The sequence below is a fragment of the Triticum dicoccoides genome, chromosome 6B (genome assembly GCF_002162155.2).
Source record: "Triticum dicoccoides isolate Atlit2015 ecotype Zavitan chromosome 6B, WEW_v2.0, whole genome shotgun sequence".
Classification (NCBI taxonomy): Eukaryota; Viridiplantae; Streptophyta; class Magnoliopsida; order Poales; family Poaceae; genus Triticum; species Triticum dicoccoides.
The window spans coordinates 235725594-235797682 of NC_041391.1; the positions used below are offsets into that span (position 1 = coordinate 235725594).

The following is a 72089-nucleotide window of genomic DNA, read 5'->3' on the forward strand; positions in this document are numbered from 1 at the left end:
GGGACAATGTCAAAGATTAGCTCTTCGTTGCGGTAATTATCTGGGGGTCCGAAGACTACCTCCAGAGTGATGGAGCCTGTACAACGGGCCTCCACACCTGGTATAACACATTTAAAGGTGGTTTTAGTGGGTTTGATCATTGAAGGATCGATACCCATCATGTGCACTGTATCCTGATACAGCAGGTTCAGACCGCTGCCTCCGTCCATAAGGACTCGTGTGAGGTGGAATCCGTCAATTATTGGGTCAAGGACCAGTGCAGCTGAGCCGCCCTGACTGATATTGGCCGGACGATCCTTGCAGCCAAAGGAGATCGGTCCAGACGACCATGGGTTGAACTTTGGGGCGACTGGCTCCATCGCGTAGACGTCTGAGGGAGTCCTGGACTAGGGGGTGTCCGGACAGCCGGACTATCATCGTCCGCTGGACTCCAAGACTATGAAGATACAAGATTGAAGACTTCGCCCCGTGTCCGGATGGGACTTTCCTTGGCGTGGAAGGCAAGCTTGGCAATACGGATATGTAGATCTCCTACCATTGTAACCGACTCTGTGTAACCCTAGCCCTCTCCGGTGTCTATATAAACCGGAGGGCTTTAGTCCGTAGGACATAACCTCCATTACAACAATCATACCATAGGCTAGCTTCTAGGGTTTAGCCTCCTTGATCTCGTGGTAGATCCACTCTTGTAATACACATCATCAATATTAATCAAGCAGGACGTAGGGTTTTACCTCCATCAAGAGGGCCTGAACCAGGGTAAAACATCGTGTCCCTTGTCTCCTGTTACCATCCGCCTAGACGCACAGTTCGGGACCCCCTACCCGAGATCCGCCGGTTTTGACACCGACATTGGTGCTTTCATTGAGAGTTCCTCTGTGCCGTTGCCGATAGGAAGGATGCCTTCTCCCGTCTTCAGAGACGGTATTTTTGCCAAAGGAGCTTTGGCCGCCGGCCAAACTATACGGCTAGGTGGTTTTCTTATGACCGCCTGTCCAGCCACCGCTTCGACAATGACTTCTCAAGTCGTCAAAAGCAATCTTCGCGTCATCTTGGAATTTACCGAGCGGCTGGATCCAATAGAGCTCTCGTCTGTCAACGAACTCTTGGATCGCATCGCCGCCCTGGGAGTCGCTACAGACTACAATCAGATTGGGTTTAAAACCGATCTGAGAGAGATTAACTCTCCCCAGGTCACCCACTACGTTGCAGTGGTAGAGGAACAATGCGGCGACTCTTCTCCTGCATTGAAAACTATCCATGTCCGGGCTCCAGAACCAACCCTCCATGCCGGATTCCCGCGGAGGGACGAACTTCGATCGAGCACTGAACTTAAAGTCAGGCATCGTTCCGGACTCGTTGGACAACGTCCAGCAATCCAAGCTTCCAGATTTGGAAACTTCCCGGCCTTCGAGCCTCGAGACGGGTAGGGCTCGGGACTTAATTCCACCCACCCGCCCAGACATATGCGATCTATCTCTAATCCGGCAAGAGCCCGCTGAAACAGTACATCACTACTGGGCCAGATTCCTCCTGGTTATGGACAGGATAAAAGACTGCCGAGAAGAAAACGCAATCTCAATTTTTTGCAATAATTGCACGGACGAGGGAATCCGGAACACCGTCAGCCGTCGTGAAATTACACGCTTCGCCGACCTGGCATCCATAGTACGAAAGTACTGTGCGATGGAGAGTTTCCGGAAAACCGAAAAAAAAAATTGGGACAATCCGGCCCCGAATATAACCCTAGTCCGCAACAAGAGGGTGCATTACACTCAGGCACCTGTCACAAAAATCAAAAAGCAAAAACCCCATAGAGGGCACGGAACCGTACTGGAGGGATGGCTTAGCGGACCCTGTAAAATTCACAGTACGGAAGGCGCCGTCCCAACACATAGCCTTCGAGCATGTTGGATATTACGGCAGGTGGCCAAAAGGGGCGAGGAGCTTCTAGCCCCGGAAAACCACTCCAACAATACCGGTACGGTATCAACAGTCTTCGAGACTTTCGCATCAAAAAATATGCGGAAACGAACAATCCGCAGCCTCGCCGAAGTCTACCAAGTAGCAACAACAAATCCATGGAGCGACACCGCCATCACCTTCAACGCCAGTGACGAACCTAAATTCCGAACGGCCCGAGCACCAGCAGCACTGGTACTTAGTCCAATAGTGGATGGCTTTCGACTTACAAAGGTCCTCATGGATGGCGGCAGCGGATTAAACCTCATCTACGAGGAAACCCTTCAAAAAATGGAAATAGACTGGAGCCGCATTGAGCGAAGCAACACAACCTTCAGAGGAATAATCCCTAGCCGGGAAGCGCGCTGCACAGGAAAAATCACACTCGATGTGGTGTTCGGCTCACCGGACAATTACAGATCCGAAGAAGTCACGTTCCAAGTGGCCCCGTTCAACAGCGGATACCACGCTATACTAGGACGAGAGGCATTCACAATTTTTCAAGCCGTACCCCATTACGGGTACATGAAGCTCAAAATGCCTGGGCCCGGCGGAATAATCACTCTCGTTAGTGATCTAGACATAGCACTCCGCACCGAAAACAAGACAGCCGCATTAGCCCTGGAGGCACTATCCGAAGCCCTAGCGGCAGAAGAACTCACCGCGCTGCACTCTATGGTGAATAGGGACGACGTGATACTCGATAAGAGATCCAAGCCCACCTCCTTCAAACCAGCGGATGAAATAGTAAAATTCCAGGTCCACCCAATGGACCCAACAAAGACGGCCTCCATCGGGGCACAATTGAACCCTGATGTAGACGCCGCACTGCGAGAATTCCTTCGGGAAAATTGGGACATTTTCGCCTGGCACCCCTCGGATATGCCCGGAATCCCATGCAGATTGGCAGAACACAGCCTAAACATCCTAAAAGGATTCAAGCCAGTCAAACAGGCTCTTCGACGATTTTCCGAACCCAAAAGATAGGCAATGGGAGAAGAGCTAGTCAAGTTACTGGAAGCCGGATTCATCAAAGATATCAAACATCCGGACTGGCTAGCAAATCTGGTAATGGTACCAAAGAAGGACAAATCCTGGCGCCTATGCGTCGATTTTAAAGACCTCAACAAGGCCTGCCCAAAGGATCCCTTCCCCCTCCCCCGCATCGACCAGATAATCGATGCTACTGCAGGACATGATTCATTGTGCTTCCTTGACGCATACTCAGGATACCATCAGATTAAGATGGCGGAAGCAGACCAAGCCGCAACGGCATTCATCACTCCATATGGACCATTCTGCTTCAACACGATGCCCTTCGGACTTCAAAATGCCGGCGCAACATATCAGCGCATGATTCAAACATGTCTGGCCACCCAGATCGGCAAAACAGTAGAGGCATACGTAGATGACGTAGTCGTCAAAACCAAACACGTCGAAACTCTAGTAGACGACTTGAGGCTCACATTCGACAACCTCATAGCATATGACATCAAGCTGAATCCGGAAAAATGCGTTTTCGGCGTCCCGGTCGGAAAGCTGCTGGGCTTTATTGTATCCGGTAGAGGAATTGAAGCAAACCCAGCCAAGATCCGAGCTCTGTCACAGCTAGATATCCCAAAAGACCTCAAGCAAATACAAAATTTGACTGGATGCGTGGCGGCTCTAAGCCGCTTTATCTCCCGTCTAGGAGAAAAGGCATTGCCCCTCTATCGCCTCCTTAGGCGCACCGAACACTTTGAGTGGACGGATGCTGCCACAGCCGGACTCGAAGAAATAAAGGCCATATTGGCAACAAATCCGGTCCTGGCTGCGCCCAACCTGGGCGAACCAATGTTGTTATACATCGCAGCAACACATCAAGTTGTAAGCGCGGTACTCGTCGTTGAACGAGAGACAGAAGGACATAAATTCCCTCTTCAAAAACCAGTGTACTACGTATCCACTGTGTTAACCCCCTGCAAGTCCCGTTACCCGCACTATCAAAAGATAGCGTATGCGGTGTTCATGGCATCCCGGAAGCTCTGATACTACTTTCAAGAGTGTTCGATAACAGTGGCCTCTGAAGTACCACTCAATGACATTATAAACAACCGCGATGCAACGGGCAGGATTGCAAAATGGTCCATTGAGCTCTTACCATTCGATATAACTTACAAACCTCGGCGAGCTATCAAGTCACAAGTTTTGGCTGACTTTGTCGCTGAATGGACCGAAGCCGAACTCCCTAAAGAGTACGGCGCATACTCCAATTGGATTATGCACTTTGACGGCTCTAAAATGTTGGACGGACTGGGGGCTGGCGTCGTATTGACGTCCCCGACCGGAGATACAGTCCAATACATACTCCAAATAATGTACACGGACTCCAACAACGCAGCCGAATACGAGGCCCTTTTACATGGTCTCCGGATGGCAATCTCCATGGGCATTCAACGCCTAGAGGTGCGCGGGGATTCAAACCTCGCAATATCCCAAATAAATAGAGACTTTGATGCCAAGGATCCGAAAATGGCAGCATATCGCAATGTTGTCCTAAAAATGTCAGCTCGGTTCGAAGGAGTTGAATTCCATCACGTAGCCCGAGATAATAATCAAGCGGCCGACGTACTGGCACGCATCAGCGCAAAACGTGATGCTGTCCCTCCAAACATCTTCCTACAACGGCTTTTCAAGCCATCTGTACTATGGGAAGAGGAGTCCGGAAACAACAAACCGGAAAAAACCGCGCCAATCGGCGATTCAGCCGATGACATAACACCCTCAGCCCACGACATAATGGCAGTAATCGCCCCGTGGACAGAGCCATTCCTAGCCTACTTGCTTAGGCAGGAACTTCCCGAAGACCAAAATGAGGCCCGCTGCATAGTCCGGCGATCTAAAGCCTACAAGGTCCACGAGGGAGAACTTTATAAGAAAAGCACAACCGGAGTCCTTCAAAGGTGTATCTCCGAAGAGGAAGGGCGAAACCTCCTGGCTGAAATTCATGCCGGACTAGGCGGACACCACGCAGCAGCCCGGGCCCTTGTAGGAAAGGCATTCCGTACAGGATTTTATTGGCCGACGGCCCGGGCAGATGCTCAGGACTTAGTCCAAAGATGCGTCGGTTGTCAGCTCTTTGCTAATCAGAGCCATATGCCACCAACCGCCCTCAAAACCATACCCATTACCTGGCCGTTCGCGATCTGGGGGCTTGACATGGTCGGACCCCTTAAAGGGGGAACCCACAAGCAAAGGTACCTATTGGTCATGGTGGACAAGTTCACCAAATGGATAGAGGCCAAACCAGTTAAAACGGCAGAGTCCGGACCAGTGATAGACTTTACATCCGGGGTAGTTCATCGTTATGGTGTCCCCCACAGCATCATCACCGACAACGGCACGAACTTCACGGCCGATGAGGTTAAGTCATGGTGCAAAAACATGGGCATTAAGCTCGATTACGCTTCAGTCTATCATCCTCAAACCAACGGTCAAGTTGAACGAGCAAATGGTCTCATAATGAGCGGCATTAAACCCAGACTAGTGCGGTCACTTACGAAATCTGACACGCACTGGGTAGAGGAGCTCGACTCCGTGCTCTGGGGGCTGCGGACAACGCCCAACCGTACTACCGGATTCACACCATTTTTTATGGTATACAGCGCAGAGGCAGTTCTGCCCTGCGACATTATTCATGACTCACCTCGAGTGCGCATGTATGAAGAAAGACAGGCCGAGCTAGATCGGCAGGACAGCTTGGACGCATTGGAGGAAGAACGCGACGTCGCCAAGGCTCGTTCCGCATTCTATCAGCAGCAAGCTCGAAGATATCAAAGCAGAGAAGTATGGGCCAAGACTTATAACGTTGGCGAACTAGTTCTACGCTTGCCGGACAAGAAAAAGGACAAGCTCAAGCCCAAATGGGAGGGCCCCTTCATTATCGATCAAGTCCTGACCGGCGGAGCGTACCGTATATGAAATGCGTCGGACAACCGACTCGAGCCGAACCCATGGAACGCAGCCCGCCTCCGAAGATTCTACGCCTAGCGCCGGACTAAGAGTTCCTCCCCTTCCCCCGTTCAAATTTTTACACTTCGGCTGTCTTTTGTTTCTCTTTCTTCTCTTAACCCTTCTACTAAAAAGCCCTTAAGGGCCTACCTGCGCATTGTCCGCATACACTTGATGTGCCATCCGCACTCATTATACCTGGGGGCTTCCTTTTTAGAAGCTCAACTATAAGGGCTTCATGCCCAGCACATGTGTCAAGCTTCCAAATGTACCTTTTACTCACCATTATATGCATCGATATGACTTAAGTTTTGGCCAAGCTGGGTTGCCTGGCTCCTGTTCTTACCCCTACGTTCTCGATTGTTCGGCTAGGAGGTAAAGGGAGCACCTCTGCGATTGTTACTGCCGGGTCAGCCGGATGTGTACCTCAGACTGGGTGAAGCCGAAAGCTAGCATTCTTAAGGGAATATTCAGTCGGTGACTTGAAAGATGATTTTTTACCTACTTATTTATCTGCCCCCAGATGTTTTTCTGCTTTTTTCGCAGTCCGGACATGCACTTTAGGGCATGCCTCCCAGGGAAAGGAACCCTTAACGGAACTATTCTCCCTGGAAGATGTTTCTTACTAACCATGTAATATAACATAACTAGTTGGGCACTTGTCTGATAAAGAACTAATGACCCCTACGCCTGGTCTCCATGCATACCCCGGTTGTTTCTTAACCAAGAAGGTATTCGGACACACTCCGGACTCTAGGGTCCCGAGGTTGAAGCGAAAAGGTCGGCAAAGACAAACGATCTACAATCCGGCTAGAAGGCATTTCACATGTCATTTTAAAAATACATTGTCAAATCTACTGACTGTATTCCTCCTCAATCCCGTCTAACAGGCTGTCTAATTTACAGTCCTGTTGGGAAAATTTAGCGTCCAACTCTACTTGGTCGTATACTAAACTCACAGGGATCTCCTTCCCATCGGGCCCCACAGGTCCGACCTCGGCCATGTGGTTGGGATCCGCCTTCTTGTAATGCGTCTTCACCATGGCCCAAGCCTCCCTGGCACCTTGGCGGCAGGCAGAAATCTTCCATAAACGGAAGCGCTGCCGCACTCCCTGCAGCTTCTCCACAAGCTCCCCAAGGCCTTCGGGTAGGGAGAGGGCTGGCCATAAAGCCTGGACGACGCCGCTCATTGCCTGCCAAACTCGCTCGAGCAGCTGCAATAGCTCGGGAAGTTGATCACCCGTTGATACGGGCATCTCCTCCGCAGGGCGACCTGTGAGTATACCTACAAGACATATTTTGTCAATTGACTTCCTCGCCGAACTCTTCTTTTCAAAGGAGTTCGCTTAAGCACTTACTATAGATGCCGCGACGAAGCCGCTGATTCTCCTTAACGGAGCCAGACAGCTTGGCCCGAACACCTTTCAGCTCTTCCCCGAGCTCGGCGTGGGCATCCTGGAGCTTGTTCCTCTCTTGCTGCACCCTATTCAGCATCCTCTCGCCGGCCTTCAGCTGGCGCAGTAATTCTTGCATGTCCGGATCTTGTCCGGCGGCACCTGTAATGTCATTATTAGACTTGCGCGCACGCCGCACGGCGCCTATATTTATCAATAAAAATGTGTTACCAGGAGGGGTCTCTGTGTTTCCTCCTGCGGCAGCAAGTGCGGCCTCAAGTTGGGTCTTGCACTCTTGCAGCTCCTGAGATAGTTGGGTATTCTTCTCGGTAAGATCCTACGTTTCAAATGATCCTTAAATCAGTTAACATAACTACTTTAAGTCTCGGGGGCTACTGGCATATATAACTATTAAATTCTCTTACCCGTATGTCTTTTACATATTGCTCCGTGGCTCTGGTAAAACCATCTTGAGCAGCACGGAGGTGCGCGTCCCTCGCGTTAAAGGCATTTAACGCCTCAGGGAAGAAGCACACGTCACGAAATACTGTCCGGCGGCGCCTGTGGTTCATGGCGCTCTCCACCTCAGACTTGGTGGCGGACAGTCTATCGGTATCCTCTGTTGGAGGAGTGTCCGGCTCGCGCCTTGCGCTCGCCTCGCCCTCCAGACCAGGTGTTGGAGCCTGGCTGGTAGAGGTCGGATTGGCAACTTCCGCGCCCGCAGTCCGGCGGGCGCTTTTTCTCCTACAAAAGTCATGAGCACTCAAACACTTCCTAGGAACGTTGCTCCAAGTAGTAAATTGTGAGCTATACCTTTGCGGCGACGTTTCAGTCCGCACTGCGCTCCTCTTCCGCCTACTGGTCCGGACTGGCCTTTGTTGGTCAGCCGCCGCAGGCTCGGCTTCCCGCCCTGAAGGCGCCTCCTGCACGGTGCCATCGTATACGGTGGTCAGAAATAGACAAAGAAGGAATAACGGTGTCAGGACTTCGGTCACAATCACCTGGGAAGCCGGATATAGTCCGGGGTAGTCAGCCGTAATGGCGACTAAAGCATTATCCATGCTAAGCTGGTGGAACACCCCGTCGATTAGCTCCACCTTTATGTCCGGATCCTCTTCAGAGGCCGGATCCCGAGATCTCTCCGGATCCTCGGGTTGCGGGGCTGGACTTATCATGTCCTCCACAGTCCGGCGCAGTTCCTGCGCCAAAGACACAACATGAGAAGCTTAAACTTTGAAAGCACGGGTCGGACCCTTAAAGTGTTCGCTTACCCAGCGCCGGGGGTTATTCATGGAGAACCCATTCAAAGGGTTCGTTTGAAGGAAGTCCTCCTTCTCCCCCTTTTATAGGCCGGACAGGATCTGCACTAGATCCTCGGCCGAATCCGGTCCTTTGCGGCCATGACGGGTGGCATCGTCTTCCCCGTTGAAATCCCACATGGGGTGGCCCCGTACTGCAGTGGCTGCACCCCCCGGGTAATGCATGTTGCCATGACTCCAATCATGGTCAACCCGGAGTGGGCCAATAATCTTATTCGGCCCATCAGATAATGGACGCTCTTGTCTTCCTCCAGTTGGGGGCTCCGCGGGCGCCAACTAAGGCGTTTCTTCAAGGGAGCAGTGCTGAACTCCGGGAGGCCGATCCGAATAGGGTCCGGCAGCGGAGCGTCTTCTATATAGAACCATTCCGAAGGCCAGTCTTCGGACACCTTCTTGGGGGTCCCGGATGGATATCCGGTCCCGGCAATGCGCCATATTTCGGTGCCGCCCACTTGATATATAGACCCCTCGTGAGAGCGGGGCACTAGGCAGAACAACCTCTTCCACAGTGCAAAATGGGGCTCGATGCCCAGGAATAGCTCGCAAAGAGCTACGTAACCTGCGATATGCAGAATAGAGGCGGGTGTAAGGTGATGGAGCTGGAGTCCGTAGAAATCCAGGAGCCCACGGAGGAACGGATGTATAGGAAATCCGAGTCCCCTTATCAGATAGGGGACGAAGCATACCCGCTCCCCTTTATTGGGACTCGGGGTAGCCTCCGCTTGCTTCCCACCTTGGTAGGTGGCCAGCCCGGCTCGAACCGGGACCATGAAGGCCGGAGGGAGATATCCCCCCGCTTGGAGCTTCACCAGCTCGTTGTGCGAAACAGAGCATCTCCTCCAATCTCCTGGCAGAGGGCTGGGAGCGCGAGAAGAGGAGCCGCGACGACGGTCCATGGTGGAATGGATTCTTGGTCAGAAGTGCTCCGATGAGTATTCGCGGAGGGAAGATGGTTTGATTTGGATCTGGATTCTTGCCTCTCTTATAGGCAGATTATTTGCACAGCTAGGGGGTAAAACGTAAAAGATACCCTGGCTTTTCGCATTCGTGCAACGCGTGGAAGAAGGTCATTATTGGGCGTGGAAGCCAAGAAGCGCAACATTGATGAGGAAGCCGGACACTGTTCGGCAGGTACATGGAACTTAAAAGGAGAACCCGCCTTGCAACACCGAAGACTACATACGCGCTGGACTAATCGTCATTGAAGCCTGGTTCGGGGGCTACTGAGGGAGTCCTGGACTAGGGGGTGTCCGGACAGCCAGACTATCATCGTCCGCCGGACTCCAAGACTATGAAGATACAAGATTGAAGACTTCGCCCCGTGTCCGGATGGGACTTTCCTTGGCGTGGAAGGCAAGCTTGGCAATACGGATATGTAGATCTCCTACCATTGTAACCGACTCTGTGTAACCCTAGCCCTCTCCGGTGTCTATATAAACCGGAGGGCTTTAGTCCGTAGGACATAACCTCCATTACAACAATCATACCATAGGCTAGCTTCTAGGGTTTAGCCTCCTTGATCTCGTGGTAGATCCACTCTTGTAATACACATCATCAATATTAATCAAGCAGGACGTAGGGTTTTACCTCCATCAAGAGGGCCCGAACCTGGGTAAAACATCGTGTCCCTTGTCTCCTGTTACCATCCGCCTAGACGCACAGTTCGAGACCCCCTACCCGAGATCCGCCGGTTTTGACACCGACAACGTCCCTTAGTGTGCGCCTCCGCTCCTGCTTGGGAATATGGGTAGCGTTTATCATATTCACTGTTTTAATTTGCGGGGGAACTTCTTTTGCCCTCCTGTGTTCGATGGTCGGGGCTCCTCGTCGTTGTCATCGCTTTGCGACCCCTTCTCCTTGTTTTCGGCACCTGACTTGTCGGCTTGTTTGAAGACCCATCATTCTCTGTTGGTATGATTGGCTGGTGTTCCTGGGGTGCCATGAATTTGGCATGGACGGTCGAGTATACGGTCCAAACTGGACGTGCCCGGACTATTTCTTTTGAATTGTTTCTTCCTTTGACCGGTATTAGAGCCGCTGAATCCGATGTTGATGGTCGTTTCTTTGGCGTTGTCGTCATTATTTTGACGCTTATGTTTGTTGCGTCAGGACTTGCCATTGTTATCTCTTGGTTCAGAAGTGCCAGGATTTCTTGATGTGCTGTTGCTACGAGCCAACCAGTTGTCCTCGCCCGTGCAAAAGTGGGTCATGAGTGTCGTAAGGGCTGTCATGGATTCCGGCTTCTCTTGGCCAAGGTGTCGGGCAAGCCACTCGTCATGGATGTTATGCTTAAAGGCCGCTAGGGCTTCGGAATTGGGACAATCGACAATTTGGTTCTTTTGTTAGGAACCGAGTCCAGAATTTCCTGGCAGACTCTCCGGGCTGTTGGGTTATGTGACTTAAGTCATCAGCGTCCGGTGGTCGCACATAAGTGCCCTGGAAGTTGTCGAGGAATGCGTCTTCCAGGTTCTCCCAACTGCCAATGGAGTTTGCCCGGCCAATGCCGAGCTAGTCCCTTGAGCTTTAGTGGGAGGTACTTGATGGCATGTAGATCATCGCCGCAGGCCATGTGAATGTGGAGAAGGAAATCTTCAATCCATACCGCGGGGTCTGTTGTCCCATCAGATGGTTCGATGTTTACGGGTTTAAACCCTTCTGGGAATTCATGCTCCATTACTTCGTCAGTGAAGCATAGGGGGTGCACGGCACCTCTATGTCGGGCTACATCGCGACGTAGTTCAGATGAGTCTGATTTGCTGTATTCAGCCCGGATGGATTTGTATTTAGTATATCTGTCGTGGCGGTCATCGTCACGCATTGGGGCACGCCCCCGATCCGTAGATCGATCTTGACTATCCTGCTTTGTTTTTCAATTCGTCTCGCAGGTCGTGCGTGTAGCCCCGGGCCTTCGTGTTTTTGTTTGATTGGCGACGGGGTGCGGGCTGGTGTTCGGGTTGATACGCCGCTTTATCTCGGCCACGAGGTGGTCGGTCAGCCGCATCCTGTGCCGGTAGTATAGGCTCTAGTGCCTTGTCCTCAAATTGAGGTAACAACATGCGCCCCGGGTAATTTTTGGTTGGGCGCTCGAGTCCGTATTCCTCGGTCGCCAGGACTTCAGTCCATCTATCAGTGAGCAGATCTTGATCAGCTTGAAGCTGCTGCTGTTTTTTCTTCAGGCTCTTTGAAGTGGCTATAACACTACAAAAAAATACACTTCCGTGATGATACGTGTTTGTCACAATAGGTCGCGTTTTCTGTCATGCATGTACATCCATGACAATTTTATGACAGAATCAAGATACTCATACTTGTGTTGTCGTAGAAGTGTTCCATGACATTACCAAAATTATCATCACGGAAGTGTCCACTTCCATGACGATAAATCGCGCGTCATAGAAGTGCTTTCGTCAAGGGTGACCGACACGTGGCATCCACCGTAACGGGACGCTGTTAACCACCGTTAACCTACTTGGTCCGTTTTTTGGATCTGATAACCCGCTAACAGCCAAGACCAATGCCGAATTTTCACGTGTAAAATTCTCATTGGCTGACGGATCCACGCGTCAGCTCCGTGTTGGCACAGGTGTCACTCATCCAACGGTCGAGATGGGCCTATGATATATTGACACGTGGACCTGCCCAAAAGTGGCCCATAAAGTTTAAATGGGTCGGCCCAACCGAAGGCCCATAAGATTTAGCGGACCATAATGGGCCGGCCCAGCTAAAGGCCCACAAGATTTTGCAGACCATAATGGGCCGGCCCAGATAAAGGCCCACAAAATTTAGTGAACCATAATGGGTCGGCCTAGCTAAAGGCCCACACGATTTTGCAGACCATAATGGGTCGGCCCGGCTAAAGGCCCACAAGATTTTTCGGACCACAATGGGCCGGCCCAGCTAAAGGCCCACAAGATCCTGCAAACCATAATGGGCCGGCCTAGCTAAAGGCCCAACATTCTCTGTCAAATCGGCCTGTCAACGGCCTGTCCTAAACTTGTCATCAACGCGGCCCATGGTCACTTCTGGCCCGTTAACAGTCCACTAAGTAATTGGGCTGAATTACGGCCCGGTGTATTTCCGGCCTGTTAAAGGTCCTGCTTCATTTGGGCCCATTTATAGGCCATCAAAACTTTCAGCCCATAAACGACCGTGAAGGATTTGGGTCATATTCGGTCATGTCTGACATTCGACCTGTTAGAGGCCCACTATAGATTTAGGCCACTTTCTGCCTGTTGTCATTTTCGGCCTGTTAACGATGGACGAAAACCATGGGCCATATGTGGCCCAACGTCATATCGGGCCCATTAAATACCCATATAAAAATGACGATAATCTAGCCCGACCAAAGTTCCGACATGTTAAAGGCCCGTGTATTAGGTCGGCGCATTTACGGCCCGTCCGAATTTCGGCCTGTCAAAGATCCGCATCATAAATGGGCCACCATTTTGGCCTGCTAAGACCAGTGGGTTATTTGGCACAATCAGGGCCCAATCTCACTTTCGGTCTATTAAAGGCCCATGTTTTTATGGGCTCAAGATATTTACACGTGTAAACGGCCTATTTTTACTAAGCGCCCAAATTATGTTTAGGCCTGTTAAAGGCCCACTATGGGCACAGGCCTACCAGAAAAATATGAAAGCTTATGCTGATTCAGGCCCAGATATTTTTAGTGGGCTACATGCCAATTTCGGCCCGTAATCATTTTTAGCCCAATTGGAATGGGCCCGACGAATGTTGGCATGTTGGGCTCCTGCTACGTCTTGAGCTTGCATTGGTTTTCCTTGAAGAGGAAAGGGTGATGCAGCAATAGTAGCGTAAGTATTTCCCTTGGTTTTTTAGAACCAAGGTATCAATCCAGTAGGAGGCTCCTCAAAAGTCCCACGCACCTACACAAACAAACAAAGAACTCGCAACCAACGCAATAAAGGGGTTGTCAATTCCTTCACGGTCACTTGCGAAAGTGAGATCTAATAGAGATAGTATGATAAGATAAATATATTTTTGGTATTTTATAATATAGATGCAAAAAGTAAATATGCAAATAAAAGTAGATTGGAAGCAAATATGATAAGAGATAGACCCGGGGGCCATAGGTTTCACTAGTGGCTTCTCTCAAGATAGCAGAAGTATTATGGTGGGTGAACAAATTACTGTCGAGCAATTGATAGAAAAGCGAATAATTATGAGACTATCTAGGCATGATCATGTATATAGGCATCACGTCCGTGACAAGTAGACCGACTCCTGCCTGCATCTACTACTATTACTCCACACATCGACCGACTCCTGCCTTCATCTAGAGTATTAAGTTCATAAGAACAGAGTAATGCCTTAAGCAAGATGACATGATGTAGAGGGATAGATTCATGCAATATGATATAAACCCCATCTTTTTATCCTCGATGGCAACAATATAATACGTGCCTTGCAACCCTTTCTGTCACTGGGTAAGGACACCGCAAGATTGAACCCAAAGCTAAGCACTTCTCCCATGGCAAGAAAGATCAATCTAGTAGGCCAAACCAAACTGATAATTTGAAGAGACTTGCAAAGATAACTCAATCATACATAAAAGAATTCAGAGGAGATTCAAATATTTCTCATAGATAAACTTGATCATAAGCTCACAATTCATCGGATCTCGACAAACACACCGCAAAAAGAGTTTACATCGAATAGATCTCCACAAGAGAGGGGGAGAACATTGTATTGAGATCCAAAAAGAGAGAAGAAGACATCTAGCTACTAACTATGGACCCGAAGGTCTGTGGTAAACTACTCACAACTCATCAGAGGGGCTATGGTGTTGATGTAGAAGCCCTCTGTGGTTGAATTCCCCCCCCCCCCCGGTGGAGCACCGGCGAAGGCTCCAAGATGGGATCTCACGGATACAGAAGGTTACGGCGGTGGAAATTGTGTTTCGTTGGCTCCCTGGATGTTTTCGGGGTACGTAGGCTTATATAGGAGGAAGAAGTACGTCGGTGGCCGCCCGAGGGGCCCACGAGACAGGGGGCACGCCCTGTAGGGGGGCGCCCTACCCTCTCGTGGCCGCCTCGGCTGCTTCTTGACTTGCACTCCAAGTCCTCTGGATCACGTTCGTTCCAAAAATCATGCTCCCGAAGGTTTCATTCCGTTTGGACTCCGTTTGATATTCCTTTTCTTCGAAATACTGAAATAGGCAAAAAAACAGCAATATGGGCTGGGCCTCCGGTTAGTAGGTTAGTCCCAAAAATGATATAAATGTGTAAAATAAAGCCCATAAACATCCAAAAGAGGTAATATAATAGCATGGAACAATCAAAAATTATAGATACGTTGGAGACGTATCAAGCATCCCCAAGCTTAATTCCTGCTCGTCCTCGAGTAGGTAAATGACAAAAACAGAATTTTTGATGTGGAATGCTACCTAGCATAATTCTTAATGTAATTTTCTTTATTGTGGCATGAATGTTAAGATCCAAATGATTCAAAATAAAAGTTCATATTGACATGAAAATGGTGATACTTCAAGCATACTAATCAAAGTAATCATGTCTTCTCAAAATAACATGGCCAAAGAAAGTTATCCCTACAAAATCATATAGTCTGGTTGTTGCTCTATCTTCATCACACAAAGTATTTAATCATGCACAACCCCGATGACAAGCCAAGCAATTGTTTCATACTTTAATAATCTCAAACTTTTTCAACTTTCACGCAATACAGGAGCGTGAGCCATGGACATAGCACTATATGTGGAATAGAATGGTGGTTGTGGAGAAGACAAAAAGGGAGAAGATAGTCTCACATCAACTAGGCGTATCAATGGGCTATGGAGATTCCCATTAATAGATATCAATGTGAGTGAGTAGGGATTGCCATGCAACGGATGCACTAGAGCTATAAATATATGAAAGCTCAACAAAAGAAACTAAGTGGGTGTGCATCCAACTCGCTTGCTCACGAAGACCTAGGGCATTTTGAGGAAGCCCATCATTGGAATATACAAGCCAAGTTCTATAATGAAAAATTCCCACTAGTATATGAAGGTGACAACATACGAGACTCTCCATCATGAAGATCATGGTGCTACTTTGAAGCACAAGTGTGGAAAAAGAGATAGTAGCATTGTCCCTTCTCTCTTTTTCTCTCATTTTTATTTTATATTTTTCTTTTTTTTCTTTTTTTCTTTCTTTGGCCTTTCTTTTTTTCTTTTTGGCCTTTCCTTTTTTCTTTTCTTTTCTTTTCCCCCCTTTTTTTTGTAAAGTCCGAAGTCTCATCCCGACTTGTGGGGGAATCATAGTCTTCATCATTCTTTCCTCACTAGGACAATGCTCTAATAATGAAGATCATCACACTTTTATGGATTTACAACTCAAGAATTACAACTCAAAGCTAGAACAAGATATGACTCTATATGAATGCCTCCGGCGGTGTACCGGGATATGCAATGAATCAAGAGTGACATGTATGAAAATTATGAAGGTGGCCTTGCCACAAATACAATGTCAACTACATGATCATGCAAAGAGCAATATGACAAAAGTAATGCATGTCATATGAATGGAACGGTGGAAATTTGCATGGCAATATATCTCGGAATGGCTATGGAAATGCCATAATAGGTAGGTATGTGTTGGAAATATGCCCTAGAGGCAATAATAAAATGGTTATTATTATATTTCCTTGTTCATGATAATTGTCTATTGTTCATGCTATAATTGTGTTATCCGGAAATGGTAATACATGTGTGAATACATAGACCACAACATGTCCCTAGTAAGCCTCTAGTTGACTAGCTCATTTATCAATGGATGGTTACAGTTTCCTGACCATGGACATTGGATGTCATTGATAACGGGATCTCATCATTGGGAGAATGATGTGATGGACAAGACCCAATCCTAAGCATAGCACAAGATCGTGTAGTTCGTTTGCTAGAGCTTTTCTAATGTCAAGTATCATTTCCTTAGACCATGAGATCGTGTAACTCCCGGATACCGTAAGAGTGCTTTGGGTGTACCAAACATCACAACGTAACTGGGTGGCTATAAAGGTATACTACAGGTATCTCCAAAAGTGTCTATTGGGTTGACTCGAATCGAGACTGGGATTTGTCACTCCTTATGACGGAGAGGTATCTCTGGGACCACTCGGTAATGCATCATCATAATGAGCTCAATGTGACCAAGTGGTTGGTCACGGGATCATGCATTACGGTACAAGTAAAGTGACTTGCCGGTAACGAGATAGAATGAGGTATTGGGATACCGACGATCGAATCTCGGGCAAGTAACATACCGATTGACAAAGGGAATTGTATACGGGATTACTTGAATCCTCGACATCGTGGTTCATTCGATGAGATCATCGTGGAACATGTGGGAGCCAACATGGGCATCCAGATCCCGTTGTTGGTTATTGTCCGGAGAGCTGTCTCGGTCATGACTGTGTGATTCCCGAACCCGTAGGGTCTACACACTTAAGGTTCGGTAACATTAGGGTTGTAGAGATATTAGTATGTGGTAACCCGAAAGTTGTTAGGAGTCCCGGATGAGATCTCGGACATCACGAGGAGTTCCGAAATGGTTCGGAGGTGAAGATTTGTATATAGGAAGTCCAGTTTCGGCCACGGGAAAAGTTTCAGGGGTCACAGGTATTGTACCGGGACCACCGAAAGGGTCCCGGGGTCCACCGGGTGGGGACACCTATCCCGGAGTGCCCCATGGGCTGAAGTAGGAAGGGAACCAGCCCCTGGTGGGCTGGTGCGCCCCCCTTGGGCCTCCCCCTGCGCCTAGGGTTGGAAACCCTAGGGGTGGGGGCGCCCCACCTGACTTGGGGGGCAAGTTCCCCCCTTGCCGCCCCCCTTGAGATTGGATCTCTAGGGGGCCGGCGCCCCCCCCAGGGCCCCTATATAAAGAGGGGGGAGAGAGGGCTGCGCACCCTAGCCCCTGGCGCCTCCCTCTCCCCTCGTAACACCTCTCCCTCTTGCTGAGCTTGGCGAAGCCGTGCCGAGATCACCGCTGCTTCCACCACCATGCCGTCGTGCTGCTGGATCTCCATCAACCTCTCCTTCCCCCTTGCTGGATCAAGAAGGAGGAGACGTTTTCCCCAACTGTACATGTGTTGAACGCGGAGGTGCCGTCCATTCGGCGCTAGGATCATCGGTGATTTGGATCACGACGAGTACGACTCCGTCAACCCCGTTCTCTTGAATGCTTCTGCTCACGATCTAAAAGGGTATGTAGATGCACTCCTCTCTCTCGTTGCTAGATGACTCCATAGATTGATCTTGGTGATGCATAGAAATTTTTTATTTTCTGCTACGTTCCCCAACAGTGGCATCATGAGCTAGGTCTATGCGTAGTTTCTATGCACGAGTAGAACACAAGATTGTTGTGGGCGTTGGTTTTGTCAATTTTCTTGCCACTACTAGTCTTATCTTGTTTCGGCGGCATCGTGGGATGAAGCGGCCCGGACCGACCTTACACATACGCTTACGTGAGACAGGTTCCACCGACTGACATGCACTAGTTGCATAAGGTGGCTAGCGGGTGTCTGTCTCTCCCACTTTAGTCGGATCGGATTCGATGAAAAGGGTCCTTATGAAGGGTAAATAGAAATTGGCATATCACGTTGTGGTTTTGGCGTAGGAAAGAAATGTTCTTGCTAGAAACCTATAGCAGCCACGTAAAAACATGCAATAACAATTAGAGGACGTCTAACTTGTTTTTGCAGCATATGCCTTGTGATGTGATATGGCCAAAAGGATGTGATGAATGAAATATATGTGATGTATGAGATTGATCATGTTCTTGTAATAGGAATCACGACTTGCATGTCGATGAGTATGACAACCGGCAGGAGCCATAGGAGTTGTCTTTATTTTTTGTATGACCTGCGTGTCATTGAATAACGACATGAATTACTTTACTTTATTGCTAAACACGTTACCTTAGAAGTAGAAGTAATCATTGGCGTGACAACTTCATGAAGACACGATGATGGAGATCATGATGATGGAGATCATGGTGTCATGCCGGTGACGATGATGATCATGGCGCCCCAAAGATGGAGATCAAAAAGAGCAAAATGATATTGGCCATATCATGTCACTATTTGATTGCATGTGATGTTTATCATGTTTTGCTTCTTATTTGCTTAGTACGACGGTAGTAAATAAGATGATCCCTCATAATAATTTCAAGAAACTGTTCCCCCTAACTGTGTGCCGTTGCAAAAATTTGTTGTCTCGAAGCACCACGTGATGATCGGGTGTGATAGATTCTAACATTCACATACAACGGGTGTAAGCCAGATTTACACATGCAAAACACTTAGGTTGACTTGACGAGCCTAGCATGTACAAACATGGCCTCGGAACACAAGAGACCGAAAGGTCAAACATGAGTCGTATAGAAGATATGATCAACATGAAGATGTTCACCGATGATGACTAGTCTGTCTCACGTGATGATCGGACACGGCCTAGTTGACTCGGATCATGGATCACTTAGATGACTAGAGGGATGTCTATCTGAGTGGGAGTTCATTATATAATTTGATTAGATGAACTTAATTATCATGAACTTAGTCTAAAATCTTTGCAATATGTCTTGTAGATCAAATGGCCCACGCTAATGTTGCCCTCAACTTCAACGCGTTCCTAGAGAAAACCAAGCTGAAAGACGATGGCAGCAACTATACGGACTGGGTCCGGAACTTGAGGATCATCCTCATAGCTGCCAAGAAAGCATATGTCCTAGATGCACCGCTAGGTGAAGCACCCGTTTTCCCAGCAACTCAAGACGTTATGAACGCCTGGCAGTCGCGTAGTGATGATTACTCCCTGGTTCAATGCGGCATGCTTTACAGCTTAGAACCGGGGCTCCAAAAGTGTTTTGAGCAGCACGGACCATATGAGATGTTCCAAGAGCTGAAGATGGTTTTCCAAGCTCACGCCCGGGTCGAGAGATATGAAGTCTCCGACAAGTTCTATAGTTGTAAGATGGAGGAGAATGGTTCTGTCAGCGAGCACATACTCAAAATGTCTGGGTTGCACAACCGCTTATCTCAATTGAGAGTTAATCTCCTGGATGACGCGGTGGTCGACAGAATCCTCCAGTCGCTCCCACCTAGCTACAAGAGCTTTGTGATGAACTTCAATATGCAGGGGATGGTGAAAATCATTCATGAGGTATATTCAATGCTGAAATCAGCGGAGGTAGAGATCAAAAAGGAACATCAAGTGTTGATGGTCAATAAAACCACTAGTTTCAAGAAAGGCAAGGGTAAGAAGAACTTCAAGAAGGACGGCAAGGGAGTTGCCGCACTCGGTAAGCCAGTTGCCGGGAAGAAGCCAAAGCATGGACCCAAACCTGAGACTGAGTGCTTTTATTGCAAGGGAAGCGGACACTGGAAGCGGAACTGCCCCAAGTACTTAGCGGACAAGAAGGCCGGCAACACCAAAGGTATATGTGATATACATGTAATTGATGTGTACCTTACCAGTACTCATAGTAGCTCCTGGGTATTTGATATCGGTGCGGTTGCTCATATTTGTAACTCAAAATAGGAGCTGCGGAATAAGCGGAGGCTGGCGAAGGACGAGGTGACGATGTGCGTCGGGAATGGTTCCAAGGTCGATGTGATCGCCGTCGGCACGCTACCTCTACATTTACCTACGGGATTAGTTTTAAACCTCAATAATTGTTATTTAGTGCCACCTTTGAGCATGAACATTGTATCTGGATCTCGTTTAATACGAGATGGCTACTCATTTAAATCCGAGAATAATGGTTGTTCTATTTATATGAGGGACATGTTTTATGGTCATGCACTACTGGTCAATGGTTTATTCTTAATGAATCTCGAACGTGATGTTACACACATTCATAGTGTGAATACCAAAAGATGTAAGGTTGATAACGATAGTCCCACATACTTGTGGCACTGCCGCCTTGGTCACATTGGTGTCAAACGCATGAAGAAGCTCCATGCTGATGGACTTTTGGAGTCTCTTGATTACGAATCATTTGACACATGCGAACCATGCCTCATGGGTAAAATGACCAAGACTCCGTTCTCCGGAACAATGGAGCGGGCAACCAACTTATTGGAAATCATACATATTGATGTGTGCAGTCCAATGAGCGTTGAGGCTCGCGGAGGCTATCGTTATGTTCTCACTCTCACTGACGACTTGAGTAGATATGGGTATGTATACTTGATGAAACACAAGTCTGAGACCTTTGAAAAGTTCAAGGAATTTCAGAGTGAGGTAGAGAATCAATGTGACCGAAAAATAAAGTTCTTACGATCAGATCGTGGGGGAGAATATTTAAGTCACGAATTTGGTACGCACTTAAGGAAACGTGGAATCGTTTCACAACTCACGCCGCCTGGAACACCTCAGCGTAACGGTGTGTCCGAACGTCGTAATCGCACTCTATTGGATATGGTGCGATCTATGATGTCACTCACCGATTTACCGCTATCATTTTGGGGATACACTCTAGAGACAGCTACATTCACTTTAAATAGGGCACTATCTAAATCCGTTGAGACGACACCGTATGAATTATGGTTTGGGAAGAAACCTAAGTTGTCGTTTCTAAAGTTTGGGGATGCGATGCTTATGTCAAGAAACTTCAACCTGAAAAGCTCGAACCCAAGTCGGAAAAATGCGTCTTCATAGGATACCCTAAGGAAACCATTGGGTATACCTTCTACCTCAGATCCGAAGGCAAGATCTTCGTTGCCAAGAACGGGTCCTTTCTGGAGAAAGCGTTTCTCTCGAGAGAAGTAAGTGGGAGGAAAGTAGAACTCGATGAATTACTACCTCTTGAACCGGAAAGTAGCGCAGCTCAAGAAGATCTTCCTATGGTGCCTGCACCGACTAGAGAGGAAGTTAATGATGATGATCAAGGTACTTCGGATCAAGTTGCTACTGAACATCGAAGGTCCACAACGACATATTCCACACGAGAATGGTATGTCAACCCTGTCCTGGAAATCATGTTGTTAGACAACGGTGAACCTTCGAACTATGAAGAAGCGATGGCGGGCCCAGATTCCAACAAATGGCTTGAAGCCATGCAATCCGAGATAGGATCCATGTATGAAAACAAAGTATGGACTTTGACAGACTTGCCCGATGATCGACGAGCGATAGAAAATAAATGGATCTTTAAGAAGAAGATGGACGCAGATGGTAATGTTACCATCTATAAGGCTCGACTTGTCACTAAGGGTTATCGACAAGTTCAAGGGGTTGACTACGATGAGACCTTCTCACCCGTAGCGAAGCTGAAGTCCATCCGAATCATGTTAGCAATTGCCGCACACTATGATTATGAGATATGGCAAATGGATGTCAAAACGGCATTCCTTAACGGCTTTCTTAAGGAAGAATTGTATATGATGCAGCCGGAAGGTTTTGACGATCCTAAGAATGCTAACAAGGTATGCAAGCTCCAGCGCTCCATCTATGGGTTGGTGCAAGCATCTCGGAGTTGGAACATTCGCTTTAATGAAATGATCAAAGCGTTTGGGTTTATGCAGACTTATGGAGAAGCCTGCGTTTACAAGAAAGTGAGTGGGATCTCTGTAGCATTTCTCATACTATATGTGGATGACATACTTTTGATGGGAAATGATATAGAACTTTTGGACAGCATTAAGGCCTACTTGAATAAGTGTTTTTCAATGAAGGACGTTAGAGAAGCTGCTTACATATTAGGCATCAAGATCTATAGAGATAGATCGAGACGCCTCATAGGTCTTTCACAAATCACATACCTTGATAAGATATTGAAGAAGTTCAATATGGATCAGTCCAAGAAGGGATTCTTGCCTGTGTTGCAAGGTGTGAAATTGAGCTCGGCTCAATGTTCGACCACGACAGAAGATAGAGAAAAGATGAGTGTCGTCCCCTATGCCTCGTCCATAGGGTCTATCATGTATGCCATGTTGTGTACCAGACCTGATGTAAACCTTGCCGTAAGTTTGGTAGGAAGGTACCATAGTAATCTCGGCATGGAACACTGGGCAGCGGTCAAGAATATCCTGAAGTACCTGAAAAGGACTAAGGATATGTTTCTCGTATATGGAGGTGACAAAGAGCTCGTCGTAAAGGGTTACGTCGACGCTAGCTTCAACACAGATCTGGATGACTCTAAGTCACAAACCGGATATGTGTATATTTTGAATGGTGGGGCAGTAAGCTGGTGCAGTTGCAAGCAAAGCGTCGTGGCGGGATCTACATGTGAAGCGGAGTACATGGCAGCCTCGGAGGCAGCACATGAAGCAATCTGGATGAAGGAGTTCATCACTGACCTAGGAGTTATTCCCAATGCGTCGGGGCCGATGACTCTCTTCTGTGACAATACTGGAGCCATTGCCCTTGCCAAGGAGCCCAGGTTTCACAAGAAGACCAGACACATCAAGCGTCGCTTCAACTCCATTCATGAAAATGTTCAAGATGGAGACATAGATATTTGTAAAGTGCACACAGATCTGAATGTCGCAGATCCGTTGACTAAACCTCTTCCGCGAGCAAAACATGATCAACACAAGAACTCTCTGGGTGTTCGATTCATCACAATGTAACTAGATTATTGACTCTAGTGCAAGTGGGAGACTGTTGAAATATGCCCTAGAGGCAATAATAAAATGGTTATTTTTATATTTCCTTGTTCATGATAATTGTCTATTGTTCATGCTATAATTGTGTTATCCGGAAATCATAATACATGTGTGAATACATAGACCACAACATGTCCCTAGTAAGCCTCTAGTTGACTAGCTCGTTTATCAATGGATGGTTACGATTTCCTGACCATGGACATTGGATGTCATTGATAACGGGACCTCATCATTGGGAGAATGATGTGATGGACAAGACCCAATCCTAAGCATAGCACAAGATTGTGTAGTTCGTTTGCTAGAGCTTTTCTAATGTCAAGTATCATTTCCTTAGACCATGAGATCGTGTAACTCCCGGATACCGTAAGAGTGCTTTGGGTGTACCAAACGTCACAACGTAACTGGGTGGCTATAAAGGTATACTACAGGTATCTCCGAAAGTGTCTTTTGGGTTGACTCGAATTGAGACTGGGATTTGTCACTCCGTATGACAGAGAGGTATCTCTGGGCCCACTCGGTAATGCATCGTCATAATGAGCTCAATGTGACCAAGTGGTTGGTCACGGGATCATGCATTACGGTACAAGTAAAGTGACTTGCCGGTAATGAGATTGAACGAGGTATTGGGATACCGACGATCGAATCTTGGGCAAGTAATGTACCGATTGACAAAGGGAATTGTATACGGGATTACTTGAATCCTCGACATCGTGGTTCATTCGATGAGATCATCGTGGAACATGTGGGAGCCAACATGGGTATCCAGATCCCGTTGTTGGTTATTGGCCGGAGAGCTGTCTCGGTCATGACTGCGTGATTCCCGAACCCGTAGGGTCTACACACTCAAGGTTCGGTAACGCTAGGGTTGTAGAGATATTAGTATGCGGTAACTTGTTCGGAGTCTCGGATGAGATCCCGGACGTCAGAGGAGTTCCGGAATGGTCCAGAGGTGAAGATTTGTATATAGGAAGTCCAGTTTCGTCCACCGGGAAAGTTTCGGGGGTCACCGGTATTGTACCGGGACCACCGGAAGGGTCCGGGGGGTCCACCGGGTGGGGCCACCTATCCCGGAGGACCCCATGGGCTGAAGTGGGAAGGGAACCAGCCCCTGGTGGGCTGGTGCACCCCCCCTTGGGCCTCCCCCTACGCCTAGGGTTGGAAACCCTAGGGGTGGGGGGCGCCCCACCTGACTTGGGGGGCAAGTTCCCCCCTTGGCCGCCCCCCCTTGAGATTGGATCTCTAGGGGGCCGGCGCCCCCCAGGGCCCCTATATAAAGAGGGGGGAGGGAGGGCTGCACATCCTAGCCCCTGGCGCCTCCCTCTCCCCTCGTAACACCTCTCCCTCTCGCTGAGCTTGGCGAAGCCCTGCCGAGATCACCGCTGCGTCCACCACCACGCCGTCGTGCTGCTGGATCTCCATCAACCTCTCCTCCCCCCTTGCTGGATCAAGAAGGAGGAGACATCTTCCCCAACCATACATGTGTTGAATGCGGAGGTGTCGTCCATTCGGCGCTAGGATCATCAGTGATTTGGATCACGACGAGTACGACTCCGTCAACCCGTTCTCTTGAACGCTTCCGCTCGCGATCTACAAGGGTATGTAGATGCACCCCTCTCTCTCGTTGCTAGATGACTCCATAGATTGATCTTGGTGATGCGTAGAAATTTTTTATTTTCTGCTACGTTCCCCAACAGTATGGTGACTGTTTTGAGGAAGGTATATGGTGGGTGTATGGTACCGGCGAAAGTTGCACGGCATAAGAGAGGCTAGCAATGATGGAAGGGTGAGGGTGCGTATAATCCATGGACTCAACATTAGTCAAAAGAACTCATATACTTATTGCAAAAATTTAGAAGTCATCAAAAACAAAGTACTACGTGCATGCTCATCGGGGGATAGATTGGTAGGAAAAGACCATCACTCGTCCCTGACCGCCACTCATAAGGAAGACAATCAATAAATAAAATTGTGCTCCAACTTCATCACAAAGCGGTTCACCATACGTGCATGCTACGGGAATCACAACCCTCAACACAAGTATTTTTCATAATCACCCCAACTAGCATGACTTTAATATCACTACCTCCATATCTCAAAACAATTATCAAGCATCAAATTGATCATAGCATCCAATTCACTTTCTATGATAGTTTTTATTATACCCAACTTGGATGTTCATCATTCTAGGACCAACTTTGTAACCATAGCAAATACCATGCTGTTCTAAAAGACTCTCAAAATGATATAAGTGAAGCATGAGAGACTAGCAATTTCTTCAAAATTAAGACACCATCGTGCTCTAAAAGATATAAGTGAAGCACTAGAGCAAAAACTATCAAACTCAAAAGATATAAGTGAAGCACGTAGAGTATTCTAATAAATTCTAATCAAGTAGGCTTCTCCCAAAAGGTGTGTACAGCAAGGATGATTGTGGTAAACTAAAAAGCAAAGACTAATATAATACACGACGCTCCAAGCAAAACACATATCATGTGGCGAATAAAAATATAGCTCCAAGTAAAGTTACCAATGAACGAAGACGAAAGAGGGGATGCCTTCCCGGGGCATCCCCAAGCTTAGGCTTTTGGCTATCCTTGAATATCTTGGGGTGCCATGGGCATCCCCGAGCTTAGGCTCTTGCGACTCCTTATTCCATAGTCCATAAAAGCTTTACCCAAAACTTGAAAACTTCACAACACAAAACTCAACAGGAAATCTTATAAGCTCCGTTAGTGAAAGAAAACAAAACCACCACATAAGGTACTGTAATGAACTCATTCTTTATAAATTTGGTGTTAAACCTACTGTATTCCAACTTCTCCGTGGTTTATAAACTATTTTACTAGCCATAGATGCATCAAAATAAGCAAACAACACACGAGAAATAGAATCTGTCAAAAACAGAGCAGTCTGTAGCAATCTATAACTAACGCAAACTTCTGGAACTCTAAAAATCCTACCAAAACAGGAAGTCCTGGACAATTTGTCTATTGATCAGCAGCAGAAAGAATCAACGCAAAAGCATGTTTCTGTGATTTAACAAAACTAAATTCGTACGCGTAAAGTTTCTGTTTTTTAGCAGAATCAAATCAACTATCATCATAGGTTATCCTATAGGTTCTACTTGGCACAAACACTAATTAAAACATAAAAACACATCTAAACAGAAGGTAGGTGCAAGATTTATTACAAACAGGAACAAAAACAAAAAAACACAAATAAAATTGGGTTGCCTCCCAACTAGCGCTATCGTTTAACGCCCCTAGCTAGGCATAAAAGCGAAGATAGATCTAAGTAGTGCCATAATAATAAGATAGATCTTGAAAGCTCATCTCATATTCTCTATGTTCGGCAGCAAGTTTCCTTTAAGGCAAGCAAAAGTAATCAAAAGGGCTTAATTTAGTGGGACAAAAGTCCCCAAGATCAATCTCAGGAGGAACGGGTTCCTCCTTTGGCCCTTCATAGTGCACAACTAATTCATCACTAAAAGCATTCTTTTGGCAAAATCTCGTGAGCCTATACTCAAGAGAGTATCCTAGCTCATTGTTTCGAAGGGCAAAATCATTATTAAGTTCGTTAATTCTATCAACCAAGACATTGGTAGGAACCTTTTTTCTAAGGTTTTCATTGAAAGAAACATAGTCCGAAGATTGAAAACACCTAAATTCCTCTTGATCATAGAGGATAACCTCTATGGGAGGACGATCGGCGTCCACCCTATATTGCACAAAGATTTCTTTGGCCTCTCTTATGATAAATCTAAATTCATGAGCCAAAAAGATAGTAACAGCGCGTTTAACAGAAGAATACTCAATATTGGAAAATTCCAGAAGAATTCTTTGTATGCAAGGATGTATATGCATAAATTGTCTTTCAAGTTCAACTACAAGCATAGCAATGGAATCCGCAAGACTACTAGTTCTATGAAGAATAGAACCACCCATGGAAGGTAAAGCCCCGGCACAAGTAAAGAAATCTTGAATAACCCCTTTTCCAATGATGTTACCACTACCGATTTGAAACTTTTTAGTATGCAAGATAGGGGGTTCTTCGACCGGAGCCTCGAAATTTTCCATGTTATCATTATTGTCCATATCAACGATAATCTTCCCAATTTCATACATAATGGCAAACAAAAGCAAGGCAAAGAAAGCGAGCGAAAGAGAGGAGGAGATTGGGAAAGAGAGGGCGAATAAAACGGCAAGGGTGAAGTGGGGGAGAGGAAAACGAGAGGCAAATGGCAAATAATGTAAATGCGAGGGAGATGAGTTTGTGATGGGTACTTGGTATGTCTTGACTTGAGCGAAGACCTCCCCGGCAACGGCGCCAGAAATCCTTCTTGCTACGTCTTGAGCTTGTGTTGGTTTTCCTTGAAGAGGAAAGGGTGATGCAGCAATAGTAGCGTAAGTATTTTCCTCAGTTTTTGAGAACCAAGGCATCAATCCAGTTGGAGGCTCCTAAAAAGTCCCACGCACCTACACAAACAAACAAAGAACTCACAACCAACGCAATAAAGGGGTTGTCAATCCCTTCACGGGCACTTGCGAAAGTGAGATTAATAGAGATAGTATGATAAGATAAATATATTTTTGGTATTTTATAATATAGATGCAAAAAGTAAAGATGCAAATAAAAGTAGATTGGAAGCAAATATGATAAGAGATAGACCCGGGGGCCATAGGTTTCACTAGTGGCTTCTCTCAAGATAGCATAACCATTACAGTGGGTGAACAAATTACTGTCGAGCAATTGATAGAAAAGCGAATAATTATGAGATTATCTAGGCATGATCATGTATATAGGCATCACGTCCATGACAAGTAGACCGACTCATGCCTGCATCTACTACTATTACTCCACACATCGACCGACCCCTGCCTGCATCTAGAGTATTAAGTTCATAAGAACAAAGTAACGCCTTAAGCCAGATGACATGATGTAGAGGGATAAATTCATGCAATATGATATAAACCCCATCTTTTTATCCTCGATGGCAACAATACAATACGTGCCTTGCAACCCTTTCTGTCACTGGGTAAGGACACCGCAAGATTGAACCCAAAGCTAAGCACTTCTCCCATGGCAAGAAAGATCAATCTAGTAGGCCAAACCAAACTGATAATTCGAAGAGACTTGCAAAGATAACTCAATCATACATAAAAGAATTCAGAGGAGATTCAAATATTTCTCATAGATAAACTTGATCATAAACTCACAATTCATCGGATCTCGACAAACACACCGGAAAAAGAGTCTACATCGAATAGGTCTCCACAAGAGAGGGGGAGAACATTGTATTGAGATCCAAAAAGAGAGAAGAAGCCATCTAGCTAATAACTATGGACCCGAAGGTCGGTGGTAAACTACTCACAACTCATCGGAGGGGCTATGGTGTTGATGTAGAAGCCCTCCATGGTCGATTCCCCCTCCGGCGGAGAGCCGACGAAGGCTCCAAGATGGGATCTCGCGGATACAGAAGGTTACAGCGGTGGAAATTGTGTTTCGTTGGCTCCCTGGATGTTTTCGGGGTACGTAGGCTTATATAGGAGGAAGAAGTACGTCGGTGGCCGCCCGAGGGGCCCACGAGACAGGGGGCGCGCCCTGTAGGGGGGCGCACCCTACCCTCTCGTGGCCGCCTTGGCTGCTTCTTGACTTGCACTCCAATCCTCTGGATCACGTTCGTTTCAAAAATCACGCTCCCGAAGGTTTCATTCCGTTTGGACTCTGTTTGATATTCCTTTTCTTTGAAATACTGGAATAGGCAAAAAAAGGCAATACGGGCTGGGCCTCCGGTTAGTAGGTTAGTCCCAAAAATGATATAAATGTATAAAATAAAGCCCATAAACATCCAAAATGGGTAATATAATAGCATGGAACAATAAAAAATTATAGATACGTTGGAGACGTATCAGCTCCTATGAAGCTTTCGGCTGAATACATTACTAAGATAAACCTACACTATACAAAAATAGCGTCGTAATTGTTAGAATAAATCCGAGGCATACCGTCGATCATCCGAGGACCAAGCAATCACACGATCCGACACCGAGATTTGTTAACGAGGTTCACCGATATGGCTACATCCCTGGGGCCTGACTATGGGCGCTCCTCCCCGTGACACCGCTACAATACCGCACCCGGTCGCCCTGGACACCGGCGCATGCCACCGGCTTCCCCTGAGTTCTGGTGCTATTATGTTGGCATAGATTACATCGTGTCTACCCCCGCTATATATGAGAGGCCTAGGATACAAGTGTCCTACTAGGACACGACTACATATCCTAAGTAAACACAATACAACTACAAGTCCAATTGTAACCTACCTTGTACACTATATTCGACACAAGTCCAACAAACTCCACCTTGGCGAATATTCTCCACCTCAAACTTGATACACGTTGGCGCCATAGTTCTTTGTACGGCTAACTCTGTGAAAAAAAGAATTAACAAGCTTTCCACGCGATGCCCAAGTACTAGCCTTCGCTTCATGTGAACTTCTCTCCTTGGCTTCAACTTCTGATGCTAAGCTAATTGCTTTTGCCTTGCCAACCATCCTTGCTAGTCCCCGATGGATGTATCAATGGATTTTTCCTTCGCAAGATTTGATCTTCCTGTGTCGTATACCAGGACTCGGTCCTATTCTTTTGCTCCAAAACAAATCTCATGTCTACTCCCAATTCATGCAGCGCGTACGGCCACACACAGCCAACCCAGCGTTCCACTTTTGCCTTGCTGCAGTTTCCACGGCTGACTAGCTTCCACGTGGGCTGCCACATGACGCTGGCCTTGGGCTTCGGTCCTCATGGACCAGCTCGCACCCGTGTCTGGCCTGGCTGGTCAGCACCTAGGCGATTTGATCTCACCATGATTCGATCCGAAACCCTCCGCTGTATAAGTCGCCTGCTGCAAGTGCACGCGTCGCTGCCGCTGCGATTAGACATCGACCTATCAACCCGCTGCTTCCGATTTCTACTATCAAGTACAACTTGACCACATCTGTTTCTCGATCATAACTCGCCGACGAACTTCGCCCCGTATCACGACCGCTTCTCACAGATTTTTGTCGACGTTCTTACTCTCTTCTAGATCAATGATTCATAGCCTCCGAACAACTTAGCTCATGATACTACTTGTTAGAATAAATCCAAGGCATACTGTCAATCATCCGAGGACCAAGCAATCACATGATCCGACACCGAGATTTGTTAACGAGGTTCACAGATATGTCTACATCCTCGGGGCCTGACTATGGGCGCTCCTCCCCATGACACCGCTACAATACCGCACCCGGTCGCCCTGGACACCGGCACATGCCGTCGGCTTTCCCTGCTTTCCGGTGCTATTATGTTGGCATAGATTACATCGTGTGTCTACCCCCGCTATATATGAGAGGCCTAGGATACAAGTGTCCTACTAGGACATGACTACATATCCTATGTAAACACAATACAACTACAAGTCCAATTGTAACCTACCTTGTACACTATATTCGACACAAGTCCAACAGTAATTACTGCAGCCTGTGGCAGCATCATAGATGTTGTATCACAACAAAATAAATTCCAACCATACAACAAAAGGCCTGTTGGCATAAAATTATAGTCCTTCCAGATAAAAGCACCATCAGATGTATAGAAGCACAGATCATTTGACCTGAGTGCTAATATTTCAGGTTGTAGAATCTGATGGAGCAGCACGGTCTCCACCTTTTTTTTCCGCCATTGCTCTTGAACAACGAAGCGAATGTCTGATAGTCTGGTTTCAAAACCATTCATATCTTGACGACATATGTCAACCACTATTCTTGTTTCCGAAACGACGTCCATTAGGGATTGGACTTGTGTCTGGAGCACAAATATATCACTCTGTCTAGCAGGAAGATTTTGTTCAGTAGGCGATTTGGACGAGGTTACCTTGACAACCAACCCAAAATTACGCAGGAAGGTGCTTTTTGCACTGTTAGCGGAGAGATACCGATGCGCTGCAACAAGAGGTGACATTGTGCCCGTGGTAGCCTTGTCACCTTCAGGTGGTTGTGGCTGTTCAATCATTTGTTCCATAGCTTTCTGAAAGTTTGAACTTGTAGATTAGTGTACCAGATAAGTTACTAATGAGACAAACAAACAAAGTAGGTTAAACGTTTATACATAACTTATTTTGGTGAACTACTGTAATAAATTAGCATGCATTGTAGTGCCAACTACATAATAAAATCACTTTCAGAACATATGTCCATGTAGCATGCAACTGTATTGTCTATTTTCTCACATTCATTGACATCTAAGGATAAAGATACATGGTTTAAAGTAGGATGAACATAGTATGGCATCATTCATATCATGGGCAAACATATATAAAACAAACAGGCTATTTTATCATTGTGTGCGCACGTGAATAACAACTAGATTATAGATCAAGACCAAAAGAATATCCTTCATCTCTTTTAAACCATGTAAGGTGAAATGATACTTTAAGACAACTGTGTATAAAAGTGAACAGAGTAACTGACATTGGCTGCAAACCAAGTAGTTAAATGAACACATCACAGTACCAATCGATTCAAGGCAGGAGGAGTAAGGACTTACAACAACGGCTTGAACTGGTGTGCTCATGCCCTTCATCTTTCTGGTGTGGCAATCCTTGAAGATTTGCACTACCTTCGGTTCAGGTTCTTTTTGGTCCGCACGGGCTTTCCTTTGTATTTGGAACAAGTCAATATAGATACGATAATATGGCGGGACCTGCATGGGCCACCAATACCAGGGTTGAATCTGGCAGATCTAGGGTAGGGGGTCCCGAGCTGTAAATCTTAGCTTGATGGTAACATGATAGAAGAGGGACAAAATGTTTACCCAGGTTCGGGCCATCTCGAAGAGGTAAAACCCTATGTCCTGCTTGGATTGTATTAATGTGATGGGTACAACGTACAAGATGATCTACCTCGATATCATATGTGTAGGTCTCTATCTCTACCCTACGAACTAAACCCATTGGCTTATATAGACACCGAGGGTGCCTAGGGTTACATTTAGGTCAGTTACATCTAGGGATAAACATGTCGATGATTCAAACATGCATTGAAGTATGCACCAAGTCTTCAGAGTATTCCATCTTAAGTACGCAGTGGGTCATGGCAAACATGACCCATTCTTGGGTTGCCTATGGGTCCTCGGCCTGGCCCATGATCGACAGGCCGACGTGTTTAGCACCCCCTAGTCCAGGACAACGTCACGCCCCAGTTGCGGCCGCTGTTGCTTTGCTACTAATGGGCAGTCGTTGTGCGAGATAGCAAGCTCCCGGTCATCTAGGTCACGGCCGAGGCGACCAGGCACCGACGAAGGTGGCCCGTCCAAATGTGGCAGGGAGCTCAGGACGCGCCGTTTCACCGTTCTCGCGTGTGCCACCACCTTTGCTTCATGGAGAGGAGATAGGGGGCTGGCGCCAGGAAGGGATGTGAAGGCTGGCGTTGGGGTCATCGATGAGATGAGCCAGTGTCTAGCAGAAAGATCAGGAAGGATGGGTGTGGGCGTCAGTGGGATTCAGTGGCCGCACGCGGGATGCAGGGACGAGGCGGGAGCCCTTTTATAGGTCTATACGACGGCGAAATGGTGGCTGCAGTGGGTGACTCGTGCAAGGGATTGGAGAAAATTTTCTCGAAAAGGGGGAGAAAGACAAAGCCGTGAGATGGGTTATCTCCCAGGTCATTGGCAAGATGCACACAGATCTGTACCACACCATATCGCAAACAAATACACGTGTCTCTTCTGATTGATCGATTTACGCTGCGAAAAAACTCAAAGAAGAACCTCAATAAAGAAACTTAGTGGGAAATAGGGTTTGGGGGGATAGATTGATTTTGTTCGAAAAAGTTTGTTTTGACATCCAAATCATTCGGGTAGTGCCTAGTGCATTCTGTAGCTTCATACTACTCAGGCCTCCTTTGGTTTAGAGGAATCTTGTAGGAATTTGATAGGATATGATTTCTATAGAAAAAATTCTATTCCTATGGACGAATTCTTCCTATCCTTCCCATTTCATAGAAAAATAAACATTAGCCTGGACTAAATGAAAAAAAAATTCTATGATGTGAATCAAAGGACATTTCTTTTTCTATTCTTATTTATAGGATTTTAAGATACATGTCATCTCATTTTTATGATTTTCCTGTTCCTACGATTTTCCTAACCTAAAGAGGCCTCACTCTGTTCTTTCTCCCAAAACCCCCGTATAGAACCCAAGCCAGCAGCCATGCTCCGTCGCCTCCTACTCCGCCAAGCTCGTCGGCGCCATTGCTCCTCCTCATTCTCCTCCGCCTTGCCCCTCTCCTCGCCGACCTTCGCCGTCTTCGGCGCCAACACCGGCGTCGGCAAGACCCTCGTCTCCGCGGGCCTCGCTGCCTCCCTCCTCCGTTCCCACGCCGCCTCCCCCTCCGCCGTCCTCTACCTCAAACCGCTCCAGACCGGCTTCCCCGCCGATTCGGACGCGGGGTTCCTCTACCGCAGGGTCCCCGCGCTTGTCCGCCCCTCCCACGCCGCGCACCTCGTCGCCTCCATCGACACCCTCTCCCCTGCCCCGTCAGTGGAAACCCCATCCCCTTCCCGCGAGGAGGCGGCCTTCTCCTACGATGGGGAGGGTAAGGCGGTGAGGAAGCTTCTGGCTTGCAGGACGCTGTACGCATGGCGGGAGGCGGTGTCGCCGCACCTGGCGGCGGAGAGGGAGGGGATGACGGTAGAAGACGCGCATGTGAGGTCGCTCCTGGCGGCGTGCCTCGCCGAGGGGGAAACTTTGGGGAAGGGGGAGGGGGATGTGTGGAAGCTGGTCGAGACCGCCGGCGGCGTGGCCAGCCCGGGCCCGTCTGGCACGCTGCAGTGCGATCTCTACCGGTGCGTTCTGATGCCTCTTCAGCCGTAAATATGCTGTTTTATTTGTTAAATGTTACCAAACGCGTACTAGTACACATGTTCTCCGGGGTGTTCAGTTTGAATTAATTGATTTCTCAAAAAGAAGAAGTTTGAATCAATTGAGGAAATGAAATGTTGCGCAATTTAGTACTACTCCGTCCCATAATGTAAGACGATTTTGCAAGAACTTCTTACATTATGGGACGGAGGGAGTATGATGCAATTGACGTTTCTGCTATATATACCCGTTTCCAGTGTTTAGTCCAGTGATATAGTCTGATTTTTGTTCTGTCTATTCACAAGGGATCTCAATACCTAAAAAAAATCGTTAGCCTATTCCATCGAAATCAACTATCACATTGGTGTAGTTTGTAAGAAGATACTCCCTCCGTCTCATAATGTAAGACGTTTTTTTACACTAGTGTAGTGTCAAAAAACGTCTTACATTATGGGACGGAGGGAGTATCATGCAAGCTGGAGATAACAATGGTGGTTAGTGAGCATGATAATCGCGGTGAACGATCTGCTGCTTTGAAGTTTTCTTGAGGCTGTTTGTTGGATATCCTGTTGATTTGTTGTGTTCTCAACTTTTCATTAACTGGAGCAGTTTATGTTTTTGATTCTACAAGTGATGAAAGTAATCACATATTTGGTGACCATTTGTGAAATATTTCTGATGTATGTCTACACACTCATCTCTTTTTCTAACATGTTTTATTTCTTGGGAAGTTATGGTGATCTTACCAGACATAAAGCATACTTCAAATCCTTTAAACCACGTTCGAATTGGTTACATGATTGCATCTATTTTTAAAGAACCTTGTGGCCTATTTAATTGTTCCCACAAACTTCATTACTGCTCAGCGTATTAGATTGATTTACATTAACACACTTCTTGATTCTGTGACTCTTGGCAGGCACTTTAGGTTGCCTATTATTCTTGTTGGAGATGGCCGTCTTGGTGGTATTTCAGGCACTTTATCGGCATATGAAACTCTGTTGCTCAGGGGGTATGATGTTAGCGCAGTGATTTTGGAAGATTGTGGTTTGTCAAACGACAAGTTCTTGCTTTCTTACTTGAGAAATAGGTAACATGCTTCAGTCTTATTGTTATTTTTATAAATGTTTTAGCAGCTCCGATTTCATTGATACGACAGCTTCACAATGTTTGTATTATTTAGGGTACCAGTGCTTGTTTTGCCACCTATTCCAGAAGATCCATCAGATGACCTAACTGATTGGTTTTCCGAATCATCTTCAGTTTTTGGTTTGCTTGAAGATGCCCTGCGATCTTTTCATTTGAAAAGAATTCAGAGGTTAAACAGTATGCAAAGAAAATCAAAGGATTTACTGTGGTGGCCCTTCACTCAGCACAATCTTGTACCTGTAGATTGTGTTACAGTAATTGATTCACGCTGTGGTGAGAGTTTTTCAGCATACAAGGTTTGTCCACTGTATATTCCAAGCTTTTGAAAAGAAATTTGAAATGAAGCTTTGAAACATCAGCGGCATTGTTATGAAATCTTTTGATGTAGGTGAAAGACAACAAGTTGATGATGATCCCTCAGTTTGATGCATGTGCAAGTTGGTGGACTCAAGGACCTGATTCTAAGTTGCAGGTTATTCTTGCACTTCCTGTATTTTTCAAAATATCCTTTACCTTGGTTTGCTAAGGGAACTCTTATTGCAGGTGTTCTATGGCTAAAGTTCTGTACGTTGAACTATTGACATGCAATTTTTGTGGCCTAAATTTCTCTTTCATCATCAGATTGAACTTGCAAGAGATATGGGCTACGCTGCTGCTAGGTATGGCCATGTGATGTTTCCAGAGAATGCTCATGAGCCTGCTCTTCGTTGTGCTGAACTTTTGCTTGGGGGAATTGGTAAAGGTTGGTGCTTTTACTTGTTTTTCATCTATTATAATGTATGTGCAGCAGAATCAAACTGCACGAGTATAAGTCACCCACTTAACGAATAAAATGGTGTATTAGTATGAAAAATGACTCGTTTAAAGAACCCTTTAGCTACCAAATTCCGTAGTTTAGATCTTATTGTTCGCACCTGAACACGTCATTGTGTGCCTCCGACATCGAGCATGATATGCTAGACACGTTGTCAGAGGAGCCTCACCGGGCGTGATAGGCAAGACACGCCAACAGATCTCTTGAGACCCGAAACCCCACACGCCCAGGAGGGACCCCTTCAGTGCGCGTGGCGGCAATGGGCTGCCCTAGTTTGGCTTGGCCGCCCCTAGAGCGTTGAGGTTCGCTGACATTGAAGACGAAGAACAATGAAGAACAAGAAGCAAAAACCAGGGCAAAGGAGACGTAGATAAAACATAAAAGTAGTAGATTGATTTGTCTGATTGTGTGTTGTCCAACGGGAAGGGGAGCCTTGGCGCAGCGGTAAAGCTGTTGCCTTGTGACCATGAGGTCACGGGTTCGAGTCCTGGAAACAACCTCTTGCAGACATGTAGGGAAAGGCTGCGTACTACAGACCCAAAGTGGTCGGACCCTTCCCTGGACCCTGCGCAAGCGGGAGCTACGTGCACCGGGCTGCCCTTTTTCTTTTGTGTTGTCCAAATGGATGAAGTGGCGCCAAGCTTCTGGCATTCTTTGTGACAAGAGAGTGCCACAAAAGCTAAAAGGCAAGTTCTACAGGACGGCGGTTCGACCCGCAATGTTGTATGGCGCGGAGTGTTGGCCGACTAAAAGGCGACATGTTCAACAGTTAGGTGTGGCGGAGATGCGTATGTTGAGATGGATGTGTGGCCACACGAGGAAGGATCGAGTCCGGAATGATGATATACGAGATAGAGTTGGGGTAGCACCAATTGAGGAGAAGCTTGTCCAACATCGTTTGAGATGGTTTGGGCATATTCAGCGCAGGCCTCCAGAAGCTCCAGTGCATAGCGGACGGCTAAAGCGTGCGGAGAATGTCAAGAGAGGGCGGGGTCGACCGATTTTGACATGGGAGGAGTCCGTTAAGAGAGACTTGAAGGATTGGAGTATCGACAAAGAGCTAGCTATGGACAGGGGTGCGTGGAAGCTTGCTATCCATGTGCCAGAGCCATGAGTTGGTTGCGAGATCTTATGGGTTTCACCTCTAGCCTATCCCAACTTGTTTGGGACTAAAGGCTTTGTTGTTGTTGTTGTTGTTGTTGTTGTTGTCCAACGGCCATCACCCTTCACATATTTATAGGGCAACTAGTTTTGTCGTAAGAGAGTAGGGCTCCTAATCTAAATACATGCTTCTCAGTTATCTGATTCAACCATCTAATGTCTTTCCATATGGGCGACTTCCCTTTTTTCTCTTTCTTGCCTTCCGAGTATTGTGTGTCTAACTTGGTTATCAACACACGCACCCGTGTTTTTGGTTAAAGCTTGTGTGCCAAAAAATAACTTGCACCTATTTGAGGACTAACGACATGTTCATACATTTTCTCAGGGCAATAACAGTTTATCAATTGTGTTATGAGGTCTAATTGTGATAATCAAGTATCGGCCATGAATGCCCAGGCTTCTTGCCACACATGTGGATAAAGCTTCTTCAAATATACCATTGAGAGCTTGGGGGAGCAAATTCCTTGTAAAGATTCCTCCAAATTCCAATTTATGGAAACCACCCTCACAACCTTTAAAAGGACCTTCCCGACTCGGAGACCACTTCCTAAACTTGTTGCTCTTGAGCTAATTGGTAGAATCACCTTCCACACTAGGTCAAAAACTTGAAAGATCTTCAAGTTGACCTTTTTGGAGTAAGCTTGCCACCCTTAGTTTGTCTATCTCTTTATGACCTTAAAAGCAACGAAACACTTATCAACGACTTCATCAAGATTGTCCATCATCACATTGTGAAAATCCACCACCGATAAGTCGTTTTGTTTAGCTAATCTCAAGGCGTCCAGATTTACCCCAACGGTTAAAACCGTCTCTTATCCATACACAAGCTCATATGGAGTTACGATTGTAGCACCATGCCTTGAGATTCTATGCGCCCACAAAGCCTTAAACAACCCATCATGCCATCTTCTTGGATTATCTTTAATCTTCTTCTTGATGATTTTAATTAATATCTCACTACCTGTCCATTGGCTTGGGCATAATATGGAGATGAATTGAGCAACTTCATTTTATAAGATTCGGTAAATTCTTTTACTTGACTCATATAAAAGATGAACCTTGATCCGAAGTTAATGCTTGAGGAATAATGAATCCATGGATAATGTGCTTAGTAATGAATTGAATTACCTCCACACGAGTCATATTTTTGGGAGGCGCTGATTTAGACCACTTGGTGAAACAATCAGTAGGTATCAACACAAATCAATGCCCCTTTGAAGGAGGATGAATCTGTCCAATGAAGTCCAATCCCCAATCTCTGAAATTGGCCACAACTCGACGATAGGATGCAACATAGCTGGAGGAGCTATATCACCAAACTTTTGACAAGCTTTGCACCCTTTATAATACTTGAAGCAATTGTTAATCATCGTTGGCCATTAAAATCTAGCATGCCGCGACAAGCACTTCAGTGCGTTGACTGATGAGTGCCACAAATGCCTTCATGTGCCTCTCCCATAGCAATTCTTGAAAAATATACGACCAAATTTGCAAATAGGTAAATTACTTGTCAAATGTACTTGTTCAAATATGTTGGGGAAGCAAGCACAATGATTGCGTGATTTGAATGATATCTTGCTCCGCTTTCTGATGGCTCTCCAACACCTTGTCCTCTTCTTCTGGATCCTGTGCCTCATCGCTCTAATGCTTCATGTCGACCGAACTTTGTTCGGCTACATATGTTTGTTGTTGATGCCCATCAATTTTCTTTGGCACGAAACTCATGGTGCAGAATGGAAGCTCCCTTAACTCCAGAAAAATCAAGCACGATCGTCTTGCCATGTCCTTGCTCAACCAAGCTTGCCTCTTTTGATTTGATAGATCTGAAACATGTACAATTTGATTTGGCCCTCCAATAACCGAACTACCCTTATCATTTGAATCACTCTTCTCATCAACTCTATCAATTGGCATAGCTTTTTTTCTTGCTTAATTCTACCCGTATTGCAACATAATCTCGAATCTGCCCCCTTTTTATTTGTTCAAGGCAAAGAGCATTATTATACCTTGGTGCAGCGGTAAAGCTGTTCACCCATAATTTGGCAATGAGATATGGGTGATGCCGAAAGTTTGCAATTGTGTAGGGGACGTATAATATGCTATGGTACTAGGTGAAGACATACGCACTCCTGCAGAACTTTTACTCATTCGGTTATGATCTTTGTGAAGGTGTGGTGCCGAATTATGGATATTAACATTTGCATATGGTGCTGAAAATTAGTAACATGAGGGGTATCACATGACAGTTGAAGGTAATTAGCCAAATAACTAGCAGTAGCATGCCCTATTCTCCCATCTATTGATGTGTTTAATGGTAGACTCGCATATTGTGAGTTAATTGCTGATGGATAAAACAGTGAAATATCCTCTTGCATGCATTGAAATTCCTAACATGAGATCTCTCATAATGATTAACTAAACTAACCACATTTTTCGTCGGCATATCGATTTGTGGGATTGCCGATGCATGAGAGTTCGAGATGTCTCGTAATGATTAACTGAACTAATCATGTTGTTCATCGGCATATGGATTTGTGGGGTTGTCGATACATGAGAGTTCAAGATGTCTCATAATGATTAACTAAACTAATCACGTTGTTCATCGATATATGGATTTATGGGGTTGCCAATGCATGAAAGTTCAAATACACATGTTGCATCTTGCCAATATCATAAGAAGGTTAAGTACTCGTACTTTGCATCGGCTCTTTCATGTAATCAAATGTGCAATTGAAAATTCTAGGGCTAGCTGATACAATATGATCATCAAAGGATCTAGTAACACCAACATATGAATTATTTACATCTACATAAGTAAATTGGGTATTTATATCACCTTTGTAGATTGCAAACCTTGACAATGATCTCTTCGTAACAACAACAGTCACAATGGACCGTTCAAAGTTTCTCCCCCCGCAGAGTCGCCAAAAAGCGTCTTCTCACATGAATACGTCACCATGTGCCTTTGGCGTCGATCGTGATACGCAAGAGTCGTCACTAGAGGAGCCTCACCAGGAGAGCGATACGCAAGACACACCGGCGAGATCTTGCCAGGAGGGACCTCGCTAGGGCATGTGGCGGCAATGAGCTGCCCTAGGTCCGCCTGACCGCCCCTAGAGCCTCGAGGTTTGTTGCTGTTGAAGACGAAGAAAGAGAAGCAACAAACTACAATAAAGGAGAAGTACATGAAAGATAAAGTATTAGTGTTAGAGTACGTAATGGGCCTAATGGGCCAATTAGTCTTAGGGTTAATTAGAGATAAGGGTCGCTTGCTTAGGGGTCAAGTAAACCTCTCTATATAAAGAGAGGAGATGTATCAATCTAATCAAGCAAGAATTAAGAAGGAAATCCCTTCCCTCTTGCCCGGCCGTGGGCAAAAAGGCCCCCGGCCGGCCCTCTCGCGCCCTCCTTCTAGCAGCGCCATAACAATTAGATTGATTTCTTTTGATTGTTTGTTGTCCAATCGGCCATCACCCTTCACATATCTATAGACGGCTGGTCTTGCCATAGGAGAGTAGGACTCCTAATCTTAACATATGTTTATCTGATTTGGCCATATAATCTCTTTCCGTATGGGTGACTTTTTTTTGTCTCTTTCTCGCCTTCCAAGTATTGATTGCCAAATTTGGTTATCAACACTTATTACTCCCTCCATTCCTAAAGATAAGTCTTTTTAGAGATTCCAATATGGACTACATATGGAGCAAAATGAGTGAATCTACACTCTAAAATATGTTTATATACATTCGTATGTAGTCTATATTGAAATCTCTAAAAAGACGTATTTAGGAATGGAGGGAGTAGATTGGTAGATAGTTGTGCTTACCTGAAGAAAGGAGACAGCAAAATGGGCACATTTGTGAACAAATGATATGTGCTTATCTGATTCATATTGATCTTTAAATTTTCCACACAAAAACATTATTTCTGGTTTGCTGAGATAATAATGTTTCAGTTGTTCTTGTTTCATTATTAGTGTCCTGTTATTCAAGTCAAATTGCTCAGGAACATTTTGTTGATTGCACATAGCTTTCTTGCAATTTGTTGGTCAGATTGGGCTTCCAGAGTTTATTATTCGGACAATGGATCAACAGCAATTGAAATAGCTCTGAAGATGGCATTTCGCAAGTTTTCACTTGATCGTGGAATTCTACTCGATAGTGACAAGAGTATCACCAACGAAAGAAATATTCAGTTAAAGGTTTGCTGCTCTTATACTAAAAGTACTTATCCTCATTGTTTTTAGGTTTCTGGAGCAGCATAAGGTTGTGGAGGAGTAACTCCACCTTCCTGCTACAATGTGTACAACATAAGTGTTGAAGGAACAACTTCAACGTGCTGCACTAGATATCGCTCTAGAGGCGGAGACAGGGCCGATATGGCAGCAGAAGTTCAATCCAAAACTCCTAGAACGCAAGATCTAGTCCAAGATTTTAGATAACAACACCAAGTTCTATTCTAGGTAGTGGGGGTACATAGTCTGGGTACAAACTAGAGGTGAGGAGCTCTATTTATAGGGCTTTGGAAGCCTTCACATACTTCTACTTATGGCTAGAACACTCTAGAAAACATTACTTAAGATTCACAACTAGAGGACTCTAGAAAACAGTAGGTAGGGTAGAAAAGAAAAGAAATACTACACTAGCGTGGAAGCATATAGAAGTAGCCAAACAAATCTGACATACAATTTTCTTTTCTTTTCTTTTTCCTCATCTAGTGTTCCTCATCATTCTTCCCTGGTTGTTTGGAACTCGCCCTCGAGTTATCTTCATAGAGCGCTTCTTCTAGATGGTAGAGAGTCAAGTCCGCAACATTGGAAGTGTTGGATATACCCATGTCACTTGGAAGATCTATCACGTAAGCATTATCATTTATCTTCCTCACAATAGAGAAGGGCCCATACCTTCGTTGCTAAGCTTCCCCTTAACACCTAAAGGCAGCCTCTCTTTTCGGAGGTAGACCATCACCTTGTCACCAATTTGGAATGATTTCGGCCTCCTTTTGCAGTCAGCAAGTTGTTTATATTTCTGATTTTGTGCTTCCAAAACACCACAAATTTCTTCAAATAACTCAGTGTAATTATCAACAAAGGACAATGCTGATTTTGAGTGTCCCCTTGATGGTAGCTTGACCAGGTCCACCACATGTGTTGGAACTTTAGTGTAGACAACGGAAAAAGGACTCCTTCCTGTGGATCTATGCTTGGAGTTATTGTAGGAGAACTCTGCAAGAAATAAAGTCAAATCCCATTGTCCCTTTCTTTCTCCACAAATACACGGATCAGATTACCCAAAAATTTGTTCACCACTTCAGTTTGTCCATGTGTTTGTGGATGGGCAGTGCTAGAAAATTTCAATTCAGCGTTGAATTGCTTCTACAAAGTGAGCCAAAATGCAGCAAGAAACTTGCTATCATGGTCTGAGACGATGGACAAACTTTCCAGCATCTCTCTTTAGTTGTGGCCAAAAGTAACGAGCTTCCAGGTTAGCGATAGTCTTGTCACGTCCAAATGGCCATTAAGATCACTTCAATGGAGTTCTCTGACCAGTTAGTCACGTACAGAACTTCTCAGAATGCACAAACGATCTTTTTTGAAGAGATAGCCATCTTGCATGAAATAGTCATCACCTAATGGCTAGCCCTGATGTGTTTTACCCAAACATGGCCAAAGTCTTCGTCATCCTCATACAACTCCTTTATTTGATCCATGCCTGAAAGTTCAGCCTCAATAGAAGTCAAGAGGCATGCGACCACTCGGTTAGTCGTTCCAGATTTATGCACGATGAGATAGTTAAACCTCTCCAGATATACCGCCCATCTTGCTAGCATGCGATCAACATGTTTTTGATTTCTAAAATGCTTCAAGGATTGATGGTCAGTGTAAACGACAAACTCTTTAGGCAGCAAATAAACTTCTCAAGTTTTCAAAGCTCTGGAAATGGCATACAATTCTTGCTGATAGGTATTCCATTTATGTCTAGCCTCGTTTAACTTCTCACTAAAGAAAGCAATGGGCTTCCTTTCTTGAGATAGAACAACTCCAATGACTACTCCACTTGCGTCACGCTCCAACTTAAGTCTTGTTGAAATCAGGTAGCACCAAGACAGGAGCTTCTGAGAGTTTTTGCTTGATCTCATTGAAACTAACTTCAGCCGCTTCTGTCCATTGGAACTTTCCTTTCTTCAGGCACTCGGTAATTTGTGCCATGATAGTGCTGAAATTCTTCACAAACCGCGTATAGAAAGTTGCAAGGCCATGAAAACTTCTTACTTCAGAAATGGTCTTCGGAGTTGGCCATTCTCGGATTGCTTCAACCTTAGAATCATCAACACGAATACCTTCACATGTTATGACGAATCCTAGGAAAAGAAGTTGTGTTTGCAGGAAAACACATTTCTTCAAGTTGACGTAGAGCTCATTTTCCCTTAGTACTTGTAGCACCTTTCGAATGTGATCAAAGTGTTCATCCGCATCCTTGCTATAGATCAAGATGTCATCGAAATAGACCACAACAAAGTGGGATAAGAAGGGTCGAAGGACTTATTCATCAGGTGGATAAAGGTACTTGGTGTATTTGAGTCCAAATGGCATGACTAGTCATTCAAACAACCCTTCCTTTGTTTTGAAGGCTGTTTTCCATTCATCCCCGGGTATGATACGAATTTGATGACAGCAGGAGTTCAATTCAAAACTCCTAGAACTTACGATTCACCATTCTACTCATAGCTACTCACAACTAGAGGACTCTAGAAAACAGTAGGTAGGGTGGAAAAGAAAAGAAATACTACACTAGCGTGGAAGCATATAGAAGTAACCAAACAAATCTGACATTCAATTTTCTCTTTTTTCTCTTTCCTCGTCTAGTGTTCCTCATCAGTTTCTTTTGGACTCACTCAGTTTACAGTTGACCCAGTTTTTATTAGTTAGGACTCTAGTTTCACCTCTAGCCTTCCCCAACTTGTTTGGGACTAAAGGCTTTGATGTTGTTGTTATTGTTGTAGGATCTTGGTTTCTTACTTGCTAGATATGGTTGTACTAGTTTCTTCGAACTCTCTCTGCACTTCACTATTATCGTGTTTAACATTACTCTATGGTCGATTGCATTACTCTATGTGAGTGTTGGCTAAGATAGGATAAGGGCTACGCTCGTTTTGAGTGGTCGAACAGCCAAAACGGACTCCATATGAGAAAGTTATGAACGTTTTCTTAAATACCGCGCAAAACCGTTTCCGACCCGAACTTAGAGACTAGTTCTAGTCTAGTCGAATCCAAAAAAAATCCAATTGGGCGGAATGAAGATGCAAGCAACCGGAAGCATGATTATGACCAAGGGCGGTGGTGGGGACGTACTGGAATTTGATGGATGTTGGTGGTCGGCAGTGGAGGGGCTGATGGCGCGGTGGCGGCAGCGTGACTAGTGTGAACAGAACTCAAAACTATAAAGGACTAGAACCTACAACTCTACATGACGATGCAGATGTAAACTCAAAAAAGATGGAATGCACTGAAAAGAAAAATTGTGACGGCTCAGACTGGCTTGGACAGGATGATCTAACCCTTTTTTTTTTTTGCTTTTTTGTGGGCTATAGGTATAAAGAACAAAAATTAATTCAGAGTACAATTTTTTTGGAAAATCTCACCGAGCAACCTGGAAATCTGATACCACGTGATAGGTACAAGGTGTCCCGATCTTTCAATGAGATAGTATCGATTTTGTTGGAGACTTTGACGACCCGACTACACTGAACACTCAGTGGTGTGCCTTAGCAATCACTAAACCAACTATGCTATAGTTATTGACAGTGTTGGAAACACAGTCCACCTGATCATGAGGATCAATCCCTTCATGCAACCGAAAAACAAGTGAGAATTGGAGATATGCAATCTAACTTGCAGGTATAAATCGAAATTCTTGATTAACGCAGTCAGGTTTCGATGATGCGCACAAGTCTGAGGTCTCACTGATTCTCGTGTCTATGGCAAAGAGTAGCAAACGCTAAACACCCTAATTCGGTACCCTAATGGGGATTTGAACGGTCAAGTTGGTAGATTGTGAAAAGAGTGGTGGCTTAGGAGCAGCAGATGAAGTTCCTTCTCCTTCATCTTGAATCTTCACTTGAGGAATTTCTTTAGAAGGTGGAGCTTCCTCGTCTTCAACGTGGACTTCTCTTTCTCAGGATTGTAAACCATGTGAGCACGATCCATCTTGAACTTTCAATCTTGCACCACATGGTCTATAAGCTTTTCACTATAAGGAGCAAAGGGGCAACTTCTTGTTTGATCTTGTGAAGCCTCTCTTATGCACTCACATATGTATTCCATGAGATCGAATGGAGTAACCTTATCAAGTTGGCCATTAGCTTCCATGGGTGCCCTCTAATGTTGGTTGTGTCATCTACGTTTGGATCAAGAGTCAATCTTAGCAGGTAGTTCAAAGTGTAAAGTCTGGGAAGAAGACCTGTGGTTTTCCAATAGTTCTTTGCAGGTATTTTCTCCTTGTAGAGACACTTCATATCTTTAGTGGACAACTTTGGCCTCTTATGGATAGACTTGTATCTAGGATTGTTAGATCCTTCCAATCTAAGCACTTGGGCAAATTCTCCCATATTTGAGATGTACTTGATCCTGTTGTTCACATCCATGAGAAAGATCGTGGTCTTATTCTCAAATTGGACAGTGGCGTAAAATTAATCTCATTAGTCCAATCTTCCTTTTGAACCATTAGAGCATCAACCTCGCTCATTGCACATATCAACTGGACTGGGATATCTCTGAGAAATATGGGTTTACTAACACCTTAGTGAGCATGGCAAATTTGGAGAGGTGTGGTATGTGATTGGAAACTTATGCTGCAGACCCATAGCCATTTAGGGATTCCAGCCAATTTCTGGAATCAGCCACTTGCGAGGACCCCACATATGCTATCGACACTGGCAAATGTACCCCTCGAACTCTTTTGTTTGGCTTACTGACCCCCATTTCCTTAAGTCATTGTCAAGTGTCACATCTATACTTCTGTCCTCACCATCTTCCAAAACTTCTGTCACATCTAGGAACCTTCAGTTCTGCTGATCGCACTGGTGACTGATGTAGGATTTACACACTGCATGGTGGATGCTGTGGTCATCTACAGTTGTTAACATGCGGAATTTGGAAAATTAGGTGAATAGAACTCCAAATTCATGAATAGGGTAATAAAACTCATAACTCTAAAGGTCCTTTTATATACGAGAGGCCTGGGATTTGGATCGTTAAAATGAATTTCAGTTTGGACTAGATTCAAACACTCCATAAAAACAACTCCAATATTCATAGTATTACAAAGAATCAATGATGTTTTTGCCTTGTTTCATTACTTACCACTGTGTAATTTAGTTCCTCACAATGTCCAACTTGTTTGTTCTCATTAGTCAGTAATTCATAACTATATCTAGAGGCAAACAAGGTAGTCTGGACCAGAAATATCTAAATCCTCATTTTTGTCCCTTATCCGTTGACATATTAATTGAATTCTTTGATCTCTAGGTCCTTGCTCTAAAAGGTTCATATCATGGTGATACCCTGGGTGCTATGGAAGCTCAAGCTCCATCAGCCTATACATCGTTCCTTCAGCAGCCATGGTATGCATCAAGTTCAGTTTCACTCATATGCTGCATGCTTAGAAATATTCACACCTTTTTCTGATGACTGTCTTTCCCAACTATTGCCATTTTTTTGCACTACTGTTGCCCTTTCATGTCTTGATTTGTCTGCAGGCACAGTACATATTTCTATCAAGACATAGAACTGCTGTTCCTCTAAACCCCTTTCTTGCTATCAGTTTCAATATAAGTAAATGTGGAATCTCTCATTTAAGGTTTTTTCTGCAGGTATTCTGGGCGGGGACTTTTTCTAGATCCTCCAACAGTGTTCATAAGAAATGGGACATGCGCACTTTCTTTGCCCCAGTCGATACAGAACTGTCATCTGAGCCCTGGTGATAAATGTCAGTAACTCGTTTGACAAGTCAGATTAAATATGTGTAATTTTAACTTAACTTACATATTTGGACTGACAACTGAAATTGCAGGTTTTCCTTCATTTGCTGAAGTCTTTTGCAAGAGTAGGGACTCATCAGCTGCAGCTGATTTATACTCAACCTACATATCCCAACAACTTTCAGAATATTCCATGTCAAGTAACACAGAGCATATTGCAGCACTTATTATAGAACCAGGCAAGTACATTGTTCTCCATTAGCCAAGTGAACTGCTTGGATATTCACTTTTTGACATATGCCTTAATTTATATTGAGTTGAATTGGAGGTTCCATGGTAGGATCACACATCATATAATCGATTTAGAATCTAGGATCACAAATCGTAGAAACAATGCAGAACTGTTATGGTCGCTGTGCCAATCTAGGGTTGCAGAAACGCAGAATCATATGCCACAATTGAGATTCTGAAAACCTTGCGTCACACAGTCGGCTAGAGGTGAGAGTATGTGCTCACTCCACACAAGTTTTTGTTCTCCCCGTTTGTTGGTAGGTACATGTAAGAACTGTATAATTGCTTGTTTTTGTTTTTTCTGTTTTGTATGTTGCTGTAATGTTTGATCCTCGTTAACTCCTATTCATGCAGTGATACAAGGTGCTGGGGGAATGCACATGATAGATCCACTTTTCCAGCGAGTACTTGTCCATGAGTGTAGAGACCGAAAAATACCTGTCATATTCGATGAGGTCTTTACAGGGTTCTGGCGTCTTGGTGTGGAGGTAACAGATCGCAACAATCTTCGCGGATAATACATGATACAAGTTAGCTCACGCCTTTCAGAAATCATGACAACTTCTTTCTTTCTCAGTCTGCTTCAGAGTTGCTCGGCTGCTTACCTGATGTTGCATGCTATGCTAAACTGATGACTGGTGGGATAGTACCATTAGCTGCAACGGTAACAACAGAAGCAGTTTTCGAGGCCTTCAAAAGTGACTCTAAGGTATATTTTGAATGTGTTTCTGTGTGCTCAGGCTTCAATAAACTAAGAACATCATTTTTTATGTTATGTGAAAAAGGATCACAGTAAACACGGGGCTGGAGGCACTGATAAGTTTTTATAATGGTCCAGCTTACAGCGCTTTTACATGGCCATTCCTACACTGCTCATGCCATGGGCTGTTCTGCGGCAGTAAAAGCTATCCAATGGTTTAGAGATCCATCCACAAATTCAAATCTCGATTTTGATTGTATGAAGCTCAAGGAGGTAATGAATTTTAATTGGTTGAATTTGTATAGATTGATGGAGGAAATGGTCAGCAATGTGTCTTTGTGTCTTAGAAGGGTCGGTACTCTCTCCATTATTAGCATGTTGGCCATTCAACTAAATGTGCATCACAGTAATATGAAATTACCTTAAGTCTTAAGTCGGAGACGAATGATTTATCCCAAGTTCACACTTTGGGGGAGTGCTAATCTTCTCTGGAGAGGCGTTGGAATACCAAGTATCCTTCGAGGAGTCCCCACAATTCCAAGAGTAACAAGATCCACAAGGGATTCAGTGGGAATTGTTGCAGTGCATATGTGGATTGCCTAGCCCTTTTCATAAGTTCGGACTTTTGGTTGCGTTGGCTAGTGCATGAAGCTTAACAGGAATCAACTTTCTCAAATTGGTTTGTTAGAACTAAAAGGCGACATGTTCAACAGTTAGGTGTTACGGAGATGCGCAAGTTGAGATGGATGTGTGGTCACACGAGGAAGGGCCGAGTCCGGAATGATGATATACGAGATAGAGTTGGGGTAGCACCGATTCAAGAGAAGCTTGTCCAACATTGTCTGAGATGGTTTGGGCATATTCTGTGCAGGCCTTCAGAAGCTCCGGTGCATAGTGGACGGCTAAAGCGTGCTGATAATGTCGAGAGAGGTCGGGGTAGGATGAACTTGACATGTGAGGAGTCCGTAAAGAGAGATCTGAAGGATGGAGTATCACCAAAGAACTAGCCATGGACAGGGGGTGCGTGGAAGCTTGCTATCCATGTGCCAGAACCATGAGTTGGTAGCGAGATCTTATGGGTTTCACCTCTAGCCTAGCCCAGGCGATGCTGTTGTTGTTGCTCTTGTAGAACTGTAGATCGAGATCTCATCTATCTTCCCCTAAATTTGTGGCAAAGGTGGAGCACCATGGAAGGAGATCACAAGCTTTTGGAAGGTCACAACAATGGTGGAGAGATAGTGGAGTCGTTCCCTTCCTTTCAGGGAAGGGTTTTTAAACAGGGTCCCTTTAATACCTACTCATTGGGCCACGTACAGAACTGCCCAGGGGCTCTAGTACAGGCTCTGGGTGACTTTCGGGTGAGCCCAGAAGGTACTGGACCTGTCTGGACCCTGAGTGCCCGGAGTTCCAGTCCGGTCCCTAGGCGATTTCTGGGCGAGTCCAGACTCCGGGCCGCTCCAGTGGCTCAAACAGCAGCCTTTTAAAGGCGCTCTCCGAGGGTTTTTTAATGGGACTGTGGCTGTATATTGTTTGTTTAAATATAGTTGATTCCAACACGTCATCCAAAGCGTACCCCATCTTAATAGTGTGGCTTTTCCCATGACTCAAAATAAAGAAATCATAGCCAGAAATAAACGACCATCTTATTTTAACCTTTTTGAGTGGGGGGTCTGCAACTATGCGTGCGTCTCTCCGAATGGACTAAATCATTTAGTATATACTCAAGAAGATGATTAGTCCTATAATCACCTTGTCACTAACACAAAAACTCCTTAACGGGCGTATATGTCCTTCAATCTGTTCCACCATAACATGTGATATTATTATCTTACTCCCTTTTTGTTATAAAATTAATGGTGAGTTCACAGGTTCATGTGCTTTGGGCATATATCTCTAATGTAATAATATGCATTAACAATATATTTATATGAAGTATCTTTGTTAATGTAAGAAGTTTCTTTGCTAATGCTATGTTCTGTCAATTCGTGCATGTAGTTTTACAGTTCTAATGTCTACCAAAATTTGCAGCTATGGGATGGCACACTTGTGAACCAGTTATCGTCACTACCAAATGTAAAGAGAGTAGTCTCCTTGGGAACTCTGTGTGCAATTGAGCTGCAGGCCGAGGGATCTGATGCCGGGTATGATACTCTTGATAGTCATTAATTTGTTTCATTGATGGTATCTTGGACATTTTACCTTAAACTTCTTGAGTGAAGAGGAAAAATCACTTTTCTTAAAGACTCTCGCATGCACGCCCATAGACACACGCACAAAACAAAATATGGCATTTTTCATTAACAAGAACGTGGATTTGTTTGCGAACCACTCCCAAAATGATATGCACATAGCTTGGATCTGTTTGACAAAAAGAAGACACTCACTGGGCCACCCCCACCCTCACGATCCTACTCACAAACATATGGTTGCCATGCATGACACGTCACTCGCCCTCCTGTTCTGCCCCTGGTGCCGCTTTTTATATTAGGACCTGTTTAGTTGCTATGGAATCCAATTTTTTCTAGAGCGTCCCTTTTTTGCTCTTTGCTCTAGAGTATCTATAGCAAGGTGTTGTATGACTCAAAGTGCAGTATAATAAGAGCGTTTACATGTAACTGAAATGTCAAACACTCTAGTACGTGTAGATGTATTGATGTCCTGATTTTTTTCATTGACCGAATTGTGTTGATATGTGAACGCTGTGAGTCCTGGATCTGCCTCAGCTAACTTTAGTTGAATGATAGCCAGTGTTGTAAAGATTAGTGAATTTAAGCAAATCATATTGCATGGACATGCTAGGCCCAGGGCTTAGCCCTGGCCCAGCCCAAGTATACAAGGGATATGTATGCTTTTTTTGTGTAGGAATGCCTCATCCTCGCCCACGTCGCCAGCTCCACTCAATCGATCAAGTCCTGTGCCCAGCACCCGGTCACCACGCATGGTGCCCTACAGATAGGAGTTTCTGTTGTACCTACCTGATCCAGCCGTTGTGCCACGGCCTATGTAATATACCATTCTTCTTTTTGGCCCAAAATACTGAAACCTGGACAGTGAACAGTCCAGCTCAGCCCCTTCCTTTGTCCAATCTTGGACATTGCATAGTTGTACTTGTAGCGCTAGATAACAAATGCGATCATTCAGTTCCTAGTCCATTAAATGCTTCATATCTATATTACTTACTTTTTTCTAGCAATTTGTACCCCCAGTTGAACGAGGATATGAGACAACAATGGTGTCCTCTATTCTGGTGAAGCCATGTCTAGATTTCTTACAAATTCGGTTTCAAATTATAAGAACCCAAAGAACTAGCTGGAACTCTATCAGTTAAAGCCAAAATATCAAGATTGTACAAGGGAACAAGAAAACTAAATACCTAGTGAAGTACAAGATGCTAAACAATTCAGTTAGGGACGAATTCACTACTTTATTTAACTATAAAACACGAAGTGTACTATGACTGCACTGCTCTTGCTCTTATGTAATATTCCCTTAATAATCATTTCTGGCAGGTATGCGTCGTTGTATGCGAGATCCCTGATCCAGCAACTTCGAGAAGAGGATGATATCTATGTGAGGCCCCTGGGCAACGTGATATACCTAATGTGTGGTCCTTGCACGACCAGAGATGTCTGCACAGAACAACTGTCCAAAGTGTACCGTAGAATCAGCCACTTCAATCCAATTCACTGAGGATAGTTGTGAGCAGAAAATCAGAAAATCTATGCTAGCTTTAGTTTCCGGCCAAAAGACAATGTGCCCCGCCTCTAAGGTGAAAGCTTATGGAGCTTCTTGAATATGTAGTTCAGGCTGGATGTAAGTTCAGTTACAATGTTCTCCTATAATTACGTGGAAGTGGGATGACATTACAAAGAGAAATAGGCCTACTCTGCATTTCACACTTTCACGTCATCATAGTAATATTACCCAGTATAGGCCTATTTCTCTTTGTAATGTCATATATATATAAGATTTGTTCCAAAGTTTTGGCTAATCGTCTCCGCGAGATTTTAGAAGAAATCATTGCTGAAGTGCAAAGTGCCTTCGTGCCGGGGAGGCTCATAACTGATAATTTTTTGACGGCTTATGAATGCATCGATGCCATGAAAAGAAAGAAGGGGAAGCAAGGGTGGTGTGCAATCAAGATTGATATGATGAAAGCATGCGACCGCGTTGAGTGGGAGTATTTGCAGGCAATGATGCAGTGCCTGGGCTTCTCTGAAGATTGGTTATCTCTTGTGATGAAGTGTGTTAGCTCAGTTAGCTTCCAAGTGGAGGTTAATGGTGAATTGTTACCCTATTTTCGTCCTTCAAGAGGGACCAGGCAAGGGGATCTGATATCTCCCTACTTGTTTCTACTCTTATGGAGAAGGATTATCATGCATGCTTAAGAACTATGGAGGCTAAGTGGACAGAGGAATTAAAGCGGGGCTTTGATCTTCATGGGTGTCACATCTTTTGTTTGCAGATGACTGTCTGGTGTTCATGAAGGTAGATGGGTGAAGTGCGAACGGCTTGAATGATATTCTCAATGCCTATAGCATTGGCTCAGGTCAGAGTGCAACAAACAAACAAAAAACTTGATTTTCTTCATCCTAGGCCCTGTTTGTTTCATAAGTCCTAGGACTTTTTTAAGTCTCAACTTATAAGTCATAAGTCCCTACCTGTTTGTTTACAGGGACTTATAAGTCCCGAGTCCCTACCTGTTTGTTTACAGGAACTTATAAGTTCCGAGTCCCTATCTGTTTGTTTACAGGGACTTATAAGTCCATGTTGCACCGCTGCAACGAGGCTCAGGAGAGGGCCTGTCCGGCGATTGGAGGCACCGCTGCAACGAACCGAGGCAGAACGAACCGAGGCGAGGCGGCGACGGGGTGGCGAACCGAGGCGGGGCGAGAGGCGGGGCGGCGGCGTGCGGGGAACGAGCCTGGAGCGACGCGGGGTAGGTCCGGCCCGGGATAAGTCCCAATAAGCTCCTCCCTGAGAGTCTTATTTGATAAGTCCCAAATCACCACAATAAGTCCCAATAAGTCCCTCATGTTTGGTTTAGATGGGACTTATAGGGACTTTTTTAAGTCCCTAAACCAATAAGTCCCTGGAAACAAACACCCTCTGAATTGTGGAGCATCTATTAGAAGGGTTGTTCGAAACTGTTTGCAAATTTAGAGAGAGGCCCTAGCAGAGAAGTATCTTGGTCTACCGACTGCAACAGGGAGGATCACAAAACAGAACTTTGAACATATTATTGAGTCTGCAAGATCAATGTTGACGTATAATGTGCTGCCTAGTCTCTTCCATCAGATCGGTCTTTTGGTTGCATTGGCTAGAGCATGCACTTCTACATGGTATCAGAGCTAAGAGATCTTGAGTTCAAGACCCGGCTGGCGCAATTAAATTGCAGCCCACTTTCGGTTCACGTTTAGGCCTGAGGGAGCCACACGTGAGGGGAGTGTTGACGTATAATGTGCTGCCTAGTCTCTTCCATCAGATCGGTCTTTTGGTTGCATTGATTAGAGCATGCACTTCTACAATCAAGAGTCCAGGGATGGAGTCACAGGAATGCGGCTTGTGCAGGAAGGGAGGTTCACCTCAAAGCAGTGGTCCAAGCCCTACCGGCCTACTCTATGAGTTGTCTTGCGTTCACAAAAGGTTTATGCCGCAAAGTCATGACAACCATATCCAAGTATTGGTGGGCTGGGTCACTTGACAAGAGGGGTATGCATTGTCAATCTTGGTCAAAGATGTCTATTCCGAAATCTAAAGGTGGTCTAGGCTTTCGATACCTAGAGATCTTGACTGATGCAATGGTTGCTAAGCAAGCTTGGAGGTTGTTAGTCTATCCAGACAGCTTGTGCGCCCGTGTTAAAAGGTACTCCCTCCATAAACAAATATAAGAGCGTTTAGATCATTAGTATAGTGATCTAAACACTTTTATATTTATTTACAGAGGGAGCAGATACTATCCACAAGGTGATTTTCTTCAGGCCGGGTGCCCGACGAGTTCATCTATTCTCAATTAGTACAAAGTTAAGTCATCTATTTTGGAATGGAGGGAGTACAACGTAGCGTGCGATAATTCAAGATAATTGAAGGGAGGAAAGCTCTTCAGCAAGGGCTGGCTCGTCGAGTGGGTGATGGAAGGACCACTACTATGAAACCATTATGTAGAATGTCAAATGACCCGGTGCAGTTAGTTGCCGATGTACTGGACGAGGATACGCGTCAATGGAATACCGATCTGGTTAGGAAAATCTTCATTACATCAGGTTGGCCGGTGGTCCCGCAGCCACACGATGCACCCGTATGAGCCGTTTGATTTGGCCCCTGCGTACGCACCTTTGGCGGTCGCAGCGCGCGACAGAATACGCAGCAGCGCGAGACATACGACAGTGCTCCCCGATCAGGAAAATTGCGCGGTTCCGTGATGTAACGGCAGACCGCGAGCCGGTTGTTCCATTTTCAGGATTGGTGCGAGAGATTCGGTATAAGTTGAAAACGTTTTATATTTGCTACTATACATGTGAAATATGACTGGCTGTTCTGACGTATACAACGTCCTCTTTCTGACGAAAGGAGCTGGGTCCCAGGATATTCGTTTCTGAGCCCGGGCTCAAATGCTCCTGAAATCTCCTCCGCCAGCTAGCGTGTTGATGTGTGCTGGGCAATGTATTCTTTCCTGTGTATCACATGTATGGTAGGAAAAGAAATCCAGCTCTGGGTGCCTTACATGAGACGGCAGTTGAAACCGTGCAGCGGCTCAGCTATTTTCTATGCCCAACCATTCAGTCCAGGATCTCCTCGTATAGGAAATTCGGGATATCTCCTTTGTTCCCCTTCATGATCATAATGTCGTATGACATTTTCTTCTTTAGTTGCTCAATCTACGACTGCGGAAATAACAAAAGGGAGACAATTATTCAGTGACATTCATCCTGCTGTACATTTTCACACATGTTTACACAACTAGGAAAGCAAACAAACAGGCTTGACACCTTTTCTCACCTTGGTATGCGTCGAACGGAGGTAAAGACCAATGAACTCCATAATATAGTGCACCACATAAACGCCGCTGCCTCCCTATATGCATGGCACATGCTTATTAGTGTGAAGGCGGGTATAATATTTATTTTCCTACGTTCCATGCACCACACAGACAAGCTCACCTCTCGCATGGTCCGTGCTGTCTCGAGCAAACCTGCACCAAATATGTCATTGTAAACGTGGCAAAATCTACACTGGAATTTCCTCGTCAATGCCTCGTGCTTCCTCTTCATCTCATCCGAGTTTCGGTTGGATTAAGCATCATCACAATCTTCTTCTCAGTGTCTAGAATGTACAAGGACCAACAATCCATGAAAAGCACCAGGAACATGAACTGAAAATCGATGTACAAAGCAGTCAGAAATCAATCACAAGAAAGCATACCACTCAGTAACTCATCAGTATCCCACCAAGTATGATTACCTTCTTCAGCCAATCAATTATGTACACATCAGATTGAAGTTCATCATCATGTTGATGTAATCCCAGTCCACTTAGTTGTCTGCCTTGCAAGGCTCTTCATGGAGCATTTCCAATCATCTCAGAATTAGCTGAACCGAAAATATTGAGACAATGACACACAAAAAAGTGCCAACAGGCAAAAAAGCATGTACCACAAAACGCAAATCGAAAATTCCTCCCAATCTCGTAAACCACCCCCGGTACATCTTCTTCTTTGCATTTAACATGTGATGTATGCATCTCCAGACATTTATCGTCAGCTCACCACCTGGAGTCAGCTCGTCCTTCAGGTCCTAACCAGACGCCACCGCAACTATTGGATGAAAGTGTCGGAACCATTTCGTGGAAGATAACAAAAATTATTGCGACAATCATAGTTGGCCATCAAAGCAAGGCGCATTTATGGTTGAAACCAGGAAAAAGTCTTTACTTTCTCAATACGTTCTCACTAGAGCCTGTCATGTTGCCATAGAACCGCAAAACATCATGATCAGGTGGTTCAACATGGCTGGGTCAAACTGAAGGGGGATACTTCTCCCGCCAGTCACTTATTGAAAGAATGATGTGCATTTCCTGCTTCAACCACTCCAACGTGTCCCGCCACATTAGTTTTCACTGTGTATGTATGGTATTCCGCACTTCTCCAGCTAGGCAATGATAACTTGATGCAGTCTAGAAGATGAGCCACCACCTCGTCCTTCAGTCAGGCTCGTTGTCCGAGCAGCCCCGTCGCCACCATCTGCACGCAAAAAGTAGGGTGCAACCACAAGTGCCCACGTTTATGTCAGCCGGCCATAGATAACACTAATACACAGTTAGGACCACCCCGAATTACCTTTGTCTTCTCACAAACCTCCCACAGGATTTTTTTCCTTTGGCTCCGACGGACACCTTCACGGCTTGCATTGATTTGGTCCTCTCCGCATTCAGCACACTCTTCCCTTACCTAATTCCAAAGTCAATCTCTCGAGAATACAAGTTGTAGAAATCGTACGCCTCACCAAGTGAGTTGAAGCTAAGTCCTAGTGTAAGGGCATATTTATCCCCAAGATGTTTTGGTGATTGATGACAATGCTTTTGCGGACTAATCGTGTGCGTTAAGTTCTTTCAGAGATTCATCCATTGGCACGAGACGGTTACCTCCCCTCGGTGTTTTATTCAAGACGGTGTAGCTCCTTCTTTTCGTTGTTGGTGGACTAGTTTCGTAGGAGTCACCGTACTATCAAGAGGGGATCCGCTTTGGTAAGGCTAGGGTGGAATCAACACGTACACATCCATATCACACCCGACGTTTTCCTTCCACTTCATTGGAGCTGCCTTTCCCCCTGTGCATGCCTTGTCCTGCCCCAGCGGTAGTACCGCGGTCCTCAGCGGTAGTACCGCCGAAGCACTCAAGCGGTAGTACCGCTCTCCGAGCGGTAGTACCGCTTGTGGTCTTCGGCCGTAGTACCGCAGTGGTTCCGGGCTACTACCGCCTCGACTCGAGACCGATGTTTTTCGTGTCGGGTTTTACGGTACTAAGTGCGGTAGTAGTGGCGGTAGTAACGCTCCAAGCGGTAGTACCGCCCCTACTCCCGCGGTAGTATCGCTCTGGGGCCAGGACTCTGACCTCCTCGTCAGCGCGGCAGTACCGCTGGGTGAGAGCGGTAGTACCGCCCTGCCCAAGCGGTAGTATCGCTCTGTGCGTGTCTGTTCAGTGGGGTAACGGTTGGATTGATTCCCCCACTATATAAAGGTGTCTTCTTCCCCAAAGTTGACCTACCTCTTTCCCCCAAAGCTCCGTTGTTGCTCCAAGCTCCATTTTCGCCCGATCTCTCTCCCTAGCCAATCAAACTTGTTGATTTGCTCGGGATTGGTTGAGAAGGCCCCGATCTACACTTCCACCAAGAGAAATTTGATTCCTCTCTTATCCCTAGCGGATCTTGTTACTCTTGGGTGTTTGAGCACCATAGACGGTTGAGGTCACCTCGAAGCCATACTCCATTGTGGTGAAGCTTCGTGGTGTTGTTGGGAGCCTCCAATTGTTGTGGAGATAGCCCCCACCTTGTTTGTAAAGGTTCGGTCGCCGCCTTCAAGGGCACCAATAGTGGAATCACGGCATCTCGCATTGTGTGAGGGCGTGAGGAGAATACGGTGGCCCTAATGGCTTCTTGGGGAGCATTGTGCCTCCACGCCGCTCTAACGGAGACGTACTTCCCCTTAAAAGGAAGGAACTTCGGTAACACATCCTCGTCTCCACCGGCTCCACTCTTGGTTATTTCGTGCCTTTACTCTTGCAAGCCTACTTGTGTTGTATCCCTTGCTTGCTCATGTGCTAGTTGTTTTTGCATCATATAGGTTGCCCACATAGTTGCATATCTAGACAACCTATTTTGTTGCAAAGTTTAAATTGGTAAAGAAAAGCTTAAAATTGTTAGTTGCCTATTCACCCCCTCCTCTAGTCAACCATATCGATCCTTTCAATTGGTATCAGAGCCTCGTCTCTTTTTAAGGACTTTACCGTCCGAAGAGTATGGTTGACGTCGTAGATAATGTGGGAGAGCACTCCGGTACGAATCCGATATCATCTACGGGAGATGGGGGTAACTCGATCTCACGTGAGGAATTCAATGTGGCGTTGGACACATTGAAAATCTCCATGACGACCGAGGTCAAGGACATGTTTAAGGATTTCTTAGAAGGGCTTAAACTTTCCACCGCGCCCGTGAAAGTGGGTGATCCCACCAACACGGTGACGGATGCTAACCCCGACAAGGGGGAAGCTACTAGTGAGAAAGCTCCTATGTCTAGTGGTAAAAATGGCACCGGCATCTTTGCCCATGTGGAACCCCCAATTTATGGAGGACCGATTCCCTCTACTCATTTGAATCATGTTGGTCCTCCTCCTAAGTATGAGAAACATGAAGATTTTGATTCTTGGGTTTATCGCTTCAAGTGTCATTTAAAACATGTGAATACTAACCTTTGGAGAATCATTGAAGAAGGTTTCTATCCTCATGACCCAAGCAACTTCACCCCTCGAGAAGCCATGGATAATCAATTCAATGAGAGTGCTCTCTTCATCATCCAAGATGCAATCCTTCCCGAAGATCTCCCTCATCTTCGACCTCATGCCATGGCTAAGGACGCATGGAAATGTGTTGTGTCTCTCTATCGGGGAAGTGCTAGCATTCAACGCTCCAACTATGAAGTGGTGCAACATGAAGCCGATGAGTTTGCAATGAAAGAAGATGAAGAACCTCGTGAGCTATTTCGAAGAGTGACCAAACTCGCGGTCTCACTCCGAGATAATGGAAGCAAGGACACGGATGACAATTGGATCAAGCGCAAATTCCTCAAGGCCATGATGCCCTACAACAAGGCCATGTCCTCTGTCATTCGTCAAAGACCGGACTTCCACTCCATGACCTCAAGTGAAGTGTTGGATGAGTTCGTTGCTATGAGCATCTTGGACAAGACTGCCGACAATGCGGTGCTCCATTCTCAAAGGGCAAAGAAGCCTAACCTTGCTTTGAAGGCCAAGGTTATTATGGAAGAAGAGGAAGAAGTGGAAGATGAGGAGAGCAACCCCGAAGACACCAAGTATGATTATCATGAGCACATGGCCCTTGCTTCAAGACAAATTTGGAGCAAGAAGAATACAAGACCCAACTTCAACAAGAACAACTCAAGTGGCGTCAAGGGCAAGCAACGAGTTAGAACTTGCTTCAATTGTGGCAATGTGAGCCATTTCGTTGCGGATTGTCCTTACAAGAAGCGGGAAGACAATGGTGGCAAATTCATCCGAAAAGACAAAGCCAAGTCCTTCCCCAACAAGAACAACTTCGCCAAGAAGACTCCCACTCGTGGGTTGGTGGTTCAAGAAGAATACCAAGAGGATGACGACGATGATGAAAATGGAGAAGCAATGGCCATGGCATCCGTTGCCATTGCTACTACTCCCCCGGTGTCTCTCTTTGATTCACCCAACGAAAACATCACCGCCAAGTGCCTCATGGCTAAAGCTTCAAACAAGGTAACCCCCAACATCACAACCACCATCATTACTAATCCCTCATTGGAGGATTGCATTGATGAACATGATGAGTCTAATGATGAAGTGAATGAATTGGAGTCTTTTATGAGTAAGATCAAGGGCAAGTCCAAGAAGCATTTTGTTTCTCTCTTGGAACAACTTGGTGAGGCCAATGACATGATCGAGGCTCACGAAGAAACCATCTCTAAGATGGAAGGTCATAGTCGTGACTATGCCGATGAGATATCGGATCTATCTAATGCTCTTGAGGAAGAGCGTGTGCATCATTTAACTTTTGAGGAGTCACACAACGATGCCCATGCTAAGTTAAAGAAAGATCTTGATCATGCTCTTGTTGTGTCTCGTGTGCTAACTTCCGAGAAGACTAAACTTGGGGTTGACCATGCTAGACTCAAAGAGGAGTTTGAGATACTTGACAAGGCCCACAAGGTCTTGAAGGGTGCTCACGCTAACCTCAAGGAGTCTCATGATCAACTCCAAGTTAAGCTAACCAAGGAAAAGGCCACCTTCACACACATGATATTAATTGATAATGCATGTGCTACTAACCCGTGTTGTGAGCATGTACATCTTGTGGAGGAGAATGCCAAATTGAAGGATCAACTTGAGAAAGGTCTTGTGACATGCATTCAAGGTGAGAAGAACCTCAACGACCTTTTGAGCAATCAAAAGGAAGTTGTGGCCAAGGAAGGAATTGGGTTTGCACCCAAGTCCAAGAGCAAGAAGAAGAAGAACGACAAGACCAAACGTCCTCCTCCTCTCAAGCAAACTTTTGTGAAAGAGGGAGAGGGTGCTCCTAAGGAGAAGAAAGAAAGAGTGAAGGGAGTTGACGTCCAAAAGGGCAAAAGAATTTCCTCCAACAAAGCCGACGACTTTAACCCGTCATATGTGTTGTGCCGTGCTAGTGATGGACATGTTTATGCTAAATTCGTTGGTTCTCCTTATGAGTACATTGAATGGTCTATTTGGGTTCCTAAGACCCTTGTTACTAACATCAAAGGACCCATTACTAAATGGGTACCTAAAACCAAGCATTGATCTCTTGTAGGTGTTTGCTTCCGGTGGGGGATCATGGTTGCTCGATAGTGGAGCAACAAATCATATGACCGGAAGCAAGGACTTGGTGGTGGACGTGCAAAAGATTCCATCTATGCCCACCAATGTTGAGTGGGGTGATGCCTCACATTCTAAGGTATTGGGTCTTGGCAAGGTTGTCATTTCTCATGATCTAACGATCGAGAAAGTCATGCTTGTTGAGTCCCTTGCATACAATCTGCTTTCCGTTCGTCAACTTGCACTCATGGGTTTTGCTACCTTCTTTGACATTGATACCGTGGCCCTCTTGTGGAGCAAGACTCTTAAAGTAGCCTTTGTTGGGCATGTCGAGAACGATTTCTATGTGATTAACTTTTCGGAGCGACCCACTAAGACCGCGACATGCCTAATGGCTAAAGTTGACGTGGGATGGCTTTGGCATCGCTGTTTGGCCCACGTCAATATGAGATCTTTGCAAAGTCTTCTCAAGGGGGACCATGTCCGTGGACTAACAAATGTTAGTTTTGCCAAAGATCGTGCTTGCAGTGCTTGTATTGAAGGAAAGCTTCATGAGAAGGCTCACCCTCCCTCGACCATCATCTACTCGAAGAGACCTTTGGAGCTCCTTCACATGGATCTCTTTGGGCCTCCATCTTTTGATAGTCTTGGAGGTAGAAAGTATTGCTTGGTGATTGTGGATGATTATTCAAGATACACTTGGGTATACTTCTTCAAGAGGAAGAGTGAGACTCAACAAACCGTCATCGACTTTGCAAATGAAGCTCAATGTCAACATAATGCAAAGATCTTGACAATCAGAAGTGACAACGGCACCGAGTTCAAGAACTACACCTTGGATGAGTTTCTTAGTGATGAAGGGATCAAGCACCAATATGTTGCTCCATATACCCTCAACAAAATGGTGTTGCGGAGAAGAAGAACCGGACGTTGATGGATGCGGCTAGGACCATGATGGCGGAGTTCAAGTCTCCATACAACTTTTGGCCCGAAGCCATCAACACCGCATGTCATGCATCCAATCGGCTCTATCTCCTCAAAGGCTTGAACAAGACTCCTTATGAGATACTCACCGGCAACAAGCCCAACCTCAAGTACTTCCGGGTGTTCGGTTGTAAGTGTTTCATTCTCAAGAAAGGTGTTCGTTTGTCTAAATTTGAGGCTAGAACTCATGAGGGCATATTTGTTGGATATGCTACAAACTCTCATGCTTACCGTGTCCTCAACAAGTCCACCGGACTCATTGAGGAGACGTGTAACATGGAGTTTGACGAAAATAACGGCTCCCAAGTGGAGCAAAGTGGTACTTGTGATGTAGGTGATGAAATTCCTCCCCAAGCCATGAGAAGAATGGGTATTGGTCATATTCTACCCATTGAGGAACCCCTTGTGGCCGAAGGAGAAGGACAATGCTCCACTCAAGTGGAGCCATCACCTCCCCAAGACCCACACGCTTCCGAAGAACAAAGTGAAGGCCCTCAACCTCGTGAATAAGACCAAGGGCAAGATCAACCTCAAGATGGTGGTGAACCTCTAAATGATGCCCAAGGTCAAGTTCTCCCCCTCGAGCAAGTTCAAGATCATGAGCAAGCTCAAGATCAAGAACAAGCTCAAGACGACGCTCAAGATAATCAAGTTAACCCTCCTCCTTCCACACCCGAGGAGGAATTAGAGCGTCGTGCCGCGAAGATTGCTTCCAAGCTCACCACCCAAGGCCATCTCATGGAAAATGTGGTTGGAAGCCTAAGAAAGGGGGTAAGGACTCATAGACAATTAGCAAACTATTGTGAACATCACGCGTTTGTCTCTTGTGTTGAACCCCAAAAGGTCTATGAGGCGCTCGAAGACTCGGATTGGCTCAATGCCATGCATGAAGAACTCAACAACTTCAAGTACAAGAAGGTGTGGAGATTGGTGCCAAGGCCATCGGGGGACCACAACGTCATTGGAACCAAGTGGATTTTCAAGAACAAGCAAGATGCTCATGGGAACATCGTTCGCAACAAGGCAAGATTGGTAGCATAAGGCTACTCCCAAGTCGAGGGTATCGACTACGGTGAAACCTTTGCTCCCGTTGCTCGTCTTGAATCCATACATTTGTTGATTGCTTATGCTTCCCATCACAACTTTAAGTTGCAACAAATGGATGTGAAAAGTGCTTTTCTTAATGGTCCTATTAATGAGTTGGTCTATGTCAAGCAACCCCCTGGGTTCGAGGATCCCTACTTCCCGGATCATGTGTATCAACTCGATAAGGCACTCTATGGCCTTAAACAAGCCCCACGTGCGTGGTATGACCACCTTACCGAGTTGTTACAAGATCGTGGATTTGAGGTGGGGCTAATCGATCCCACTCTTTTTACTAAGAAGGTCAAAGGGGAGTTGTTTGTATGCCAACTATATGTTGATGATATTATCTTTGGTTCCCCTAACAAAGCTTTCAATGAGGAATTTGCCGCTCTCATGACCTCCAAGTTCAAGATGTCTTCGATGGGAGAGTTGAAGTCTTTCCTTGGTTTTGATATCAAACAAAGAAGAGAAGGAACCTTCATCAACCAATCCAAATACACTCAAGACATGCTAAAAAGATTCAAGCTAAGTGATGTCAAGCCGACTACTACACCAATGCCCACCAAGTGCCAACTTGACATTGATCCCAATGGTAAAGCGGTGGATCAAAAGGTATATCGCTCCATGATTGGCTCCTTGCTTTACCTTTGTGCATCTAGACCGGATATCATGTTGAGTGTGGGGATGTGTGCATGGTTTCAAGCCGCACCGAAGGAAAGTCACTATGTGGCGGTCAAGCGAATCTTTCGATATTTGGCTCATACCCCAAACTTTGGCTTATGGTCCCCAAGAGGGGCAAACTTCAAGCTTGAAGGATTTACGGATTCCGATTGGGCGGGAGACAAAGTGGATAGGAAGTCCACTTCCGGAGGGTGCCAGTTTCTTGGGTGCTCTTTGGTGAGTTGGTCTTCCAAGAAGCAAAGTTGTGTGTCTCTCTCGTCCACCGAAGCGGAATATGTGGCGGCCGGTAGTTGTTGTGCACAACTCTTATGGATGAGGCAAACTTTAAAGGAATATGGTGTCATTTGTGACAAAGTGCCTCTTTGGTGTGACAACGAAAGTGCCATCAAGATTTCTCTCAACCTGGTGCAACACTTCAAGACGAAGCATATTGAGATTTGGTATCATTTCATTCGGGATCACATTAGGCGAGGGGAGATCGAGCTCAAGTATGTCAACACTCATGATAACCTTGCAGATATTTTCACGAAGCCCTTGGATGAAGCAAGATTTCGCGAGTTAAGGCATGAGCTAAATATCATTGATTCGAGCAATGTGACTTGAACCCTTGCACACCCCACCTCACTCAACTTGATGTCTAGTTTAGATGTAGGCATGGACATAGGGGGAGTGTTGTTCTCTCAATGAACTCTCCCTCCCCCCATTATGCATAAAACGATCAACTCTTTCACATTAGCCATTTTTGATGGCACTTGTGCTTCAAAGACGAGTTTTGGTCATGGGCCCAAGGATAATTCTTCGCGGTGCCATACCAATTGACTCAAACATAGGTGGCTCCGGCCACCGCCCTCTCTTGAGAGAGGCTAGAGCTCGCTCTGCTTTCGTGTGGTTGTTTTGAAAGAGTGGGTTCTGGATCGTTGTTAGTGTGTGTGTTGCCTTGTTGGTCTTTCCTTTTTCTTGGCATTGCTTTCTCGTCTCTTTGGTGCTTTAGCCGTTTGTCTAGAGGCCATTTGGTTGCTGAGCGGTACTACCACTGGTGGCGAGCGGTACTACCGCTCCGAGCGGTACTACCGCTGTGAGGCGCAGGCAGGGGGGGTATATCGGTGGCAGGGGGAGTTTTCTTCTCCCCCATACCCATTCGCACGCCCCCTCGCTCTGTTCCTCTCTCTCCAGCAACCGGCGCCGCGGGAGGGTTCCGGCGGATCTCCCTCTCCGGGGCGTTCCTCTCCATTTCCTTCGGTGGAGACGATCCCCACCTTGTCCTCTTGCCATGGATGCCGGTATTGCCCCCGTTCCCTATTTCTTCTTGTCTAGATTTCCAATCTAGCATCTTAGGGGCAATAGCAGTTGCATCTCTAGATTTTTGGCCAAATCTAGGCTTGAGTAGGATGGAGAATGCTTCTAGGCAGTTTGGATTGGTGTTTGGTTGGAGTATTTTTGAATTTGGTAGGACGGTAGTGCCGGATCTAACCACGGCAGTAGGAAACTGTTGTTTCCCCATCTCGAGCGGTACTACCGCTCTCTCCAGAGAGGTACTACCGCTTGGGGCAGTACTACCGCTCGTAGGTCGCGGTACTACCGCCCTCTACCAGTTTCCACCATGCTCTTACCTCTCAGTGATCTTTTTGCTCGTGTTTTGTGGCTTATGCTCGTTCTTTCTGGTTGTTTGCGTGTTCTTGTGTGTGGTTCCAGGTGATGAGGTCCCTGAGCATTAGGCTCGGCGTATCAACCCCGGTCGTGCCACGTCCAAGCGTTACCGCACAACTGAGTCTGCAGGAGGTTCCTCAAGTGCTCCACCTCCATCTCAACTCAAGAAGACATCTGGTGTCAAGCTGAAGACCGCTGGCAAAACCGTGCCAGAAATGAAACCCAAGGAGTTCTGGGCAAGGCGTCGCCGCAACCCATATGAGGCAGACCAAGATCCCACTTTGGTCAACCGTCCGTTCTAGAACAGGTTTCAGTTTGCCATCTTCTTTGATGTTCTCAAAGCCAAGAAGAACCTCTTTGTCAACGTGCACTCCATCGACACCGACCATATGGAGAAGGATCCTGAATACTTTGGTGAAGCTCTTCAGATGTGCACTCAACCGAACATTCTTGGGGTCATGCAATTCAACAAAGATTATGATGCTGATATTGTGGCCCAATTCTATGCCACGATTCATCTCGGGACTGATGAGGACAGGACACTGACTTGGATGACCAATGACAAGTTGCTTTCCGTCAAGTGGAAAGCATTCATGGAGTTGATTGGGGTGGCAGATCAAGGACTTGAGTCTCCTATCAGCTTTTGCCCACACCGCAACACCACCTCCACTCACAAGCAAGCTCTATGGCCCTACTGCCCTTTGAGGATCAACCCTGAGACGAAGAAGGAAACTTATGAGCTGCCTGCCTTTCTGGATATCCTTCACCGTGTCTTTAGAGAGACTCTTTTCCCTCGTATCAGGAATCTGGATATGGTTCACTCCTATCTCGCGGACATGCTTCTCTTCTGCCAGCGTCAGAAGGAACAGAACACCGGAGAGTCCCTGGATATCTCTCATGTTATGTGGTCTAAGCTGTTATCTGCTATCTTCGAGCGCAAGTGCCCGACTTATGGTCCGTTCATCATGCTGCTCATTGAGAAGGCCTAGGCTCGTGTCTATCCCAAGGTGATGCTGGAGACTGGAGAGTTGGTTTCTCACGACATCAAGCGTCTGAGGAAGAAGGATAACTGGGGCACTCAGGCCCCTAAGTCTGGAGTTCCTTCGTCTGCTACTGCCATGGAGACCGAGGAGGAGACTGGGGCTGAGGCTGAGGATGATGATGATGACTACATGCCTTCTGAGGCAGAGCCCTCTTGGGCAAAGAAGCTCAAGCTCAAGATGAAGAAGCTGTTCTGCATGGAGTCTCACGGTCAGTACATGACTCATGTGGCTGAGAAGAAGGCCCGAGGTCACCACAAGGAGCTCATGCGTCAGTTGGGTGCCACAGTTAACAGTGGATCTGAGGACCAGCTTACTGAGGAGGAAGAGTGGATTCAGCAGCACTGCCCGTGGACCGATTCTGATGCCGAGCACTTCCCTACCGACGACGGTGGCGCAGATGATCCCGCTGAGATATGATGTTTGTGTCCCTCTATTGCTATCACCTGGAGCCGTAGCAACACTCCCTTTCCTTTTTGGTGTCTCGATGCCAAAGGGGGAGAGAGTTTAGGGATTTGTGCTTTGTGTCTTCCGCCTTCTGTGTTTGTGTTTCCTTGCAGTTTGCTTTGTTTGGTTTGTGTCAGTGAGACCTAAGTTCCAGTCATATGGTGTGAGACATATGCTACCTTATCTTTCCAGTATCATTATCTATGTCACTATCTAGCTTATGAGTTGCATGCTTATCCTGTTAAGTTATCTATGCTACTCTCATATACCCTGCTTAGGTGGTTGGTCTATAAAATGTAGGGGGAGCGTTGATCCTAGTATGTGTGCCGTGCAGTCCAAATCACTTATCTAGATAGCACACATCTAGGGGGAGCCCATCTACATTTTAGGACGGTGGGGTTTTTGCGCTTGTCCTATATCTCTCATGTTTGTGCAAATCCCGTATTGTCATCAATCCACCAAAAAGGGGGAGATTGTAAGGGCATATTTATCCCCAAGATGTTTTGGTGATTGATGACAATGCTTTTGCGGACTAATCATGTGCGTTAAGTTCTTTCAGAGATTCATCCATTGGCACGAGACGATTACCTCCCCTCGGTGTTTTATTCAAGACGGTGTAGCTCCTTCGTTTCGTTGTTGGTGAACTAGTTTTGTAGGAGTCACCGTACTATCAAGAGGGGATCCGCTTTGGTAAGGCTAGGGTGGAATCAACACGTACACATCCATATCACACCCGATGTTTTCCTTCCGCTTCATTGGAGCTGCCTTTCCCCCTGTGCCTGCCTTGTCCTGCCCCAGCGGTAGTGCCGCGGTCCTCAGAGATAGTACCGCCGACGCACTCAAGCGGTAGTACCACTCCCAGAGCGGTAGTACCGCTCCCCAAGCGGTAGTACCGCTCTCCGAGCGGTAGTACCGCTTGTGGTCTTCGGCCGTAGTACCGCAGTGGTTCCGGGCTACTACCGCCTTGACTCGAGACCGATGTTTTTCGTGTCGGGTTTTACGGTACTAAGTGCGGTAGTAGTGGCGGTAGTACCACTCCAAGCGGTAGTACCGCCCCTACTCCCGTGGTAGTACCGCTCTGGGGCCAGGACTCTGACATCCTTGTCGGCGCGGCAGTACCGTTGGGTGAGAGCAGTAGTACCGCCCTTCAGCGGTAGTACCGCCCTGCCCAAGCGGTAGTACCGCTCTGTGCGTGGCTGTTCAGTGGGGTAACGGTTGGATTGGTTCCCCCACTATATAAAGGTGTCTTCTTCCCCAAAGTTGACCTACCTCTTTCCCCCAAAGCTCCATTGTTGCTCCAAGCTCCATTTTCGCCCGATCTCTCTCCCTAGCCAATCAAACTTGTTGATTTGCTCGGGATTGGTTGAGAAGGCCCCGATCTACACTTCCACCAAGAGAAATTTGATTCCCTCTCTTATCCCTAGCGGATCTTGTTACTCTTGGGTGTTTGAGCACCCTAGACGGTTGAGGTCACCTCGAAGCCATACTCCATTGTGGTGAAGCTTCGTGGTGTTGTTGGGAGCCTCCAATTGTTGTGGAGATAGCCCCAACCTTGTTTGTAAAGGTTCAGTCGCCGCCTTCAAGGGCACCAATAGTGGAATCACGGCATCTCGCATTGTGTGAGGGCGTGAGGATAATACGGTGGCCCTAGTGGCTTCTTGGGGAGCATTGTGCCTCCACACCGCTCTAATGGAGACGTACTTCCCCTTAAAAGGAAGGAACTTCGGTAACACATCCTCGTCTCCACCAGCTCCACTCTTGGTTATTTCGTGCCTTTACTCTTGCAAGCCTACTTGTGTTGTATCCCTTGCTTGCTTATGTGCTAGTTGTTTTTGCATCATATAGGTTGCCCACATAGTGGCATATCTAGACAACCTATTTTGTTGCAAAGTTTAAATTGGTAAAGAAAAGCTTAAAAATTGTTAGTTGCCTATTCACCCCCCTCTAGTCAACTATATCGATCCTTTCACCTAGTTCTGGTCTAATAAAACTTCTTGTTGGTTACTCCGTGTATTTGTGAATCGACTGCTCTAGTGCACTCATCCTACAGGGACATGGCGTCGTGTCAGGTGGTGGTGCAGAGACTCAACCTGAAGTCCTGAACTTTTCAAGCAAACCACTACTTTTCAAAATCAACAAAACATCATCAAACCAACAAATCACAAAAAAATTTGGGGGCTATTTTTGGTGGGGATATTCGGATTTAGGACGAAATCGACAAAATCAAGCTAGAAAAAGAGGGGGTAGGGGCTCCAAAAACGTGATCAACGTGGCTCATGATACCAAGATGATGTAGGGCGGAACCCTATGTGGACGATCTTTCACATTTGGAGTGGATCCTACAGGGAAACACGAAGAACGCACGAAAAACACAAGAGAAAACACGGGGAGAAACAAGAGAATCGCTCAACCGTCAAGTAATCGATCACACAAGGGCTAGATCACCGAACACATAAGGTAGCACAAGATTCAAAATCAACAAAGGAAAGATACAAAGGTAGCCATTCTTCTCCGCGAGGAGGTCTTGATTGTCTTCCCTTGAAGGGGTCTTGAATCCGCTTGGGGGATCTTCTCCGAAGATGTCGTGAGCTCCGAGGAGAAGTAACCAAGTGGATGAGCAAGGCTCTCACACAAAATATGAGCTAAACCATCGCTAACCTTAACTAGGAGGAGGTGGAGGAGTATATATAGTCTAGGTGAATGAAAGGGTAAGTGGCGTCGGCCCAACACACAGGCGGACGCACAGGCGTCAGACGTCCGACAGGTACCGGACGTCTGGTGGCTCGCGAGGGTCCGGTCGTCCGGTGCATGTCGGACGTCCGGCGTTTTGGCTCTGGACAGGTGGGGTCGGACGTCCGGTCGGCGTCGGTCGTCCGGGCGCTGGTGAGTGTCGGACGTCCGGTGTCTGGCGGTCGTCCGGGCACGGTAGGTTGCCTCGGCTATGGTCGATCTGGCTGGTGGAGTCTCCAGGCGTCGGACGTCCGGAGATTGTCGGTCGTTCGGTGGCTGTCGGACGTCCGAGCGCTGTAGCTTCCCAGCAGCTCTTCCTCTTGTTCCTCGCGCTTGGTGTCCTCACCGTCTTGTCCAATGCCCGTAGTTGTTCCATGGCCTTCCTCTTGGTTCCTGGACATGCATAGCACACCCGTTTGAGGTAGTAGCCATGTCTCACATGTGGAAAGTGAAGGTTCGGAGAGGAGCGAGTTCACCTTGTGTCCAATGGTGTATCTTCGAGGTCTCTTCATATGTCCTCTTGGGGTTTGGAGAGTAGTCGGAGTGTACATGGGGATGAACGTGGGATGCTCCGCATCATCTCCCTCCCCTTGGGAAAGATCCGACCTCGGATCGTGATCCTCATCACCATGGAAACAGTTGTCGTAGACGGACTTGTAGTTGGACGAAGTTGAAGACATGGCGCAATCCAAGTAGTCCAAGGTGTCGCCGGAGTGATAGACATGCAAAAAGAGCAAACACAAGCAACACTCGGAAATACAATGGTTAGCGCACACAAAGTGTCCATCATGTAAGAATGAGTCCGTGAGGCAAGATTGGTCGTGACAAAGAGCATGAAGCTTATCAAGATGATCTAGAATGAGATGCAAAGCATTCATGGGAGGAAATGCAATCATTGTGCACACAAACGTGTTGTAAATATGATTAATGCAACCACGGTGCAAAATGATGTCATAGTGAGACGGTTTATCAATAGCATGAATATGGCAATGGTGCTCAACATGTGTATGTTATCATGCAATTGATGGTGGACAAAATGAACATGATGTATGAATATGCCATCAAGGTAGAGCACAACAAATTTGCTAAGGAAGTGCACACGCTCATATATCATGGATGACATGGAAATAGATGCAACAAGATAAGCATAATGAGAGTCAATCCATGCATGGGGTGCAAACTTGTGGTGAGTATGATATGTCCATTGAGCATGACATGTATGAGCACAATCAACAAATTTGGAGGTGTTGGTGTACCAAAGCTCGATGTCGAGGCATGAGTGGAGTTCCGAAGGTGCATCCAATAAGTGCGAGCGCTCCTCAATGTGAAGGTCCATGTATCCAATCTCCAATGTCGCTCCTCCGTTCACGAGATGTATCATGTAGACAACAAGAAGGAAACAACAATGAAAGAGTGACCCATCCAATATGCGTATTTGAGGATGGCTCAAAGAGAAGGAGTTCACCTCAAGAAAGTTCCCAAAGATGTTGGAGTTGTACATCATGTATGCCTTCACATAACCAATATGTCGCATAACGACACCGCCTTGTGAATCCTCCAAAATGAAAGAACATGATAAACACTCGGAAAAACAAATGAGGTTAGCAAAAATGCAAAATCTATCATTCAAGTGGTAAGATACCCAACAAGTGTATGCATCATGATCATCATAAGAAAGTACAAGGGAGCATTTCATAGTATGTAGGCATATGATGCAAGAACAACCAAATACAATAGGCTCAATCAAACTAGTATGCATCACAAGTAAAGTGTCCAAGTCTCCAAGAGCACTAATCATACATGCAACAATTGGAGGCAAGCGACAATGAACAAGATGTATCATGTGAGAGGCATGAACAAATATGTCATCAGCCCAAGAAAGCGAGTAAGAGTGGAACATGGGTGATGCAACCAAGCAATCAATCATAGCAATCAAGTCAAGCAAGCTAGTAGTGCGAAGATGCAACATACTAGGAGGAATCATGGCAAGCATGTCATTGGTGCAAATAGTGGGCATGAATAATTCACATGTCATAGCACAAGCATGAAAGCAAGATATGAGGAAAGTAGGTTCATGGTGTTGGCAAGAAGTCCTATGTAAATAGCAATGTAACATCATGACTCTCCCAACACAAGAATCAACAATAGCATGAGGCACATGATAAACATGGCAAAAGTAACAAGGATCTCCACCAAGCATGCAAATACACATTGAAGTAGCATAATGGTGCATCATGAGTAAATGCAAGCAAGGGTCACAATTGCATGGCAAAGGCATATAAGCTAGGATAACATGCAAAGTGAACACGGGAAAATGAGCATAAGGTGACAGGTGGTAAATAGCCCATAGTCGTGTGAGAGCCAAGTAGAAGAGATACGCGTAGTCCTTGCGTGAAGGGAACGGTTGTAAGGACACTTCACGTGATCCCAAAGCATCTTTGCTCTCAAGAGCTCGTTTGTCAACTCTTGGGATTGAGAGGTTGACAAGTATACATGAGTACCTACACAAAACAAAGACAAAGGAAAAATCGTGTGTGCATGGTATATGTACACATCATCCATCATGATGCGCACGTGCATGTGTCGGTTAGCACAAAATATTC

General features: G+C 45.9%; 1 protein-coding gene across 2 annotated transcripts; it reads left to right on the plus strand.

The window, feature by feature from the left end:
• Window positions 1-33510: 33510 nt before the first annotated feature.
• LOC119323887 (bifunctional dethiobiotin synthetase/7,8-diamino-pelargonic acid aminotransferase, mitochondrial-like) lies at window positions 33511-52273 on the plus strand. Of its 2 annotated transcripts, XM_037597606.1 has the most exons (14): window positions 33511-34173; window positions 35109-35279; window positions 35373-35634; window positions 35727-35810; window positions 35960-36080; window positions 41366-41514; window positions 46840-46934; window positions 47184-47299; window positions 47384-47530; window positions 47937-48070; window positions 48160-48291; window positions 48421-48555; window positions 50311-50423; window positions 51792-52273. In XM_037597606.1, exons 1-14 carry the CDS (start codon window positions 33539-33541, stop codon window positions 51970-51972), a joined length of 2475 nt encoding a protein of 824 aa, XP_037453503.1. In that variant the 5' UTR covers window positions 33511-33538; the 3' UTR covers window positions 51973-52273. The 2 variants fall into 2 exon arrangements, with proteins under 2 accessions (XP_037453503.1, XP_037453504.1); XM_037597607.1 differs by lacking the exons at window positions 50311-50423; window positions 51792-52273 and having other exon boundaries at window positions 48368-48469.
• The last annotated feature ends 19816 nt before the right edge of the window (window positions 52274-72089 follow it).

Bases quoted from the DNA above. Each gene is read 5' to 3' on its own strand.
- LOC119323887 (XM_037597606.1), top strand. From the start codon at position 33,539: ATGCTCCGTCGCCTCCTACTCCGCCAAGCTCGTCGGCGCCATTGCTCC. The intron at 36,081-41,365 runs GTTGGTGCTTTT...TTTGTTGGTCAG, and splicing joins GCTTGGGGGAATTGGTAAAG to ATTGGGCTTCCAGAGTTTAT. The intron at 48,071-48,159 runs GTAACAGATCGC...TTTCTTTCTCAG, and splicing joins TCTGGCGTCTTGGTGTGGAG to TCTGCTTCAGAGTTGCTCGG.